This window comes from Dama dama, chromosome 31 (genome assembly GCF_033118175.1).
Source record: "Dama dama isolate Ldn47 chromosome 31, ASM3311817v1, whole genome shotgun sequence".
Lineage (NCBI taxonomy): Eukaryota > Metazoa > Chordata > Mammalia > Artiodactyla > Cervidae > Dama > Dama dama.
Genome location: NC_083711.1, coordinates 6378574 through 6450662, shown reverse-complemented (window position 1 = coordinate 6450662; position 72089 = coordinate 6378574). Strand labels below are relative to the sequence as shown.

Here is a 72089-nt window from a genome sequence, read left to right as displayed (position 1 = left end):
AGATGACCACTAGGGCAGGCAGAGTATCCTGCACCCGCCAAGGACTCTTTGAGCACAGTTACTCTGAGGCTGGAGGCCCAGGGCAGGACTAGTGGGGGAAGGTGGGTGGATGCCCTGGCTCAGTGGCCTGCAAGGGCAGTGTCTGTGTGCAGAGAAGCAGAGGGGGGACCCCCTCGGCTGGAGCATGCATTGTTGGTCAGAGGCAGGCTCCATGGGACCCCTTGGAGGGGACTTTCTTGCCCAGCACTCTACCAGCTTGCTCATGCTTGTCCCTGGGAGTCCCTGGGACACCCAGCCTGCAGACAGGCAGCCTGGAGGATGGAGGGGTCATTGCCCCTGAGAGGGGCCCCATCTGTGGGCCAGGAGTGGGCAGACAAATGTCCAGCCTCCTGTCTCCAGGGCTCACTTCTGAGGGTTGCTCAGCTCCTAAGTTATAGCCTCTGAGACCCTGAGTCTTGTGCATCCAAGGTGACATCTCCACTGAACTTGGCCAGCCCCTTACTCATAGCATGGATGAGAATCAGACTGTAGATAGTCTAAGTGTGAATGCACAAGCTGGGTGATCTGAGCCTGCTCTTGTCCTGTCTGAGCCTCACTTGCCACATCCGTGAAGTGCGGGCAGTGACACCTCACACCCTGGGCTTTGCTGAAGTGTGAACAAGGTAAGGGGCTTCCCTGATAGCTCAGTTGGTAAGGAACGAGGTCAGACTGGATGAACATGAGACTGCAGTTTGAGTGCTGCGTGTGGGGCGGGTGAGGGCTGACCACACAGTGCTTATTCAGCCCCGGCATCCATTTTGCTAGGGGGCCCTTATTCTCAGGCTCCCGTCAAAGTCTCCCAGCAACTGTACCGTGGAGGGAACAGCCTCCGCCCCGCCATTTCCTCCTCCTCCTCGCCGCTGCCCGCTGCCCATGCTGCCTGGTCAGTCTGGGAGGTGGGCCTGCTCCGGGCAGAGCTGCTTGCCGGTGCCGTCTGGGAGGGCGGGCTGGCTTGGAGGGATGACCCGGCCGTGCTGCATATGGAGGGGGGCCTGTGGGGAGATGGAGAGAAATACGGCCTCCCGTCTTAACGACCGCGTGGCTGCAGCAGGGCGCGCCGACCACGCAGGCTCTTTATGTGCCCTCCTAAAACAAGGGCTGTGATTCTCTCCCGTCACTGCCTGGCACAGCCTCGGGGACCGCGCGTGCTGTCGGTCACTTCTGGGGGACACGATTCCTCCTTGGAGCCGAGTGGCCTGGAGAGTAACGTCCCTCCCAGGGGACAGCAGTGTCAGTGAGGGGGCACGAAGCCGTGAGGGGGAGGGTCTGGTGAGGCCAAGGGAGTGGTCCTCCGGAAGAGACGAATTCAATCCGGGGCGAGAGACGAGGCTGGATTGCTCAGAGCTTTTGTGTAATAAAGTTTTATTAAAGTATAAAGGAGATAGAGAAAGCTTCTGACATAGGCATCAGAAGGGGGCAAAAGAGTACCCCCCTCCTTGTCTTAGGCTGTATGTTATATAGTCACTCACAGCCTGTTAATGAAAGGAAAGGAGTGTCATAAAGTTTAGAATGGCACCAGATAAATCATCCCTGGCCATAAAACGATTGACTTGAATCTTGTAAAAGGGCAGAATACCAACAAATAGTTTCATTTACATAGATTAGGGGAACTATACCTGAGTAAGTAAGTTAGGCTGTTTGGCGGAACCAACTTGAAGATAGAGTCTGGGGTACATTAACATAGCTTAAGACAACATTTCCATAAGAAAAAGAAATGTATTGGTTAACTCAAGGTTTGAGAGTAGTTAGCTTTAGGTGAGACCAGGTGTCATGGCAACACAGCATTTTAAGAGAAACCTCCTTTTAAATTTGTATAGAGAAGGAAAAACATATCGCTGGTTTGTTTCTTTCTGCCGCTTAAGAGAGAGAAAAATGTCTGGCACTTGCAGCCTCTTTCCTCTGTTTGGAGACCCCTGGCCTTCCTGCCTGTTACCGTCTCAGTGTCAGGACCTGAATCCGGTTCTCCGGGGCCAGACGCCGTGTTACTTCCAGGCTCCTGGGTGGAGTGGGTCATGCACTATGACCTCTTGTCCCTGGACTTGGCTTCCCCGCCTGCCAAGGGGGAGGGGGTGACCTGGTTGCTCTCTGGGCCCGTTGCCAGGGCCGATCTGCCCTCACACCCCGGGCAGGCCCTGCTTGTGCCCCTCAGCCAGAGCCTGGTCCCCGCGCGGCTGGCGGTGTCCCTCTGCCTCCAGAACCCAGGCTGGCCTCCTGCCTGGGCCCCTGCGTCCCCTGGAGAACAGTCATCCCAGACTCCCTCCAGGAACCTGCCCTGGGGCGGGGAGAAGGCTCCGCTCTCGCTTCCAGAAGTCCTGGCACACTTGCCTGAAGTCGTGGGTGGCAGATGGAAGCTGACAAGTTGAATAAATTAGGGCCCAATCACTCTTTAGCAGACGTCACATTAAACAGCTTGAGGCCCCATTAGGAAGGTGCGTCAGCCATCGTGTCGGGCGGAAGTGGTCTCTCCAGGGTCCATGGATGGCTCTGGGATGCCAGGCCTGGCCCAGTGTCTCCTGAGGCTGCTTGGATGGTGTTGTGGCAGGGTTTCATCTGCTGGGCCCCCGGGGGGTCTGGTTGCCATCACTGCTGGGGGTGCAGCCCAGAAGGCCCCCTTTTCACTGACCCACCTGCTATGACAGCTGGGGGCCCTGCAGGCAGGGCAGCACCCTGGGACGTGTCTGCCAGGGGCAAAGCTGGCCCAGGGGCCCTGTGGCTCCTGCCCCATGGCCAGCTGGAGCTTTCCCTCATGAGCTGGAGCTTGTGGTCTCAGGATTCTGAGAATCCAGGTATGTCCACTCGTTTGAGAAACGGTTCCTGGGGACTCTGGGAACCAGACACTGTTCTGCCCCGACAGCCGTCACCGCAGCAGAGAGAGGACTGTGCTTTCCATTTCGCACGGCCCTTCCCCTGTGCCCAGCCGGGGTGTGCTCTGCTGCGCTGAGTTGCTCAGTCGTGTCTGACTCTTGGAGACCCCATAGACTGCAGCCCACCAGGCTCCTCTGTCCTTGGAGACTCTCCAGGTGAGAATACTGGAGTGGGTTGCCATGCTTTCCTCTAGGGGATCTTCCCAACCCGGGGATCGAACCCAGGTCTCTCGCATTGCAGGCAGATTCTTTACCATCTGCAAAGAAGGAATTCATAGGGCCTGGACTCCATCTCAGGCCTGTCCGTGCTGGCCGTGCTCGGCTGCCTCTCCAGCGGACTCTGAACTCTGCTTAGTGCCTGTGGGGACGACAATGGAAGGATAAGACCCCCTCCAGACAGGGGAACCTTGAAGATCACATCCAGGCTACTCATTGCCTAAGAGGAAGCATACCGTAATCACCCCGGTCTCCGGACAGGTCATAAACTTTTTTTCATATCTATCAGGATGTAATCACAGGCTTATCGATTATTAACTGGTTGGAATGTAACTGCGGGCTTATTGACTATTGACTGTCTGGACACGTACACATGGGGTAGGGGGTGGGTTTAGACACGTACGCATGGGGTATAAAAGATTTTCACAAGTGTTGGACAGGGCCCTTGGCTAAGAGGAGACTCTGCCTTGGGCCCGCCGGCGTAATAAACTGCACTCCACTATCTGCATTGTCCTTCTGAGTGAGTCTGTTTCCCGGAAAGCTTGGCTATAACACATGGGCCGGGAAACTCCTCACTTTGAGGAGACAGGTCTCATTTGAGGCCAACCCGAGGCTTTGTGGCTTGAATCTCCTAGAGGGGGGAAGGCGCCTCACCCTTCTGGAAGAATTCAGCCTTTCAAAGCCCGGTTTCTTCGCTTTGGCAGGTAGTGAAGGGCAGCAGGGGAACTGAGCGCTGAGGTGAGGAGGAGCCCACCCGGCAGGGTGGAAGAGGGGGCCTGATCACCCCCCTGGGAGGGACTAGAAGGAGCGGGGACCCACAGGAGCCTGGAATAGGCAGGTGGCGATTGCTTGGTACACAGGTCGGCGAGCGTGCTAGGGTTTAGGAAGGAAATTTGTGAAGGACATTTAGGAGGTGTGTCCACGCCGTCTTGGGGAAAATTATTACCAAGCGATCGCCAGGGGATTTTTAGGATAGGAAACTGGTCCTTGTATGCTCGTATTCTGCCCTCCCCCAGGAGGTGTCCCGTCTGCTGTGAAATTCTTGACCCCCTTGGAATTGTTAGGCTAGAAGGAGGGGGAAACAGAAGTGAGTATGAATTGGCTTTTCCGGAGATGGCCTGGGACATGAGATATTTAACCCATCTGTGTTTTCATCCGCATCTGATCAAGCCCACCAAGGCAGAATGGACTTTAAGGGAGAAACAGTCTCGGACCATGTGATGTTCTGGTTCAGTTGTGCTGACCAGCAGGTGAAGACACACTGATCCCCCTTCTCCCTCTGGGATATGGCAGGTAAGGTTCTTCTCACCCCAATTAGGAAGGAGGCAGAATGGCAATTTAAGTGTCACTGAGTGGAAATATCAGAAGTACATAGGGTACTGAGAACTTCATAGACAGAATGAAAAGGAAAGGTAGAAGAAGGTCCGAGAAGGTAAGCAAGATGGGGGAAAGTGAATCTAAGGCAACTGTATCGGAGTGCATGATTAAAAATTTAAAGAAGGGATTAGGAGGAGACTATGGGGTGAAGATGAAGCCTAACCACCTCCACATACTCTGTGAGGTCGAATGGCCCCCTATGGGAGCAGGATGGCCACCAGAGAACACCGTGAATTTAAAAATAGTGGAAGCAGTCTATACGGTATTCACAGGAGAGCCAGGACACCTGGATCAATATCCATCTATTGACTCATGGCTAGGGTTAGCTTGAGACCCTCCTACTCGGACAAGGTTCTGTATCCAGAAGGGAAAGGGAAAAATATTAAGGGCACAAAAATTGACTGATGATAAAAAAGAAAATTCTACAGGATTTGGACGGGGATGACCTGACCCCTCCCCCATGCTGGATAATGACGCGCCTGCCTCACAGAGCTTCACCAGGACCGGAGGCCGCCTTAATGCCCGATCCAGGGCCAGGTGAAGTTTCTGCAACACCGCTGCTCCTCCACCAGCTTTCCCGGAGTTCGTAGAGCCGCTGTTTGGGCAGGCTCCGATCCCGGTGACAGAAGCCTCTGGCCAACACTTCCAGGATCCCGCTCCACCCGAACCGCCCAAGCTATACCCGCCTCTCCCGGTGAGTACTGACAAGAAGGGGAGGGAGACGTTGGAATTAAGCAGAGACTGCACTCTGCCAGAGAGCCGGAGGGGACAAAAGAGAACAGACAAGAGACTTACAGTGCAAGCTGCTGCTCTGGGAAAGTCTATCTCGGGCCCTCCGTAAAATCTCCTCTGCCCCAGGGACAGGACAGTCCTTCAACCAGTCCCAACGGAGGCCCCGGTCCCCGTTACAGCCAAACCAGTGTGCCCGGTTTTGGCCACTGGAAGAATGAACGCCCTAAGGCAAGGAAGGAAGAGGAAGCTCCTGCAGTTGTGGGGCTTGCTGACTTGGAAATTAACTAGGGCTGCTAGGGCTCAGAGATATCAGGTCCCTGAGAGCCCACGGTGACCTTAAAAGTGGGGGACCAAAACATTGACTTCATGGTGGATACAGGAGCAGAACTGTCGGTAGTAACAAAACCTGTGGCCCCACTGTCCAAAAAGACTACTGCTGTAACTGGGGTATCAGGAGAAGAAATGCTTAAATCGTTTTGCCAGCCCAGAAAATGTCAGATGGGGGGCACCAAGTGATTCATGAATTCCTCTACATTTCTGAGTGCCCAGTACCCCTGTTGGGAAGAGACTTGCTCTCCAAACTAGGAGCACAAGTGACTTTCTCCCCTGAGGAGAGGCCCACCTTCTGCATGGACTCTATGACTTATTTGCCCTCTCTCTCAATACCACCCCAAGATGAGTGGAGGTTGCATGAGCCTCTGAAGGCAGAACCGGGTGGGCCAGAAGAGCATGAGAGAGCTAACTCAATTATTCCCTGAGGTCTGGGTGGAAGACAACCCCCCCTCCCCCCCAGGCTGGCTGAACATCACGCCCCAGTGATAATGGAACTCAAACCAGGTACCATCCAGGTTAGAGGGTGCCGGTACCTGCTATGGATGGAGGCCTGAACCGGCATATTGCCCCACATCAATAGATTGAAACAAGCAGGCATTCTAGCAGAGTGCCAGTCGGCTTGGAATACGCCTATCCTGCCAGTCAAAAGGGAAGGAGGACAGGACTATAGGCCTGTACAAGATCTCAGGCTAGTCAACCAGGCTACTGTGACTTTACACCCCACTGTTCCAAACCCCTATACCTTGCTTAGCCTCCTCCCGCCGAGGACTAAAGTTTACACTTGCCTAGATCTCAAGGATGCCTTCTTCTGCATACACCTCGCCCCAGCATCACAGCCCATCATTGCCTTTGAATGGGAAGATCCAGTCGGGAGCACCAGATAACAAAGGCTAACTCCACAGCCACCTTTGGGGAAGCTTTGGCTTCTGATCTGGACTCATTCCATCCAGAAGAGTATGGATGTCAGCTCCTACAATACGGGGATGACCTGCTGCTGGCTGCCTGAGACCAAGGAAAAATGCTGGAAAGGGACAAATGCACTGCTCCAGCTGTTGATGGAAGCAGGTTACCGGGTGTTGAAAAAGAAGGCACAATCCACAAAGAGGAGGTAAGGTGTCTGGGGTTTGTTTTAAAGAAGGGCTCAAGGTTCCAGACCCTAATTGGGTCCTATATACTGATGGCACTAGCCTGATAAAACAAGGACAACAGCTGTTGGATTAGCCAGAGCAGAAGGGGCCATCAAGACTGAAAAGAGATGGTGGGAATTGTCAAGTGACAAATTATTGGTACCGGAGGAGCTGGCACACACTCTGGTAAGCCAAACACACAAAGCGACCCACCTAGGCCATGCTGCCTGCTCTCAGGTTAATACTGCCTCTCGGGTATTCAGACAAAATCCTCTGGGTATTCAGCTGAAAGGCAGACTGCCCCTTGAACACCTGGGAGTGGACTTCACTGAAATGAAACCTCACCAACACTACCATTACCTGCTGGTCATGATATGTGCATTCTTGAGATAGGTAAAAGCTTTTCCTACCTGGACTGAAAGAGCATCAGAAGTAGCCCGGTGCCTGCTTAGGGAAATGGTTCCCAGATTTGGATTTCCTACCAGCATTGGATTAGGCAATGGCCCGGCTTTTGCAGCTGATTTAGTACAACAAGTAAGCAAAACTTTAAACATCAAATGGAAACTGCACACTGCATATAGGCCCAGAGTTCTGAGATGGTGGAATGAACCAACTGGACACTTAAAGAGACCCTCCAAGTGGATCAGAGAGACTGACTGCTCCTGAGTGGACTTGCTTCCGATGGCTCTGCTCAGACTCAGGATGACCCCACAGTCCCAAGGCTATTCTCCATACGAAATTGTGTATGGGAGGCCTCCTCCCGTAATAAAACAGGTGTCAACAAATTTGCCTCAGGTAAGGGGGGGGGGGGTAGGATTTCACAGCAGATGGAACTGGGTAAGGTAATAAATCAGGTAACTAAGTTTGTACAAGAAAGGGTGCCGCTCCCCCTTGGGGAACAGATTCATGAGTTTACACTTGGTGACCAAGTATGGGTCAAAGATTGGGAACATGATTTGCTAGCCCTTTGGTGAAAGGGCCCTTATGTTATTCTAACTACCTCTACTGCAGTTAAAGTTGCAGGCATTGCTCCTTGGATCCATCACACCAGAGCGAAGAAGGCATACAACACTGACCCGGAAGACGCTGAGTGGACCACCCAGAAGGACCCCAGCGACCCACGGGGAACCAAGATCATTCTGAAGAGGAAGAAGAGAACGAGATCCCGGACGAGCCCTCTACAGGATGGAGCTGGGTAAATGACTCCTGCTGCTCGGCCTCATCAACGCAATTCTGAACCTGACCAGTGTTCCTGCACAGGACAACGTCTTCATCTCGTGGGCACATTCTTACGCGAACTTCCACAACTCCTCCAACTGTTGGGTATGTGGGGCCATGCCCCTGTCAGTAATGGACGGACTCCCCTGGTGGGTATCGCCACTCTGTTATGGGGACTTTATACCACTGTGTTCCTTCTTAGAGCAACAGAAAGGAACTTTTCTCTCTCTCACCAACCATAACCTTTCTTTGCTCTCCTGGTGTAAGAAGAAGCCATCAATGGGCCAGGGACATAGGGTTACATTTAACATGAACACCAGCCTTATGGAGATAACAAAGGCTTATACCTCATATATGAAAATTAAAGAGGAAAAGGGCTCCCTTAACAAAAGGGGGACAGGCCTCCCGGTACCTTGAGCAATACTACCAGGTCTGGGATGAATATTTCTGGATGACTCCTGAGAAAGGACAGTTGATTACCCCTGCTACTATTTGCTGGGAACAAAAAGAACAGAAAGTTGTATTTGGAGACCACCCCCTAGACCCAAAAGAATTAAAATATATGGGTTATTTGCCCCCTGAACAATGCAAACAAATCTTGGAAGTTACCTATCACCCCAATCAGTCTGTTCAGTGGCCCGGTTCCGACTGGAAATATAATCCTGAAATCCGCTGGGTAGCCCCCAATGGGACCCAGTGGCTCTGTGGGCTTAACTTATGGTCATGGTTACCAGTTGGCTGGGTGGGGCGTTGCACATTAGGATTTGCTTTCGCCCATGGCAGTATTAAGCCTGGCCTACACCAGCCTCCAGTAAACCGGCCTTATCTGCATGCAAGATGGACACGATCTGTGTTCCAATGGTATGACTATCTTGCTGCCTTGTTTGTACCCTCTGTAGGAACAACAGATATCATGGTTAAGGTAGAGGCCTTAACTAATTTCACTAAACAGGCCCTCTTAGACAGTACAAAAGCCATTCAAGCTTTGAACGAAGAACAAATTCAGATGAGGGAGGCAGTAATTCAAAATAGGATGGCATTAGACATACTCACAGCAGCCCAAGGAGGGACTTGCGCCGGAATTAAAGTCGAATGTTGTGTGTACATCCCTGACTGTCTGGAAATGTATCTACTGCCTTGAAGGATATGCAAAATCAAGTGAAAGCCATGTCTAATGAAAATATTCCCTTTTGGACCTCAGTTCTCTCCTGGGTAAAGGGAGATTGGTGGAAAACCATTGTAACTGTTGTTATAGTAATCTTAATCATACTGCTCTGTGGGCCCTGCTTCCTACAAGGTCTTGTGAATTTTGTAACCCAGAGGTTGATAGCATTCTCTCATGTGGGTGACAGGAGGGCTAAGGTACAATATATCTCAATGAGTGATGCTCATTATGGAAACTAAGAGCATCAAGAGGGGGGAATGAAGAAGGAATTCATAGGGCCTGGACTCCATCTCAGGCCTGTCCGTGCTGGCCGTGCTCGGCTGCCTCTCCAGCGGACTCTGAACTCTCTGCTTAGTGCCTGTGGGGACGACAATGGAAGGATAAGACCCCCTCCAGACAGGGGAATCTTGAAGATCACATCCAGGCTACTCATTGCCTAAGAGGAAGCATACCGTAATCACCCCGGTCTCCGGACAGGTCATAAACTTTTTTCGTATCTATCAGGATGTAATCACAGGCTTATCGATTATTAACTGGTTGGAATGTAACTGCGGGCTTATTGACTATTGACTGTTTGGACACGTACACATGGGGTAGGCGGTGGGTTTAGACACGTACACATGGGGTAGGTGGTGGGTTTAGACATGTACACATGGGGTAGGGGGTGGGTTTAGACACGTACGCGTGGGGTATAAAAGATTTTCACAAATGCTGGACGGGGTCCTTGGCTAAGAGGAGACTCTGCCTTGGGCCCGCCGGCGTAATAAACTGCACTCCACTATCTGCATTGTCCTTCTGAGTGAGTCTGTTTCCTGGAAAGCATGGCTAGAACTGTATTATGGGGGTGATTTGTGGATATTTCTTCTGCACATCAAACACTTCACAGTATACATTCACATGGAAATCGCTAGTTAAATGTAGCAGCTGTAGAGCTTCCCCGGTGGCTCAGTGGTAAAGAATCCACCTGCCAAAGCAAGAGACAGGAGTTTGATCCCTGGCCCCAGAGGATATCACATGCCATGGGGCAACTAGGCCGGCGTGCCCCAGCTATTGAGCCTGTACCCTACAGCAGGGGAGCCGCAACTACTGAAGCCCGTGTGCCTGGAGGCTGTGCTCCATGACAAGAGAAGCCACCACAAGGAGAAGCCCATGCACCACAATGAAGAGTAGCCCTCTTAGCCACAATTATAGAATGGCCTGTGCAGCAATAAAGATCCAGCACAGTCAGAAGTAAATAAAGGGGAAAAAAGTAGCAGCAATAATAATGTTTGGAGTTTTGTTTTCATCAGTGGTTTCGTTTTACAGGACACTTTTTTTTTTTTTTTCTGAAACCATAGATTCTAAGTTGCTCTGTCAAGGTAATCGCTAGAAAAATAAGCTATTCTTAGCATATAAACTTTAGGAAATTTCTCCTACTACTCTTCTCCATTTAATGTATTATATGTTGTTTTCAAGAAACAGTCTGCCTGCAGTGCAGGAGATCCAGATTCGATTCCTGGGAGGGAAAGATCCCCTGGAGAAGGAAATGGGTACCCACTCCAGTATTCTTGCCTGAAGAATCCCATGGACAGAGGAGCCTGGCGGGCTACAGTCCATGGGGGTTGCAAGAGTTGGACACGACCGAGCAACTAACAACAATCATCATGTTGTTTTCAAACACATAAGTGGAGACATCACAAAATGAACATAACCTATGGCAAATTTGTTTCTGCACAAATCTGTGTTTTTTTTCTAGCTACCAAAAAACTCAAAGACCAAGCGGGGAAAGGAATTGTTTGAATGGCAGATAGTGCATAAGACTTAGATTTGGTTACAGTATACGTTTAGCATAATACATTATAAGGTGATGGCCTGGATGATCTTCAGAGGTTGATGGACTTCGGTGAATAAGTTAACTTTGAGGTTTTTTTTTCTGATTTAAGGAATGTTGCTCACCATACCTCTCCCTTCCTCCTCTGTATTTTTAGATTAATACACTTACTAGGGAAGCAAAATACAGTGGGATTACATACCTGCATCCAGTAAGAAGTCTGACTCTCCTGAGACCACCATGCGCTGGTGGCTGTCTGGCTAGACCCAGATGTCCCAGCCTTCAGAGACTAGGCATCTGACGGGAGAGTGAGGAACTCAGCTGACAGCCAGAGCAGACCCTCCAGCTGCGTGACCCTGCATGAACCGTGTCCAGCAGCTAGATCCATTCCAAATGAGGCCCGAACTCTTCTGGGTCAGAGAGGGGTGGTCCCCACTGTGCCCTGCCCGTGAGGACCCGCAAAATTGTGAGCATTAGAAAACGACTGTTGTTTACATAGATTTTCATTGGTGTACAGTTGCTTTACAAAGTCATGTTAGTTTCTATTGTACAGCAAAGTGAATCAGTTATATGCATACATACGTCCCCTCGCTTTTGGACTGCTGTCCCATTTACGTCTCCACAGAGCACTGAGCAGGTTTCCCTGTGCTACAAAGTCGGTTCTCATTAGTTATCCATTTTATACACAGTAGTGTATATATGTCAACCCCAATCTCCCAACCCATCCCACCACCTCCCCTTCCCCCTTGGCGTCCCCACATCTGTTCTCTGTGTCTGTGTCTCTATTTTTGCCTTGTAAATATAGTCATCTATACCATTAGAAAATGACGATTGTTTTTAAAAAATGCTCTAGAGGAACAGAAACTAGAAGGAGAGGCACACACACACACACACACACAAAAAAAAAAAAAAATAGAGAAGGCTGAAAAGTAAAGAATAATTGTATCAGTTCTCAAGCTGTGATTGCTGGTACACTTAGTCCAACTTTTTCATTTTTCCAACTTTTATCATTCATTTAGTCATTCAAGAAAAAACATATTGAGCCTGCTGCAAGCCAGGCATTATACTTTGTGCTGGGGATACCAAAAAGCTGAATAAAATAGCTCTGTCCTCAGGGGAATGGCTAGTTTAATGAGGATGTCAAGCGATTACCATACAATGGGATACAAGGCTGCTTTAGAGAAGGAACTGATTGCCCTGAAGATGCAGAGGTTTCCCAGCTTTAATAGTCAGAGAGCACTGCAGAGAAGGTTCTGCTTGAGATAAGCCTCAAAAGAATGAGCAGAGGTTTACCAGATGGCCAAGGTGGGACAGGGCAAATTCTATGACTACAAAGAACAGTGAATTCATTTTTGGGACAGTAGCTTCAGCTGTTCCTGTGGTCTTGATTTTTCCTTGTGTCTCCTGGGCAAAGCATTGATTGCATAACCAGAGTATTACTTTCAGATGAGTATTTGGTTTTATCTGCGTGATAAGTATGACTGGAAAAACACAGGTCATGGGGTGTATGGCCTTACTCAACCTAGGCTTGTCAAACAAGTGCCCTACATAAGCTAAACTTACTCAACATAGGGGACAAGGCCTTAGCCCTCCTTACCCCCTAAACCCCCACCCCCAATGTAACCTGTGTTATTGGTTTGTTTGTTTTTTTCCCAAAGTGTGCTGTCTATTCAAATCTGACTCTTCAGACAAGTTCCCTGGCCCCTACCTCCTTCCAGTTTGCTGTCTTAATCCCTTTTGATAGAAAAGTTCTAGAAGTATTTCAGGGTGAATGCCATGCTATGAGAATAAAAATTGATTTGTCTCCAGAAAAGGGCAATAGATTCATATGAGAAACATTTCATGTCCTAAAAATCCATGAGCTTTGTTTCTAGGAGACAAACTTGGTGAAAAAGACATCTTCAGACTTTTCCCTACTGCCAAGTTTAATGAAACTCCTTTTTCTGCCGTGTTTCTAACATCAACTTTGTTTCAGGAGGCCGTTGTCAAAAAGGCTAGGAGAAACTGAGGGGGACATGGTGAACCACTGCAAGAAAATGGTTCTAACTTCAATAAGGCAACTTGGCCAAGGATTCCGTTTTAAGTGCATAAAATTAAATGGAAGTGCAGAGAATAAACATCTTAAAACATCCCAAGATAACACACAAGGGAAACAAGTGGAAATAGTGAAATTTGGAAATGCTGGGGGAAAAGAGCGTTGGCATGATTAAGAACAAACAACTGAAAGCATCTACTGTGAGTGTTTTTAAAAATCTCTCTGCCTTGTTCTAAGTGGATTTGGCAGTGAATTATTTTCTGGGTAAGTATAGAGGGGAGGAGCTCTCTTATGAGACCAGTTAAGTATAGACCACATACTGTTACAGTCTTTGGAGCTAGGAGCAGCTGGCATCTGCTTTAGGAAACCAGCAGCCTGAACAAGGTACTTCCAGAAGAGAACGGCTCCTCTGCCTTCGCTTGGAGGTGATCAGAGGAAGCACTGGTGGGCTGAGAAAGATTTGAGATTTCCTATCATACTTAGACAAATGGAACTAGAAGTAAATAAACCATTAAATGGCAGAGGAAAGTGATGGCCCCAAGAAGGCAAAAGGAAACCCCTTGACTCTTCTAGAACTGCAGACTTTTCCTAGAACTTGTCTGAGAAAATGCTTCAATATTTGGGACAGTGACTTGTCCAGTGAGCATTCATTGCCCTGATGGTATGGTAAACTAACGACTTTTTCATTTTTTTAGAGCATCATTTCAGCTAAATTTGCATTCTCATCTCAACAGACTCACTTGGCAGAAGGAAACCTAGATGGTGTGAGAAGAGAAAGAAGGTGGGAGAACGGTTCAGAAGGAGTAGGGAAGGAAGAAAGCTGGAACAGACATGGGGTAGTTTATTACAATATGACTCCCAGTATTGTCTAATGCCCCCACTTACTCCAAAATCTGGATTATAATGTTCTGAAGTCGGGAATGAGAGAAGTCAAGTTGTCCCACATGAAATCAGGTATAATAGTAATTCTCAACTTTTTTGTTCACACATGCCACTGAGAATATGATGATAAGGGTAGACTCTACATCCAGAAAAAAAAATGTACCTATTACACACAAAATCCTCTTTTATAAGACCAACAAGTTGTAATACTCAGGATAGAATCCAATTACTCACAACACACACATATAATATATAATCCTGTTTACTTGATCATTGTGGACTCTTTCTTGCATCTGACCTAGTTTCATTCTACAGTTTGTCTTTCTCCATTTTTTTGTCCTTTTAACTTAAGAAAAGATCATTATAGAACTCCTTGTATAACTTTTTCAAATATGCTTGCAAAAGGCTATGAAATTTTATCATGATCATTCTTGCTTTAAGTTGAAATTTCTCTAATCTTTCCTTACAGATTTTTCCTTACAAAGCGTGCTTTCAATATCTAGTTTCAATGTCTAGTTCTCCCTTCTGCATTAGTTACTCAGCTATATGATTACATTTTCTGAGCCTCCCTTGCAGCTATGTATGCCCATGGGACTAAGCTTTAAGCCAATGATATGTAAGCACTGTGCTATGTGGATTTCTGAAAAAATCTCCCTTCTACTCCTCCACCCTACCGTCTAGAATGAAGACACAATAGCTGGAGATAAATAGACATCCTGGGCCATGAGCTTGAGGGGTGATGGATAAGACTGGTTTGTGGACTCCCTTATCAGAAGATAAATTTCATGAGAACAGGGACCTTGTTTTTCTTGGTCAAAGCAACCTAAACCTGAACCTAAAAAGTGTGGCTTATAGTAAGAGCTCGGGAGCGTGCATGCTATCTCTTCAGTTGTATCCCACTCTGTGGGACCATATGGACTGTAGCCTGCCAGGCTCCTCTGTCCATGGAATTCTCCAGGCAAGAATACTGGAGCGGGTTGTCATGCCCTCCTCCAGGGGATCTTCCTGACCCAGGGATTGAACCTGCATCTCCTGCATTGGCAGGCAGGTGTTCACCTCTAGCGCCACCTGGGAAGCCCAAGAGTTCAGATACTGTGCTTAATTGCTCAGTCATGCCTGACTCTGCCACTCCATGGACTATAGCTTGCCAGGCTCTTCTGTCCATGAGGATTCTCCAGGCAAGAATACTGGAATGGGTTCTTTGCCCCTCCCCAGGGATCAAGCCTAGGTCTCCCACATTGCAGGCAGATTCTTTACCTTCTGAGTCATCAGGGTATTGAATAGCCATTAAATGAATAAGTTGAATTAATGAATGCGTTTACTCCAGATCCATGTAAAACACGGAATGTTCATACATCAGTTGGCATATGCAAATATCAGGTTCTATCACAGAATCAGACTCTAGCTTAATTCAAACGTCATTACTGCTCTGCTTCCCTTTTCTCTCCCAGATTTGCCACAGTCGTAACAGGATAAGGTTTTTTCTCACTGCCCTCCAATGTTCTTCTAAAACAAAATATTTTCAAATCTATTAATACTTTCATATTGGTGCTTCTGAATATTTTTTCTGCTTAGCAAGTTTAAAATTCTTTAATTTTCAAGGTCATGCCTATCTATTTTTGTATGTGCCTGATGTTAAATGCAGGTAGTGTTTTGAAACTTAATCTTAGGCATTGTCCCAAGTCTATAAGAATCATCCAAAATGGTAGCTAATGACATTCCTAGGACTTCAGACAATATTATTATTGTCATGGAATGTAGTCACTAGGTCCTAAGGATTTAACGAGAAGTTGTTCACTGAAACTGAACTTCTTTGAATCCTTTCCCATTCTACCATGGTTTCCCACATTTCAATATATTGCCTGTTTTTGTATCCAAACCTTACTTATATCTTTTAAACAATTAAATATTAATCATCTTTGCTTCCTTGATTTTTGAGGTGACCTTTCCATCCTGGTATCCTTTTAACAAAGGAGAATACTCCCTCTGGGTTTTTTTCCTTTCCTTTTGGTCTTATGTGTGATGAAAGGGTTTGTAAAAGTTCACATTTTTGGCAATTACATGTAATTCCTTAATTTTTTAAAAACTCTTCCCCCTTGAGAGTTGTTGCTATTGCTTTTTACTATTTGGAGGAACAAATGTTCCCATCATTCACTTTTGTGACATACCTGTTTTATACCCTAGCTCCTTGGTTTTTTGCTCAAATTTATTTTCAACTTTTCTGATTTTGAGGGAAGCTATCATTTTCTTTTTATTAGGTATATCAAGCTTTTCTAATGTTTAAACTTCTTTACACATTATCCTCACTTTCCTGGAGTAGCTTTCCAAACAGAAGCCTATTATAACAGAGAAAAATAGAGGTCATCAGATGAGCTCTTCTTAAACATCTTCTCTATCAGAAATGTCTCTATTCTGACAGACCCAGAACAGGCATCTGTCACCCAGGTCCTGTTTCCTTCCTTGCTTTTCTCTCAATCCAAAGCTAATCTAAGTCTGCCCTGGAGGACATCCACTTCTGCCTTCTTGAGGACCTTGCTCTGTCAATTTTCCCATCTCCTCTAACCTCAAACTCCTTTTTTCTCCATCGGCTCATACCCTTTAACATATAAATATACTCACATTTTTTCTCCATCTTAAAAAATTATTAACTGCACATTTCCTTCTAATGACTGGCACATCTCTCTTCTCAGTCAAATGTTTGGGAAGAAAATCCTTGTCTCCACTTTATCACCTCCTATTTATTTCTTTTACTCACTGCTTGCCTTCCAGTTTGCACCCATCCTCAGTTACCCATGTACCACGGTCAGTGGTATTTGTAACTTTCCTGCCCTCTGGACAACACTGGACTCTGTTTAGGGAATTACAAATTAGAGCTTCTACTGGCCAGGTACTGTGCTAGGTGCTCTGTTCCAGAAAAGAGCAGATGTGATTTCTACCCTCATGGAACTCAGCTGATCAGCCATTTCTGATTAATACACAGGTCCCTTGATTTCCACTTCTCCCTTTGGCAGGTTTACTTAAATGCCATTTAAATTTCCCTATTTTTGAAGTTCCCTCTCTCCCTCCTTCATTCCTTTCCTTATTATACATGTCTTCTCGAGGCAATTACTTCTACACCCATGGCTTCAACTACTTTGTATGTACTCCAATGACAATTTTAATATTGTTCTCATTTAACAGTTTTAGTTTACATAGGACATGTCATTTACTAAAACCATAGATTCCAATTTGCTCCATGAAAAATATTATAGTCTTAACTGTCAGCACAGCGTTAGGGGATTTCCCCAACTACATTTTAAAATTGATTTAGTATGTGTTATTTTCAAAAACATAAGATGGGATATCACAAAATGGACTTGGCCTACAGAAGTTTACATCTAACTTTCAACTGGAGAGCTCTAATTCCATGCTCTCATTAACAGAGCCCCAAATGATCTTCCTCCTCAAACCTCTTCCTCTTTCTGCACTATCTAGGAAAAAGTCACTGTGCTCTCCCTAGTTCCCTAAGTCAGAACCCTAGCAGCCATTTTTGCCTCTCTTTTCCCCCTCTTGCTCCGTATCTAGTCACCAAATGACCTCAAATCCTTTCCCACCACACCAGTCTCTGTCACTGCCTTCAGTTTAAACTCTCATTCCGCTCTTAGATGAATATAAAGTCTCTTCATTGCTCTTGTTTCTTCCATCAATCCTCCTTATTGTCCAGAGTGACCTCGCTAGAAACCACCTGATTGTGACTCCTTAACGTCACAACATTCAAAGGCTTTCATGTTTCTGGGGGGGAAAAAAATCAAGCTCTTTACCCCAGAACCTACTTTGGGGTTAGACAGATCTAGGTTTGAATTTCAGGTTCAAGTACTTGGCGGCAGTGTGACTGACCTCAGACAACTGAACTTCCTAAGCCTTTGTTTTCTCATGTGCCTGACGGAGCTCATCGAGGGCAGGGCTATTGCAGGAACACAGTGCCTAGAAAGTGGGAGGGACTAACCAATGTTGAACGAAGGGAAAGAATTTTAAAATCCACTTCAAAAAATTGTTCTCCCTTAGAGAAAATCCTATGCCACTTCCAATCAAATTTGACTTCTACCTTTATTTTCTTATAATCCCAATAAGGTGCCTTTGCGGATCCAAACAATCGGAGACCAAATCCTGGCCATACCCCTGAGCAATCATGTGACCTTGGGAACATCTCTTTACCATCACCTTCATTAAATCAAAACCGTGGTACTTCACTTTGCGACTCTTCAGTTTTGTATGAGAAAATCGTGCTTTATGCTTTATGTGACCGGTGAAAGTAGGGAAACCTGGAGACTCGTGCCGTGGAAGAAACAGCGAGAAAATCGAGTTGCTGAATCCCAGCGTTTCAGAGTTGGGAGGGAGGAGTTCCGTCCCTAATTTACCGATGAGGAAGCGGGGGGGTGACGCGTCCTCGAGTCTCATTCAAGACACGGACACAGCTCTTTATTGAGGACCCGGGGGATTGCTATGGTTAAACTGAAGGCGGAAACTAACACTCTTTCGAAGTCAATTTGAGAGGAGCATTTAGTTACAAAAAACTGTCAACAATTCGGGTGTAACTAAGTTCGTTGAGGAATGCATCAAATGAGTCAGCTGTCAGACCCGGTGAAACCGAGTTGCTTAACGGAACTGACTCTTTACTAACAAGCCTTCTATAGGGTCCACTGACTCTCTAGCTTCGATTCACAAACTCCCGCAATGCTTCCCGAAGGACACGGAAAGCTCCGAGTGCCGCACGAGGAGTCCGGGGCGCGCCACTCGAGGGGCGGAGCAGTCGCGGGGTGGGGGCGGGGCATTGTGGGTCACGTGCCTGCTCTCTGAGGCGGGCGCTGGGAGGAAACTCTGTGTGTGATTGGTCCGCGGTAACCAGGTAACCGAAGGACGCGTTCCGGTTGGCAAGGGCCAGCCAGGCGAGCGGCCTTCAGTCGGGAGGCGGCGGCGGAAGGAGGAGGAGCTCCGAACGCGCTCTCTCCCGGCAGTGGCTGTGCGTCTCAGCGCTCGTCGGGTCCCCACCCCTTCTAAATAAGCCGGGCTGGTCGCCGCCTTCACTGACTGGTTGACTCCGGGGAGGCGGCGGCGGCGAGACAGCGGGGGTGCGGCCGGGGCCGGAGCCCTGCTCCGGGCCGGCGGCGGGGCGGACAGGAGAGAGGCAGGCGAGGCCGCGTCTACATGTGCGGCGCAGCCCAGGCATAGCCCGGGTCTGCCGGTGCCCGCCGCGCCATTGTTGGGGGAGGGGGCGGTCTGAGCTTGGCGGAGTCCGGGGCCGAGCGGAGGCGACGGCGGCGAGGAGCGGAGGCGCCCCATGGGGAACACGCTGACCTGTTGCGTGTCCCCCAGTGCCAGCCCCAAGCTGGGCCGGCGCGCGGGGCCGGCGGAGCCAGACTACGAGTCTGAGGTCTACGAGGCGGCGGCCGGAGACGCGGTGGCCGTAGCACCGGCGCCGGCTGCCGTGGAACCCACCGAGGTGGATTTCCGAGCGGGTGAAGGCCACCACCTGCAGCACATCAGCGACCGGGAGATGCCCGAAGGTAAGGAAGCGGCCGGCGCGCCTCGCCCCTCGCGGGGCCGGCGCCGTCTGCTCTCGGGCTTACCTCTGGCCTCCGCCGACCCCCAGGTCCCCCGGGAGGAAGCCGCCGCCTAGGGCTCCTTCCTGCCTGGAGTTGGCTCTCTCGGGGCTGGGCACCAAGGACGGAGGCTGGCCCTGCCTGGCGTCCCCACCCCTTATTCTTTCTCCGTCGCGTCCGGCCAGTCTTTCTCCCTCTTCTCTACCCGAACGCCCAATTCTTCCCCATTCCCTTTTCGCAACCCGACCCAAGACCCTCAAGTCTGTGGCTCCTGTTCGTGATTCTATTTAACATCTTGTGGGACTTTGTAAAGACTTTCTGATGTATTCTCTCTTTTCTCAATGAAAACTTAAATACTCCCAACTTCGGCGATATCCATCCCATCTTCCTATCCTTACCTATTCAGATGGTACCTAAGAGAAGGAACGAGGTAAGGATCTAAATACACTTCCACTCGTTAGGATAGTTGATACTCGGGACAATTAAGACAGATTTTAGGGTTTGTTATTTAAAATCAAAACTGATATCGACAGAGTTAGTGTGGCGTTAAGTAATATTCTGTCTAGAGTTGTCCTGATTGAAGCGACCTTATTCTAACTATAATTTGAAAACGATAAGAAAGAAAAAGGTTAGAGGGGGTCTTAAAATAACTGAACGGTGTGAAACGTTACTGCAACGGCTGCAGGGAATAGTTTTGTTGTTGTTGTTGTTGTTGTTTTTACCCAAAGATGATCCCACGGAGCTCTGATTAAGATTCCCACTTTGACACAAAAATGTCTTCAGCTCCCCAGCTTTAACCAACTTCACTTGCATGTTGCCTCTTCTAAGGGAGGATTGGGGGTGGTTCCTGAGACTGTTGGTCAAAAGTTTCAAAGGAGAAAAAAGAAATTCAGACTTTAATTTGTAATACAAAGATTTGGCAGTTAAGATGGCAGATCCTGCAGGAAAGTTGTCCCCATGGCTACCTCTCCTTCCAACCCCCTCCTGCCAGTGGAATCCTATTCAACTTTTATAGTGTTCAGGTAAAATTCTGAAGACGAAGTGGCTGGGGGTGGGGGTGGGTTGTCATGGAGAAGAGGAGAGAGAGGAGAGGAAATGTTTGATTTTTTTTTTTTTCCTCTAGAATTTTGAAACTGGACAGCTCTAGGTTTTAAAAAAAAAGATTCTGGATGACACTGTGGCTCATTAATAAAGACTGTGTTCTTTAAAGTAGTAAACATTGTGCCGTGAAGATGTTAAAGCCCCAGTGGCCCACTTGTTTCATTTAAATGCCAGAGAGTATTTCTTTATTTCATAGAGGAAATGTCTTATAGCTCTTCTATTTAAATTTTATTTGGGTTTACTTAATTTCTTTCAAAGTTAGAATAGGTAAGCCTGTGGACTCACCCATGTGATGGACATGGCTTTGTAAGTGGAAAGTACTCCCTTTTCAGAATAGTCAGATACTGTGAAAGAACAAATTATGTAAATTAATTGTAGCTTTAAAAAACAAAGCTTGTGCATACCTGTGAAAACTGCTCAGCTTGTTGCTATAAGGTAAGCCTCTAAGTGATTTTAAAAAACAGTAGTAGGCTAGTGTAGGGAGACCAAAGTTGGACTTCTGTATGATTCTTTTACGATTTACAACGTATTTTCGGGTGTATTTCACCTGACCCTTCTTCCATCTATAAATAAGGCCTGTGAATATTCTCCCTGTGATGCCAATGAAGAAGCCAAGACTTAGAGCTCTGAAATAACTGTGTAACATAGCTACTGAACAGAAGAGACAGACTTGAGAGTGGTAGATACACCAAATTCAGTTGTTGGGTGCTTAAAAAAAAGTTTGGAATGCACTTTTTATTTTATAATTTATCCATAAGATAGGCCTAACTCAACTTCAGTTTGGTTATTTCCATTTGAGTTTATTGTTCACAACTCAGAAGCAACACATACCTCTCCATTCTGTGTCTGTACATTTATTACAATGGATAGGAATAAAAGAAGTCGTGAAATAGCCTCAATTTACCAGTCAGGTAAACATGTTGGTATATTTTAAAGAGTTTGTTCTGCTGACTCGAATTGAAGCCAAGAGTGCCCTGGACAGAGGGACATTAGGAGAAACCGGTAAGCGGGCAGGTAAGGTACGAAGCATTTAGTGAGGGGGAGTGCTGAGTCGGGAACTAGAAAAAGAGAGTTCATGAGCACAGGATTTACCTTTTTATGTTTGACATGACTGTTAAAATTTTACTTAAATTTGTCTCTCTTTTTTGGCATTCCATAAAGTGATGAGAGAAACCTCAATTTCAGCATTTGCCTATTATTAAGTTTCCATAAATATGAGGTCAGAACACAAATGTAAGGTGCAAGCACATTGGAAGTTTGCTCTTAATGTTTTTATTTCAGACAATTTTATATCAGTTTCCCTGGAAACTGAGAAATACCTGCATTGATATAAAACATTTTGGCTTTTCTGCAATGAAGAATTATTTGGTTACTTAGACAAAACCAAACATAAATGATGCTGTGTTTTTTTCTTCAGAAACCTTTGAGAAGAACATGATTTCTTCAAGCTGTTTCAGTTAACTCCTAAGAACCTAGTATAAATATCAGATAGACTCAAAAGAATTTTGTCGCTATCTTGCCTTTCACAGTGTATCTAATGTAGCTGATGTTAGTGTCAATAATAGAAAATAAGGTGCTGAGGTCCTGTTACCGGATTTTACTACTATGCATCAGCTTTTCAAACGGCCTTTATATTCTCCTCTCAGGAACTTTGCTCATTCTCTGGTGCAAGCTGCTCTCTCAAGTGATTCCTTCCTTCCATCCTCCAAGGAGTGGGTAGGGAAGGAATTGACAACGTAATGGGGGAAAACCTCTGAGCAACAGGTTTTTCCTCCTTTCAGTAGCTATTATAAACACTTTTTTTTTTTTTAATTTTTTGATAACAGTAAACATCTGAGGTAAAAGATTTGCAAAATACTAAAAAGTCATTCACTCATACTCAGAATATCCAGAATTTTCATTAATATTTTGGTGTTGGTTCTTCCTGAACCTTTTGTATACGAATAAACAGAATGTTGTGTTTATTGTATGAGATTGTTCTTTGTGTGCCACGTTGTAACTTTCTCTTGTAAAGTGAAGACGGGAAGCTCCTGGAACCGTGCTGACACCTGAAGCGTGCTCCAGGATGTATTTCCACGCAGCTGCATGTAGCTGTGCAGTCTGCTTTTTACCACCTGTTTAATGGTTGGAGCATCATTCATTTACCCACCCTTTATGGTTGTCTTTTATAATCTCATCATATTGATTTAATCTGGGCACAGACATAAAAAGTGATGTATCGTACTTCCCTGTAGAATTCTGGTCTTATGGCTTTGTCTTACGACTTAATTAAATTCATAGGGTGAGTCATTTTGTAATTAAGGTATTTTAACATTAAGTGTTCTTTCCCCAAATTAAAGTTACCATTGATTTTTCACTGAACAGTAGATTTCCTCTCTTAGGTTTTTGTGGGTCTTGGTAACCTGTCGGTGTCTTTGAGTCTGAGTAACTAAACTACCACTCGAAGAGATCTGAAATTAATGCTGGTCTTGGGTGACAGACACATCAAAGGACAGCATTAGAAGAAATCTTAGATGATGAAGGAAAATTGGGAGAAGCATAAATGATTTGGGGGTACACTGAAATGGATGATTATTGGGCACCATTTAGGGGCAGGACAAACAGAGGTTATACTGACAAAACCCAAACCCTAACTCTGGTCTTTACTTCCTAGAGGTACCTGGGGCCTGTTGACACAGGAATAATGTCAAGTAGCGAGACACTGAGAAGAAAGAAAATGATGGTCATGGACTGGGGAGGGAGCAGTGTTACTGGGGGTGGTCTCCTTAAGTGACAGTGAGCATCCTAGGAGTGAGGGGGAGCCATGTGAGGTCCTCAGAAGGAAATATGCTCGGTGTAGGCAGAGGACAGAAAGAGGGTGGCTGCAGCTGAGTAAAAGAATGCCAGGAGGAATATCAGGGGGTTAAGGCCTTGTGTCTAGTAGACCTTGACAAGAAAAAATACGGATTTTAGTCTAATTGTAATGGGAAACCATTGAAAGGTTATATGCAAGGGAATGGTGATAATTCTTAAAGAAGGCGAAGGAGACGTGGGGAGAGGGGAGGGAGATCAGACGAGCTACTCTAACGTGGGCAGGGGTAGAATGAAGCAGGGAGACAAGCTAGGAGGCTGGTGTAGTCACTCAGCTGAGAGCCAACAGTGGTTTGAACAAAAAAGCAACATTAATAAGGGCCTAAAATAGGCTGACTTGAAGAAACTGAGTGAATCTAAAAGTAGGCTAACAACAATATGAATGGGATAAGTCACAGAAAAAGAAATGCAGATGGCTTTTAAGCATATCCTCACACATAAGAGAAATGAAAATACAACTACTGTAGCTTGTGTTGGGAGAAAATTCAGAAACTTGGCACTGCATTCTTTGGTGATACTGAAGAAAGTTACATTCATATATTGCTGGTAAAAATGGGAAATTGGTCAACCCTTGAAGGGGAAGTTTGCACAGTCTCACTTAATCCAGAGATTCTACTAAAGGAATTTATTCTGAAGGTATAGGCTGCATATGTTGCATGACCTTCAGTAGCAAAATACTGGAAATAATTCAGATGTCCAGTAAGGGACTGGTAAACTAGCACATCCAGACACTGAAGAATTAGGGAGCTGTGAAGGAGCTCTCTCCACTGTTAATGACTTCATCTCCAGGGGATGTTAACCTGAAAAAAAATGGGGAGAAAATATACACTAATCTCCATGACAGAAGCAGGAGAAATGATATGTATTTGCTTATTAAAGAAGAAAAAGGAAGAACACTAGGAGAAATGCTTGCCCTTGGGTACTCTTATCCTCTTTCCTTTAGTGGGTGGCCTGACTCAATGACATGAGTTTGCACAAACAGAATCGTGTAGGACTGGGAAGCCTGGCGTGCTGCAGTCCATGGAGTTGCAAAGTCAGACACAACTTAGTGACTGAACAACAACAAAGCACTATTTATTTAAGATGTTATTTGGCTGAGGGTGATAAGTGGACATCAATTTTCCTATGAAATGCTAAATGTTCACTTTTGGCTTTTGAGTTAATTTGTGAAAGCTGTGATGTGTCATTTATTATGCTTTATATAGTATATCCCCTCATGGATTGCAGCCTTGTCATGGTGAAGGGGCTTGTGTAACTCAGTGAAGCTATAGTGTATGGATTGCTCTTGAATTTCATTTGATTCTTATCATGTTCTGAGTTAGGCAGTGTAGGGATTCTTCTCTGAGGTATAGAATTGTCCAAGGTTTTACTCATTTTTAAAACCTTGATAGATCAGGACTGTAAATTCCATATACATGACATATAGGGATAAAATTTATTGATGTCATTTTGTGCTCTGCTTTGAAATACTACCTTTTTTCTCGCCCCTTTTAGAAAAATTGTTTATTTTTAGGGTATTAAAGTAATAAAACTTGAAGAGTTAAAACAGTAACATTGTATGATGTGAAATGAAATCACCGTAGCTTGCAACCCAGAAAGGTTCTTAAAAGTCCAAGAAGCCCGAGCTAAGTACTCTTTAGAAATACATAAAGCCAGGTATACTTACCTGTATATCATCTCTTGGTCATCATCATTACAGCATTTGATTGAAGATTAAGGTAAGGCAGGACTGAGAACCAAGTTAGAGGCAAGTTGAGAAGCAGTTTGGAAGCCAGGTTGGTCAGAAACTGGGGAAGCAGGTCAGTTGAGGGGGTTGCAGGAGCATGCTGTGTGCCCTCTCGTGAGACAGCCCAGGTCAGCATCTGCTGGCAAGAACCGCTTGGCTAGGGTGTAAAGTGTGGACTCAGATGAAATCACCGGATGACTGTAAGACATGAAATGTGTTATTAGCCGTAAAACTAATATACTGTACTACTAGGGGTGATAGGGCAGTTCAGTAAATGGAGTAAACCTTTAAGTAAACTGGAGCGCAGAAGATGGCCCAGAAAATGCTGACAGTCCTGTTTAATTGCAATATATTAAGTGAAGAAGAACTAAAGAGCCTCTTGATGCAGGTGAAAGTGAAAGAGGAGAGTGAAAAAGTTGGCTTAAAGCTCAACATTCAGAAAACTAAGATCATTGCATACAGTCCCATCACTTCATGGCAAATAGATGTGGAAACAGTGGCTGACTTTATTTTTCTGGGCTCCAAAATCACTGCGGATGGTGATTGCAGCCATGAAATTAAAAGACGCTTGCTCCTTAGAAGAAAAGTTATGACCAACCTAGACAGCATACTAAAAAGCAGAGACAGTACTTTGCCAACAAAGGTCCATCTAGTCAAGGCCATGGTTTTTCAGTGGTCATGTATGGATGTGAGAGTTGGACTATACAGAAAGCTGAGCGCCAAAGAATTGATGCTTTTGAACTGTGGTGTTGGAGAAGACCCCTGAGAGTCCCTTGGACTGCAAGGAGATCCAACCAGTCCATCCTAAAGGAGATGAGTCCTGGATGTTCATTGGAAGGACTGATGTTGAAGGTGAAACTCCAATACTCTGGCCACCTGATGCAGAGAGCTGACTCATTTGAAAAGACCCTGATGCTGGGAAAGATTGAGGGCAGGCAGAGAAGGGGACGACAGAGGATGAGATGGTTGGATGGAATCATCGGCACAATGGACATGGGTTTGGGTGGACTCCGGGAGTTGGTGATGGACAGGGAGGCCTGGCATGCTGCGATTCATGGGGTCGCAAAGAGTCGGACTCGACTGAACTGAACTGAACTGAAGTCAGTATGTTGGCATTAGTCTCCTCCAGTCAGATGATTTCTTGGTCACTACCCTGTCTCTGATATTTTGACAGGGAAAAATCATTTATTGACAGTTTGACAGCATAATTTTAACACTTTTAGGCTTCAGTAATGCATCTTGTTTGTCCTAAGTTGCCTTTATTTTCATATTTTTAACATCTGCAATTGAGATGGATCCTCATGATTGATAGAATGTTAGGTTGGAGGAAAAGTAATGTTCAGTGACCTGGTATTTTGCAGGTTTCCTCCTGGGAGTGTTTATATTAAGACCCGAACTTAAATTTTTTTAGTCATCCTTTTTCCACATAAGTCTATCATGCTGTCAAATAAGTTGCAATTTAAATTGGTAATATAAAAGTGATGGGTCTTAAAATATAACTTTAATGATAACCTCTAATCATAAGCTCAAGAATATTTCTCCTGGGTTAAAACATTCTTAAAGATTGCTAGAGAAGTAATTTTAGGAAGAATTCACATATAAAATGCACAGTAATTTCTCAAAATACCTCTAACATTACTGTGTGTGCTTGTGGGAGAGGGGATGAGGGGAAGTGTGGGTGGTAATGCTTTGCTTCAGAGTTGACAGTCTTACCTTTGTGACAGTGAAGAGTACGGTAGATTTTTTTCATCGTCTCCTTAGACTCTTGGCGAAACAGTTAATGGAGTGTGCAGAAATATTGTGTGTATGTATGAGTTTACTGTCTAATGGCTCACCTGTCAAGTCTATTATAAAATAGTGATGTAGTTTTCACTGGCAAAAAGTGCAAGTTGTATAGAAAATTGTTATATAGGCTGTAAACAGAAGATTAATATTTTCTGAAAACCTCATGCAAATTGACAGCAGTAAGGCCCTGGTATGTTTAGTATGTATGAATGATAGGCAGCTCACCAAAGTGGAAATGATGCTGATAATTATGGGAAAGTAGTAAAATCTGTGTAATCGAAAGAAATACAGATTAGATCTACAGTGCTGTTCCTTATTTATATTAGTAGGACTTCCCCCCCGCCTCTCAACTGTACAGAGCAGGGGTCGGAACTAAAACTGTCATGATTGGTAATATTATACATTAATGTGGCCCCACCTTCTTCAGGAAGCAGTTTAGCACTGTACCTTGAGCCATGAAAATGATCTAACCTTTTGGCTTAGACATCCCACTTTTGAAGATCTTTGCTAAGGAGATAAATCCATTATTTATTTAAAAAGCTGTATAACAATAGATGAAAAGTTTCCTCATCAAAGAATAGAACGTTGTAAGTACCTAAACCCCAGCAATAGGGGATTGGCTAAGTCCAGCACAGGAATAACGCTTGATGGGCTGTTGTGTATTCATTAAACAGTAAATATGCAACAGTCAGATGTAGAAGGGTTGTTAGTAACAAGAAGACATAAATTATACACTAATTAGAGCTTTTTCTAATGTATAAGGAAAACAACTAAAAGTAAGGGTTGTAAGTCTGTGGGTTAATTTTTAAATAGGGTCATTTTGGCTCATGCAAATTTTTGTTCATGACATTTGTTAAAGGAATGAGCAAGTGACTTTTACCTTTCCCCACCTTCATTGTGATCATCAGTACTGCTGGTTAACTAGGTCTCTTTCAGTTGCAAGTTTGAGAAAATGTCTCAGAATAGCTTAAATTAAAAAATATATATATTGACTTTTATATAACTGGAGTTGAATGAGTAAATTAAGCAGTACTTGACCCAGGAGTTCAATGACCTCACAGCCTATCTCAGTTCTGCTGTCCTCTGTTGATCTCTCCTGAAAAGCCTTTCCCCTCATGATGGCAAGAGGAGTGTCCAGCAGCCCCAGACTAGCTAAGGGTCCTAGGGCACCGCTCTGCCTTCTTCTGCTTCTTGGGAAGTTCCAGGAAAGCTGTGATCTATCAGTCAGTTCTGGGTCATGTGCCCACCCTTGAAACCTCTAGGGTAGGGTAGGGGGAGTGCCAGCTCTTTTCTGATCACTTGGGCAAGTTTACTGTTTTCCTGCGTGTTGTCATTTCTTTTATCCCAGCCTTCTTGCTTTCTGTGTATAGATCCGTAGTAGCACATCATAGCATACCTGTAACACACCCTGGTTTGGCAGGGGTGTGTGTGTGTGTGTGTGTGTGTGTGTGTGTGTGCGCGTGCGCGCATACCTGTAACACACCCTGGTTTGGCAGGGTGTGTATGTGTGTGTGTGTGTGTGTGTGTGTGCGCATACCTGTAACACACCCTGGTTTGGCAGGGTGTGTGTGTGTGTGTGTGTGTGTGTGTGTGTGTGAAAGCTTGCTTCTCTTTGATCCGGACACTTATTTTTCCTGGACTTCCATTGACTCTTGTTAAATTTTACCATTCCATATGGCTACTTTGCAAGCATTTCTGCTTATTTTTAGATTCCAGTGTAGTCTGTTTACTTTCTGGTACAGTTAAGTAGTCATGAATCCTTTCAGAAGCCTTAGGTCGAAAGTCTGTGCCTGTCAACTTTGTGTATAGCTGAAATAATTTATTTTCCCAGCGTCCCACTTTTCAAATATGTAGGGGGAAAAAACTTTAAAATAATTTTATGGGTCTTTTACATAAAACTGTTGAGTAGAATATTTTCTCCAAAAACAGCTTAATAAACTCCAAATGCAGTGAAGGAATTTTCACGAAGAACAAAGCAGTCGGTTTAGCTATGTAAATTTCTAGTGCTGGCAGTAACAATTAAATTCCCATTAAACCAGGAAGTCCCAAATTACTGTTCATGCAAAATTCTTTCTTTGGGGAAGAAAAGGATTCTAGGTAGATAACATTTGTGAAATGCTGGGTCAGACAGAATTCACTGTGGGACTGGTTAGTTTTTATTTATTTATTTTTTCATTTATTTTTATTAGTTGGAGGCTAATTACTTTACAATATTGTAGTAGTTTTTGCCATACGGGATGGGGAACACATGGTTAGTTTTTAATATATCAATTGTATATATTCTTTTGATTCTCAGCGATAATGTGTAAATCACGTTGACCACCAAAGACCCCTTTAAAAATAGGCCAATTATTATATGGTTTGGGAAATGCTGCCTTAACTGTTGCTCTTTAAAAATCTTGGTCCAGTTTCTTAAAAGATTGTTTAATTGGTTTGAGGTGGACTTCACTAAGTAACTGCCCATAGGGCTTTTACGTTTGTTTTAAACAACAACCTTACTGTCCAGCATGGCAGCTTGTGCTTGCTTGATATTTCTGCCTAAATAGAAGACTGTCCCACCTTGGTGCAAGGTGAACTGCCAGCAGACCCACCTTTTTTATGTAGGTATGGGCAAAATTTTTTTCAAGCAGCCCTTTGATGTGCTCCAGGAAGTACTCTTACTGAAGCCCTCTATTAATCATGCAGCATGAAAGGAAGAAGTGAGAGTTTAGCTTTGGAAATAGAGGGCAAAGTTAAAACTCACTATCCTGGAAGTGTTCCTATGGATCAGAACATTGAACTCTTATATAATCCTCTTAAATCTGCCATGATGAATAGCCCCTAGATAAACGGCAGCCAACTAAATGAGTTCGTTTGTTGAGTGTAGTTGGAATTAGCCATTAGATTGTCTGAAGAACGTTTGCCAAAAGCAGCTCATTTGGTTATAGCATATTTGATTGATTGAGCTGGTATCTGATAGTAATTGACTACAGCATAACTTGCTTCTTGAGACTTCCTGAAATGTGCTAGTAATACCAGCTTAAAGAGAGGTGACTGAATTTTTAATCAATACGTAGGAGGGGAATCACATACATGATTTGCTTAAAAGTGGCATAGATTAGGTGCAAGTTAAAAAACAAAAAAGCCTAAGACATAGCCCTGGTTTTATTCCACATATATGGAGACTTTCTACAATTTTTCTGTTTCCCAATAGAATTTTTGTATTGTTGCCTTTACTACAGTTTCCTTCTTGTCATTACTAAACGCTCTTCTTAAGACTATTAAACTTGATTAAAATCAGCGTGTAGCTGTTTTAAAAGTCATGTCTTTTTCTACTCAACTAAATTGTCACACCTTTTTCTCTCTTTTTCCTGTGCAGACTTAGCTTTGGAATCAAACCCTTCTGACCACCCAAGGGCAAGCACAATTTTCCTGAGCAAATCTCAAACGGACGGTAAGACAGTGTTTCCCCCCCCTAAGAAAAAGATTGAAAACTGTTTTTGTTTTGTGTATTATAGGAAGATACAGAAAAGCACTGAGAATGGTTTAAATATTTTTTTTCATATGTGATAATATTTTAATATGTGATGTTTTATTTTAATATGTGATGATACATTTTTCATTTAGGTGTCACTGTTTTAATGAGGAGAAACACCTAGACCATCTGTTTATACACTTTGCTATTTCTTTAGCAGCAGTCAGCTTGCCACATGATTTAGTTGTGGTCTGTTTTTCCATGCTACTTTGTCCTTTTCCTTTGCTCCAAGAGCACATGAGTTAAAGATGAATGACACGGTTTAGGTCACAGTTAGGTTTGCATAGTCAGTTGTTATTGACGGGAGTCGAGGCTTGTGATTTCGGCACCATTTTACACAGTGCTCAACCGGGTGAACCTCTCTCACATCCAGATTCATGTGAATTTTTAAGTTCTTTTAAAAGTTCTTATAAGAACTTTTAGCTCTTCAAAGTTCTTTCATCCTGATGTAGTGCTGGGTCAGGGTAATCAGACCAATGTGCCTGCCATATGGGATTTTCCAGAAGGTTATCCTCAGTATGGGAAACCTTGTGTAAATTTCCAGTGTCCTGCTTGTTTTAAGATGAGAATCAGAAGTTTTTGCACTCCTGCTTGTCTTGCCTGCTTGTCTTCCTTAATATATGTTAAATCCTAGTTTATTTGCTAAAAAGCCATATATGATCAGGTTTTTCGGTTGTTTATGAGAGCAGGAATACCAGAAGTGAACGTTCTATAATATTTGAAGTAATGCAGCACAGTAAAAAATAGAGGGTTCTTTTCCTCTTTTATTTTCATTAGATTACTGATTTTTATCCAAGGGTCTGTCTCAGGAACAGCCAGACGGAAGAGGGCCAGGCATGGGGGCAGGGCCCAGAGTGTACCACATGTTCTCCAACCTGGGAGCTCCTGGGGTTTCTAGTTTGCATTTTCTTAAAGTGTGTGTACTTTGCCTTGAGGCAATTATTTTTAGTTAGGATTACTGTATTTCTCAGTCTTTTCCAGACTCATGAGCTGCTCACACTGTAGAGAGACGGTGGAGAGAGTAAAAGAAACACTATCCCATGCCCCTGTCTCTGCTCAGTCTAAAGGAATTCGTGCTTGTGATGCCATGGGAAAGTGTTTGGCCTAAGACCCTCTTTGAGCTTATATTCTTCTGGCCTTTGTTGGAGCAAAACAGTTCTATGTGCTGTCGATGTATGTTCAGTGAGGTCAGCATGTATGTTAAAATTTATAGATTACTTTCCAGTGTGTCAAGAACCTGTATTTTTTAAGTTGGGTGTTTGAGTAGGTGACCAATAAGTGGTTCAGGATGCTTCCAGAGACACGGGTGCTTGACCAGAAACTGGAACTTAGAGTTGTCATCTGTTAATCCTGGTGACTAAAGTACATGTAGAACTAGAAAATACTACATACTGTGCAGCTGGTAAATTTTTTTATTAGCTAAATATCTCACCTGGCCTAATTTGCTTTGTCCTTTTCTTTTGTAAATGGAGACTTTGCTTTGTACCTAATACAGAGTATCTGTTAGTATTAGTCAATAGTAAAACTAAGTTTTTAGATATTATTTATAGGATTCATTTTGCTGGGTGATTTAAATTATATATTTTGTTGGAAATTATTTTAAAAAACAGAATGAAATTTTAACTCATTGTGTATATTGGTAATCCATCAGATAATTAGTGACTTATTTTTCTATGGTAGTTTTATCAGAATTCATCAGTTAATTTTTTTTTATTCTTAGTGCGAGAAAAGAGGAAGAGCAACCATTTAAACCATGTAAGTAAATAGTTGAAAAGTTAAGAAATCAATAGTTTGATTAATTAAAAGCATGTCTGCCATGATTCCTAAAAAGTATGATGGATCCAATACTGTTAGCATTAACCTCTTATTTATAAAATTTCTGAATCTCTAGTTCCTAATTATCAAGTATATTCAGAAAGGTTTTTGACTTAGTAGTACCCTTTTCTTTTTTTAAGGGTCCTGACATTTAAGTTAAATTTCAATAATATGATTATAGCATAAAGATCTACCTTAAATTCTTTTGCCTTAAATTTTTTATCTTAGTTTTTAACCAAAGTAATAAAAGTGTAATAGGTAATTTAATTTTTAGCACCGTCCATTGACTTCTTGGCACAACAGGTGAAAGCTTAACTTCCTCGTCCACCGTGATTTTATTTCCCTCCTTCTGTTCCCTTTACATGCATCAGTTTTTATTAAATCGGAATCCCTGTTTACATTATGATGACTAAGCAAGTGTTGTTCCTTGCTGAGCCATGTAGTTCTCTGTGCCACCTCCTTACGCACCTTTCATTCTTCTTCTTCAATATTAATGAAATCTGAGCACTTCCACACTTCTCAGGGTAATCCAGTTCTGCTTTTTCTAGCAAACATGATCTCACACAGCCCAACATAGTTGAGTAGCTCCCTGGCCAGTCTCCTTGTTTTCACATTCTTCATTTTTTTTCTGTGGAATTAATTTCCTGACTATATTCACTTGCCTGTTTTCTAACAGCTATTTTTTTCCCCAAATGTTGTAACATTTGTCACATGCCTGTCAAAAATATTTACCATCCACAAAACCACATCTGTTCCATTTCTTCTTGGAGACACTCTTCGCCAACCTTTTGTCTTCCTACCCCCTACATACTAATGATTCCTGGACTGGCTCTGTGCCTGTTTTCCTGGGATATCTGTGTGAAGTCACCTGGGATCTCACATCACTGCTCTCTCGTGTTGGATCCCGTATGTCCTAGATTCTGTTTCCCTCTGTCCTGTTTTACTGGAGCACATTTTCCTGGAAAAAGGCACATGAGCAAAAATTTTATAAAGACCTAGCCTCTGTGAAACTCCTTCTATTTGATAAAGTGTAAAATTCTAGGTCGAAACTAATTTTTGCAGTTTTAGAGACATTTCCCTCTTGTCTTCTCATTTACAGTGTTGCTCTTAAATCTATTGAATTTGATACATTGTATATTACCAAGTTAGTCTTTTCTCCATTCCTTCCTCCTGTGGAACCTTGTAGTACCCTCTGTCTTTGTGGGGTTTTGAAATTTCATAACATGGTTTGGTATAGACCTTGTCACGCTATTGGGGCATTTAAACATGCAGAACATCTTTTCTTCTAGTGAATTTTTTTGTGTGCTGCTTTGGTATTTTCTATTTTTTTCTTTTGGATTCCTGTTAGATGTTGAAAATTTTAGAGCAATATTTCTGCACAGATTTTTTTCCCCTTCTGTTTTCCATTTTGTCTTCTTGTCCTACTTCATGGAGGTTTCCTTGACTCTGCTCTAATCCTTCTATTGAATATATTGTTTTGTCTACCTTATTTTTTAGAGTTCTCTTCCATCCTTTCATTCTTTTTTTCACTGATGCAATTTCTCATCCTTCTGTAGATGTTGAAGATATTTTTTTAAGTTTTTATTTGCTCCTGGATTTTTATCATTCCCATCAGTTCCTTCTCCCTGCTTTGATCTGTGACTTCTTGGAGGTTTCCCTCAAACATGTGATGGTCCCTCGCTGTCTGTTAAGATCTAATTGGAAGCATCACTTTGCTAACTGACAGACCTCACTGCACGGATTTGGCGACCACGTCTCTGAATTTTGAACCTGCCTTGGGTTCTGTAAGACAGATTGGTTTTGTTGTTCCTGGCCCAGTCACTCTGTAGTTCCAAGGTTGTGCTTCCTCTGTTATGCCATGTCAGTTACTACTCCTTTATCTCATTTTTTCATCTTTCAAACATAAAAAATCATCTGCAGTTTATCCTGTCTTGGGTACAGCTTTTTTAAAAAAATACTTTTAATTCTAATGAGATGATATCTCTGAAAGAAGGTGGGAAAAGAAGTAGATTTGTGGTTGGTCCACTCAAATTTGGATTTATACTTTGAATGTAAATTCTAAGTTTAAAAGTTTTAATTCAGTATAGTTAATGATATTGATTCAGACAATACTTTCTATTATACCTACAATTAAAATACTGTACATTTCTACTAAGGCCTTGATTAAGAATCCTGTTCAAACTACTCATCCTGCCACATTGTCCATTAATGTGCAGTAATGTGGATGGAGTAGTTTACACTAATGCACTTCTTGTTGTTTTGTTGCTAAGTCAGACATGACTCTTTTGCAACCCCAGGGACTGTATCCCACCAGGCTCCCCTGTTCATGGACTTTTCCAGGCAAGAATACTGGAGTGGGTTGCTATTTCCTTCTTCAGGGGATCTTCCTGATTGAGGGATCAAACCTGCGTCTCTTGCATTGGCAGGTGGATTCTTCACCCACTGAGTCACCCACTTAGCCCCACGCTAATGCATAGAATATTACAAAATTTTAAGTTAAAGTCTTAATAATTATTAATAAACACATCTAAAGCTTATGGAAAGGGGAAGAAAAAAGTGAATTTCAGCTTAATTTTTTTGATGGGTTAAACTCAGAGGCAGTAGGCAGAATGGGAAGATTCACTTGGGTGGAGGCAGAATTTCAACAGGTGCTTGACTTTTAATGATAAGTTTTGGGGGGGATTGTTACTTATTAGTCTTCCAGTATGGTGATTTTCTAGTCTTTGCCATTAAACCTGAAGTCTACTAAGTAAGCCTTTTCCCTTCTTGTAAAGATTGTAGAAGTCCATCTGTTCTGTCCTTAGCTCTGAATGAAGGTAAATACTCTTCTTCATTGAACATTAAACTATCAGTGAGTGGGTTTTGCTGTTTGATTTTTGTATTTGCATTTTATATCATTAATCTTTGTCAGTGTAGTTTATTGAGGTTTTGAGCCAGTGATGATAAGGCTTTAATCATAAAGGACAGTTACCTTAAATTTTAAAGTGAGATGAGGGGAAAGTAATCTGTTGACAGCTAATACATCCAGGCTTTGCTCAGAGGCTTTAATTCTGCCATCCTTTAGTGAATAGTAGATGTCAAAAGTTTGAATTGCTTCAGGAGTAGGCCTGGAGAAGTGTTCACTATTTCTTTGGTAGGATCTAGCCAGTAGTCTGTAGGTTACTGATAGACTAAATGAGCACCCATAGTCTGTAGGGCTACGTCTGATTAAACTTGTTAAACGTTTCAGCACTAATATTTCCAAAGATAAACAGATATAATTCATAATAAAGAAAAAGTTTTAATAGAGAAAAACGGGATAAATGTTACCCAAAGCCAAAGCTCTACAAACTAGTCTATATTTTGGTGCATTTTCTTACTATTTTTATTCCCCTCATAGATAGATTTTATAGTCAGAACTGACTTTTACTGTGTGTAATGTGTCATACTGTTAATAGTGGTGGCCTTTTAAAAGATAACTTCATTTAGAATATAACTATTTGAATGAACAGTTTTCATGCTGTGTCTCTTTCAAGATTCTAAAATTACACATTAACCAGATGGCTTAAGGAATATATGAGTTTCAGTTTAAATCATTTCTAGCCTGAAGGAGAAATTCTTCCCAATAGTGGTACTTTTCGGGTATGTTATGTGTAGAACTTTTTGTTAATAAGGAGTAAGTGGCCTTGCCATAAAATACCTGAAACAAGCAAAACGGTGGCTTATACACCCATTTGGATAGTTCTTATTATTGGCTACTGGCAATGTTTATTTAAATGCTCTGTATTTTAAAAAAAAACATTGACTAGATTTTCTCCTTGTTTCACCTTTGATGCATTTGTGGAGGACACTGATAGAGTGTGACAGCGTGGTGAAAACTACTTTATTTTAATAGAAGGAAGGAAGGCTCATCTGAATTAGTAAACAAAAACCAACAAAACCAAGTGTTAAAACTGTTTGTGTTCTGTGGTATTAAAGAATGCTATTACTCAGAGCTACTGACAGTGACTGGGATTTGATTATTGGCCTTTACTTAAAGGAAGAGAATTGTCCTCACATAGTTCAGGCTGTTTTAGTATTTGACTATGGCTGTGTTTTGGGCTCTTCACAAATAAATGGATACTTCTAAAGTGTTTTAAAGATAGCTTATTCTCCTGAGGGTCTGACAAAGCTCTTTTTCACCTACCCAGCACCACTGCAGATAGTTTGAATGTGTATCATTAGCATGATTTACCTTCCAGTTGTAATCGATCTTAAATAATTGGTCAAATGCTTCTTGATTCCTAATTTGTCCCAGATTCTGTTCTCAGCAGCTGGAGGAGGAGCAGTAAGAATCTGTCACCTGGAGGAGCTTGCTTGCTTACTTAGGAGGGGGATACCAGGCAAGCAGTTGAGACCATGTAACAGGTGGTGAAACAGGTGTAAGTGTGCAGAAAGGTAGAAGTTTGGTGGTGTGGCTGCTGGCTGAGGTTTGCTGGAGGTCGATGGGGTCAAGCTTGCTGGGACAAGGAGGAGGAAGAAGCCACTGCAGGCAGAGAGCAGCATGCGCAAGGCAGCAGAGTGCCATGATGAGTGTCAGATAACATGTAGAGTAGAATTAATAAAACTGTGAGATGAGTGGAAAGTATTCTCTGAGGCTCTCCCTTGTGTAATATAATGGCAGTCTTACTTAACCGTGAAATTCTCAGAGCTGCTTTGTCTGTTTCTTGGCTGTGAGAGAATCTTAAAGCTATACCCTTTCATCCTCTAGATAAGGAAACTGAGGCTCAAAGAGATCTATGGGCTTCAGGTCACTAGTGATAGAGCAGCCCTGGCATGCCCAGCCTCTGATTCAAAAACGCTTGTTTCCTCACACTGTCTCCCAAACTAATACATTTATGATTGGCGTTCATTTACTGCAATGAAATGCTCTCACATCGATATTATATAAAGCATTGCATTTTATTGTAGTAAATGAATAGAAATAGAAATCTCTGCTGCATTTCATTGCTTAAGGAAGAAACACTGAAGTCTTACTAAAAGCTTTCTCATTACTATAAAGGCAATTTATAATAGGTGCTTTCCAGGTTCATTTGTGAGTCCTTTTTCAAGAGCAGCAGTTTATACCACATTTCTCAGATCTTGCCTGTGGAAGTTAGAGTACAGAGGTTTCCCATGGAGCTGCACGTGATGCAACACTCAGCAGTTCATGGAGTATAAGGAAAATCTTAATGCTTTATCGTTTGACATTTTAACCAAGGAAAAAACACACTTTTATAGGTTTAACTTACTGTGACATTTTCTCCTATCTCCCTTCCCCTTCAGGTATCTCCAGGGCAACTTACTAAAAAGTATAGCTCATGCCCAACCATATTTCTGGATGACAGCACAGTCAGCCAGCCTAATCTTAGAACCACAATAAAATGGTGAGTACAGCTAGGTTGCCAAGGCTAAGTGGCAGACCCCCTTCATGCTGAAAGCATCCTCGCCATACATAATTTCATTCGTTTGGTTTGTCTTTTTCAGTGATCAGGTTAAGAAACTGGTGTCAACTCTATGTTGGTTTCAAGAACCTCTCAATATGAGTCTTCAGTTTCCATGTTAATCACAGAGTACATGATAGAAGGGAAAGTCAGTTAGCAAGTGAGAAATCCCAGGAAAAATGTAAACCTCATTTGATTCATTTCTATTGTTAAGACAATGTTGAACATAATGAGAAACAGAGGTACCTGTTTATTGTATGTTTCTAGAAAAAAATTATTGCTTTATGAGTTGGGAGAGTCCTACAACTATGTATACTAGTTTGGAAGCTACCATTAGAAGAAGGAACAGCTTGTCCCCTACTGGCACCGAAGTGAATCTGCAGTTAAATTTAACTGGACTTGGTCAAATTTATCCCACCGTGCATTTTTTTCCTGCAATATTTCTGTAGGAAATTTTACTTCTCCTTCCTCTCCACCAAAGAGGGGGAAAATATATCAAAACCGTTTTAAGGGGCATACTCTCAGCTTAATTTCTCCATAGATGAAATTTGTTCAACTGAGATTTTAACTTAATAGACACATTTAATTTTTGTTTTTGTTTTTTTTTAATTTTTGTTTATATATGTGTATCTCTAACACACTGTATCAATCAAAGCAGAGAACAAAAAAAGAGATGAAGTTTCAGAAACAAGGCTGTGGCCAGGCTTATACTTAAGAAGACACGAACAGTGTTACGATGACGAAAACTATTCCTCAACTTCTGGACGCCCCTAGTCCACAATTGGAGATGCACAGTCCAAAACGCCCTAATCATGGGAATGTTCAAGTTTATTTAAGAGAGAGAATTAAAAACCAAACAGGATGCAGACCTTCCTACCTCCCTTGGGGTTGTCCATGGAACATTAACTAATGTCTTCTTAGCATATGAATGTTGACTTTCCAGAACAGTTTGGGAAATGCTACTTGAAAATATTAGTATCCTTATCATTAATTTTACTTTTCTGTCTTAAAAATATAATTAGCTTATAAATTTAATTTAATTTTTAATGTGCAAGGCTTTTTATTTTTTAGCTATTTAAATGATCAGTAACTTCTAACTTTAATTAAAAACAACCAGTTCACAATCATAATAATGTAACTTTCTTATAATATTAGTTTCAGTCAAATCGTATTTCAACAAAAACTGAGCCCCATTGCTCTTTAAAGTCCTGAGTTTTGGCACTTCTCTCGTAATCACTGAATGTTTTTATTCAGCCAAGACTCTAAATCTGTGGGTTAAAAACTACTCTCACTGTGGCTAGACTCACAGCTTCTTTTGAATTCAAAAGAGCCTGATGTTCCAGTATATAATTCAGAAGTAGTTTTAAAGATTAACCTTGCTCAGACAAGTAGGTTTCATGCTTTTTATTCTCAACCTAGTCTTAGTGTTTGGAAATACAGTAAATTTTTTTCTCATTAAGTTTTAAAAATGACCATTCACATTCATTATTGATGAAATAAAGGTTTACTGAGAAAATTAATAGGGCAAATTGGCTTTTAGGAATGATTTTGAAAAATACGATGGGATTAGTTTTCATTTGGGGTAGGTGAGCCTTATTAGAATCACTTATGCAACTTTTTCAAGATGTATGTCTCTGAACACATACATGAATTCCACCTTTCCTCCCTGCCCTCAAGACACAGTCTGTGGGTCTTTCTGCCTCTCTGTCCCTGTGTCTCTTTCTCTCACACACACACCCCTTTTGACAAGCTGAGGAATGATGTGTGAGGCATGATTTCATAGACAAAAGCATCCTGAGAGATTCTGATCTTAACCCTGACTCAGTCATTCCTAGACTTGGCTACACGTTGCAGTCACCTGGGGAGCTTTAAATATAATCCTGTTGCCCAGGTCGTACCTAATGCAGTTAAATCAGAACATTTTGAAGCAGAAGCCAGGCAGTGTTTAAAGCGTCCCGGGTAATCCAGTGTGCAGCTGACCTTGGGAACCAATCTCTGCTTTGAGGGTAGGAGAAAGAGAACTACTTCTGATAATTGGTGGGACCTTGAGTAAGTCAATTTTAAGCCTTGATTCTCTTATTTGTAAAATGGGTTAAGTATCATATTAGGTTCAGTTGCCCTTTTTATCATGTAACTTTTAATTCTGTGACTTTAAAATCACTTTGAAGAAACTTTGAAGCACTATAGAAGTATCCATCTTTGATGCTAACAGTGTTACAGGCCTTTCTGCAAATGCTAAGATTCTATAGACGAGTTACAAAATTCAGATTTGCCTTCTCTCTATTATTTTGAGTTTCATTTTAGATACTGAGAACAAAGGGAAGCAAATAACTTAACCAGAGAACCTCTTAATTGCCTAATACACAGCATCTGTGAATAACTTAGGACTATAGTAATGTAAAAACTATCTGAGGACTTGTACCTGTTGGTTAGTTAATACTTTATTTAAAATAATGTGGAAATACCTGTCATTAATAGTGTACTGTGCTGTATTGTGCTGCCTTATTAGCAGTGCTTATTTCAGGATAACTAGGCCTATCATCAATTTTGTGACTATAAAATTTTGCTATTAAATTTTCTAATAATTATGTGTGAAAGTGATTTTAAATCCATTTTATTTGATATGGAGCACTTGTATTACTTACTTTTAGAGAAATAATGGAAAGTAGATGTGTTAGGGGGAATACCGAACTGAATCAACTGAAATGCAGTGCCTAACAAAAAGCCACACACACAAAACCTGTATGGCTTAAATTTAACCATGTGGATAGATGATGTAACTTGTATGGGATGAAAGATTCTGTGCATAGAAGGACAAATGACTGGGGAAATATATAATAATTTATATATTATAATAATCAACCCAAACATGTCTTCTAAGAGCACATCTATATTTTGGGTCTCCTAATTTTGCTAAAAGCCAAAGAACCTAAAACATGGGGGATACCACCTATGGGTACTGCTCTGAATTAGGGGGTCTGGGGGCCACTGGGCATCTGGATGGTCTTACCTCTCTGCCAACCCTTTAAAATGTCTTCAGGCCTAATGTGATAAAAACCAATTATTACAATATTTTTTTTTCCTCCACAGTGTGATCTTAGCAATATATTACCACATAAAGAACAGGTGAGCTCTTTTAAAACCTGTCTTGTTATTCCAGCTAATTAATTTACACAGTATCAAGTTTAGTGTTAATAACAATAGACAGTATTAGAGTAAGCTTTTACTGTTAGAGTGCTTTCATTACAGTATTGAAGTGAATCATTTATTTTTATTTTGGGACTCTTAATTCTTTAAGTTTTATGTGGTTTATATGGATATTTACTGTATTAGAAATTGAAATTTAAAAATTTAAAAAATTAAATCCACTGTATGTTAAAACAGGCTTTCCTTAGCACTGCTGAAGTTTTGAGCTGGATGAGGCTTTGGTGTGGGGTGCCACCCTGTGTGTCGCAGAGTATTTAGCAGCACCCTGGCCTCTGCTCTGTAGGTGCAAGTAAGGTGTTCTGCTTCTCTCCACATTAGGACAGGAAAACTGTCTCCTGAGGGATGAGATCACCATCTGACTGGGGACCCCAGTGTTTAACATAAGTCATTTTTTTAATGAAAAATAACCATTTTCCACAACAAAATAGTGGAGAGGATAGTATCTCATTAATAGGAGACAGTTGATTCTCATGTCAACATTGTCTTCAGTCATTTGCTTTGAAGAAGCAATATGAAAATCCAGCTACATGCAGACATATAGTTGGGAAGAGGTGAATTTTTAAAGCCTTGAGGTAATTTGACATATTCTTTGATCCTGTCCCCAAAATCCACATGTGCCAGTTTATTAAATTAGTTAAGATGGAATTCCAAGTCATTATCAGTGAACTTGAGGTAGATACTATGTTAAATTAATGCCCATTGATGTGTCATGCATACTGAGTGGATCTTTTTATCTGTACATGATTTTATAATATTATACATTGTCATTTGCAAAGTATTGGTTCACATGTCTTCAGACAGTGTCAAAAACTCACTCTTGTTAGTATCACTACCAGTCTTATCGGAAAAGTCTTTAAGTATTGATAAATCAAGCTCACCATAAATAACACACTGGAAGGTACAAATTTTCCAAAAATCCTAATATTTTTAGCTTGATGGTTTGAATTTTATCATTGGCAACAAATAGTTTGGAATTTTCTTTGAAGTGACAGGCTCACTTTGTTCATTTTTGTAAAAATGACTGTCAATTGGTGTTTCATGAAAAAAGTGGTTTAAATATGATGTTCTAGGGGGAAAAGTGACGTGGTTCCCGGTGAGTTACAAGTGCTCTCCCTTAGCACGGCCATATCTCAGTCCATGCAAGTGCTTAATGCATACTTTCCGCTTACTCAGAGTATGAGGAAGAAGAGTAAAGGTTTAAGAACACTTAATGTTTACTCTTTCATCATGGATGTTCTTAAGTGAAGCAGATTTTTTACATTCATTTGGCCAGGAATAAGTGAATGACTTCTAATTTAGTTTCATACCACTGCCTTGATTCACACTCAGAAATGAGCAATTTTTACCCACTTTTGCTTTTATACAATCATAGTTAAGTGTCAAACAGTGTAGAGGCAGGTGATGTCTTGGTATTCTTATAAAAAAAAGTTTTGACCTCTTGGACTTACAGGATTTCTGAAGAGGGGCCAGGGGAGATTCCCAGAGGCCTATAGACCACATTTGCAGAACTGCTGTTTAAATGGGCACAGTGTAGTAGTGTGGTGGAATTTAAAAGAAAAAGCCTGGTCTCTCTTAAAAGACAATTAAAATTTTTAACTCAAACTATTTAAAAGAGACAAGAAGAAATAAACAATAAGAATATAATATGAAGAACAAAAGGGGGTGGAGACAAGAAAAAATCATGAATCTCATATTTACATTCATTGAAGTTAGAAGACTTTATTGCCCACTACTACCACTTGATAAAATGTTCTTGTATATTCCATTGTGAGGTTAGTGAAATGGAAATGTATTGGTCTACGAACATTGCCTGTTAGAAGGGGTCTGTGTGGGTAAAGGCAGCTCTGGCTGGTTGTAGAAGAGATTTCATGCAACTTGGTGTGCTGAGTATAAAATAGGTCAGAAAACCTTTCTAATGGCAGAATCCAGGAGAATATGTAAAACTGTTTGCTTTATTAAGGTTAAGCTTCCTCTACTCCTCTCTCTACTTTTAGCAGATATTTTACTAAGCTAGTAACTCCTGAATTAATTTTTAAAATACACATTCTTATTTTATAGAGATGCCAACAGGTCCTTGGACATTTTTGATGAGAGATCACATCCACTCACAGTAAGTGTCACTTTTATTGAAGGTGTATTTTTCTTTTATTACAGTTGTGTTTATTTCATGTTGATTTGCTTTGAAATTAATCACTAGAAGAAAATTATTGCCTCCAGCTCAAAGCCAAGATTGTCTTCCTTTAAGTCTTCTTCCCCCACCCCATATTATGTCAAATAATTTTACCAAAAGCATGTTGTGTCAGGGGTGTGACTGATAAGAACCAAGTTATGCTTTGTATGACGAATGAGCAGGTAAGTAAACATACCCAAGTAACAGAAAATGTAGCTTTTTAAAGGATGATTTTCCATAGCATCACACAATATAAACATTTCCTAACACATCTAAGACCTCTAAGGAGAAAATTTAAAAACTGTTTAAATTTTAAACTAATTAAAATGACAGGGTTTAAAAACTCACTTCTTCAGGTGCTCAGTAGACACATGTGACTGGTGACCGCTGTGTAAGAGAGCACACTCTTAGAGTCTCTGGTTACAGGACACTGGGAAGGTGTTTTCATAGTTGACTGCAGAAAAGTATGATGACGTACAATGATCAGCAAGACTTTGAGCCTAAAAATAGTTTGCATTTGGTTAGAATTCTTTGGGGAAGAAGGTGAAAATACATTTTCTGAGGTTGTGCTTGCATTTTTCTTTAATGAATGGTAGTGAGTATTGAATCACTATGGTACTTTAGGATCCAATTGTTTATATTTAAAAGACTACAAGATATGTCACCTACTCAAAATTATTTTAAGTAGCACGTGGGCCCACGTGTGAAGATTGCTATCTTGAGGGTACTTTTAAGTATTTTTTTTCAGTGGATACTTAACATTGTGTTTTTTCTTCTTTCAGCGAGAAAGGGTTCCGGAGGAGTACTTTAAGCATGATCCTGAACACAAATTCATTTACAGATTTGTTCATACTCTTTTCAGTGCCGCCCAGCTGACTGCTGAATGTGCAATAGTGACTTTGGTAATATATTTTTCTCTTAATAGAAGCATCTCTAGAAATTTTTTTCTTGTACAGAAGGTATGGGCCTGTTTTTCAAATGAAAGTAGGTTCCTGAAATGATCATCAGAACTTTATTAAAGAGAAATGTATCAAAAAGAATTAAAACATAAGAGATTTGAGCTTTAGTAATCATCATGATTTAAAATGTTGCCATTGCTTTTCTCATCACAAAACAGTAGATGTTAAAGGCAGCAGGAGAGACTTCTGGTTTCTCCTTCCACACCTCAGGATGCATGCACACACAGTGCACACAGGTACACACTGGCAAAGTGTGCTGGGTGGTAGGATGGAGGCGATCACTGAACTTCCTGGCCCACGGCAGGTGTAGATTCAGTGTGTTTCTGAGTCTCAGGCTGTGTTGCCTAGGCAGTTGTGATGTGTGTCTTGATTGAGACCGACTGCCTTCACCTCCCTGACCTTGGACGACAGTGTTAACCATCTCTACTGTCCTCTGGTGCCGGCGTGTGAAGATACCCAGGACTGGGGTGTCAGCAGTGCTTGGAAAGGCTTTACTCAAGTTAGCCTGCCGAGCTCCAGCTATGTGAGGACCTTTCTGTCATCCATACTGAATTCCTATGGTAAGATTTTATCATTTGAATAATACATCATATTCAGCTGAGAGGTAGTTGGGATTGCCTAACTCCTCCCTATAGCAAACCTACAGGGGAAGGTCAGCTGCATGGTCTGAAGGGAGGGCCTGCGTCCACCGCTGCCTGCGCCCCTGCAGGCAGAGTGTAGGAGAGGCGGCTTCCCCTCAGTGGGCCCCGGGTCAGACGCAGGCCTTTTCTTGGAGCTGCGAGCCAGTTACAGTGCTGAGTTAGCATGTGCCTGAGAGAGGCAGGAGTGGCGCTGGACGTGGAGAGCTGGGAAATGCAGGCAGGAGAGGGTATGTGGGTTGGAAGAGGGGCATTTCTTTGTAGACAAGTTGAGCCGGTTGGACCTGTGAGACAGCAGAGTGACAGTGTCTAGCAGTCATTTGACTGTACAGGATTGGAGCCCGAAGCTGAGCGAGAGGCAGGGAATTACGTGTAGCTGTTCAAATGCAGAGAAAGTACGTTAAATAAAAGTTGAGGAGAAGATAGATCTGTGGGGACTGTCAGCACTTACAGGACACATCCCCAGAGGAGTGGCCACTCGGAGTGGTAGGAAACCCAGGAGAGAATCAGAAGAGCTGCCAGGAGAGCTTGAAGAAGGAGAGCATGGTGCACGTGCTGAGTGCTGCCAAGGAGTTCCTTAGGGCATACATAGGCACCAAATGCCTGCCCGTGTCACGGTTCTCAGTGCTGGGCATAGAGGAGAGTTCTTGCCTTTCTGAGGTAAGTATAGCAGACATAAGGGTTTTGTTTTTCTCTAGTTTTTATGGAGTATGGTTCATTTACAGTGTGTGTAAGTATCGGGTGTACCACAGAGTGTAAGACTTTTAAAAATGAGTATTTTTAAAAAGATGACTGTTTGAAGTAGTAGTGAAAGCTAGAAAGAGAAAGCAAGGTAACGGGATGGAGAGATTAGAGGGGCTTCCCTGGTGGCTCAGACAGGAAGCAGTCTGCCTGCAGTGCAGGAGACTTGGGTTCCATCCCTGGTTTGGGAAGATCCCCTGGAGAAGGGAGTGGCAACCCACTGCAGTATTCTTACCTGGAGAACTCCCCATGGACAGAGGAGCCAGACGGGTCCATGGGGTCACAGAGTCAGACACGACTGAGCGACTTAACGCATGCACGCTAGAAAGACCAGGAAGAGCCTCTTTACAGAGGTGAGATCTGAACCAGGACCTGGCTGGACTGAGGAAGATGAGGGGCCTGATAGCACAGGCGGGGGCAGAGCACGAGGCGCAGACAGGAGCGGTTCTGTGCTGAGGGATCAGCAACGCGCCGCTGTGATCAGAGTAGGGAATGAGGGAAGGCACAGGCGATGAGGGCACAGAAGGACGATGGCATCTCACACAGGGCCTCGTAGCTAGCAGGCCACAGAAGTGACCTGTTTGATGGGAGAGCCCTGGCAGATGTTGGGCAGGCCCGTGAAGTGCACTTAATCTGAGAGGCTCTCCTGGCTGCTCTGGGGAGAACAGACTGTGGTTGGCGGTCAGTGGAAGCAGAGAAGTTAGGAGGCAATGGCAGTGATAGAAGCCAGAAGTGTTGGACAGAAGAGCAGAGCCGGCAGGTGACCAGTGAAAGTGGAGATAAGAATTCCCAACAGATGGTAGTGAGATAACTCAAGTGGAGTTCTTTGGTCCCGGCAGCCAGGCGTGTGGCAGTGTCTCTCAGCTCTGAGGGCAGGCCTGGGGAGTGGGGCGCTGTGATGAAGAGTGCTGGCTGTTTGTCATGAAGGCAGCAGTGACCATGCCTCAGTAGTTTCAGCGGGGCAGTGGCGGCCAGGGGCAGACTAAATGGGCTAAGGAGAGGATGGGTCATGAGGAGCCAGTGTCAGAACATTTCCTGAAGGAAGTGTTCTAAGGGGTGGTGACGGATGGGCTGAGAACATGTAAGAGAACATTGGAGAAAATCTCTGACAGAGAAGGGGGGTTGTTCAAGAAGAGATGAATTGTGGGAACAGTGTTCTGCAGAAATGAGAGGTGGGACTGACTTCATTCATAGAAGAGTTAGCTTCAGGGAAAAGAAAGAGATGTCACTTCCACTGAGACAGGAGGGCAAGTGGTGTAAATGAGACCAGGTTTGCCTTTAGTGAAGCTGAGAGGAAGCTGAGGGACTGCCCCTGAGGCTGAACTGCCTCTGTCAGTGCCATAATACAGCAGAAGGGCGGACCCTGTGGGAGACTCGTTCTTAGAGAGTACTGGCGCATGCGGAGTTCTCTGGGGAGTCGGGGGCAGAAGTTCACTAAGGGTATATAATCTCAGTAACCGTGTTTGAAACACAGTTGAGTTTGGAGAGCTTTGGCAGATCGGAGCTGTCAGTCTGATAACGGGACATTTTTCTTTTTGTCCAATGGCATATATTTTCTTCTGCAGAGGTAACACCATCACAACTTATGTCTTTAATCTTTACTCAGCTGTTAACTTGGTCTGGTTCTTTATAGAATAGCCATTTGACACATATAAAAGAAGCCATGAAGTCATCCCACAAACTACCTGGCTGATTTAGAGGAGCCCCAGGGATTCAGACACCGGCAGCTCTTAACCACCTTAGAACCAAACAAATTGACTAAGTTGCAGAATATGTAAGACCAATGAGTTATGAAATAATGGAGATGTGAAAAATCGGGGATATGAACAAAGAGCTCTTCTGTGCATGAATCTTCCCTAAAAAGGCACTAAATGGAAAGCACAGCTGCTTTGTGTTGCCTGTCCTGCGTGGCACAGCAGGGAGGCTCCTTGACCTGGGAGGCTCTCTTGACCACCAGTTATTATCTTCAAGTTCACCCTCTGAAGAGAAGAACTGCTCAGTCTTACCAGAGTTTTACATACTCAAGCTTTATGTAAAATTGCCACATACCCACCACCAGTATGGTAGGTACATTGCACACGGTAGGCATTCAAGCATTTACTGAACGGTTGAATCGATGCTGGGCTATACGTGCTGCCTTTTACAAGTGGGAAGGTAATAACACAATGCCTGTCTTTAGAATGCTGAGATGTCCTTTCATTCCTGCGACCAAAATTGAGTTGGAAATTCACATGGGCAGGGTAGAAATACCAGACTGAGATATATTTGCCTTACAACTGTGACCTGGCCTTTGGCCTTGGCTGGCCGAGCAAAAGTCTCTGTAGAACCAAAAAATAAAAGACATGTTAAAAACAGATGAAACCTATCATTCCTAACAATTCTATCACGGCCCTTAAACTGAACTAAAATCAAAGGTCAGTCCTCTACTTTTGCAGGTTTACTTAGAAAGGCTTTTAACTTATGCTGAGATCGACGTTTGCCCCACTAACTGGAAAAGAATTGTTTTGGGAGCCATTCTTCTTGCCTCCAAGGTTTGGGACGATCAGGCTGTTTGGAATGTGGACTACTCCCAGATCCTAAAGGACATGACAGTTGAGGACATGTGAGTTTGTAAGGTTACGGTGAACGGTCTAACCATTTTCCAATACCTTATTTGCTCCCATAAAGTTTACAGCCTAAGAAATGTTACATTTTAAGAAAGGTTACGTTGCGCAGAGAGCTGAACTAGGTATAAATATAAAATTAGACCTCTTTCTGTCTAGCTGTAGTGTAACCATTTGTATTTCCCATCATTAATTAGTTAAATCTTGGTGTGTTACTGTTGTAATATTCTGCTTGATAAATTGAAATTACTTTTCTGGTGGTTTTTGCCATTTTACAAGCTCACTACCAGAACAACATGATGCAGTAAAGAACTTCATGTCTTTCTTAAAGCTGTCTACCAGGTCCAGTCTGTTTTTAAGAGACACATGTCTGGCCTTGGAAGTTAAGTGGTCACTGCTGAGGTCTTAGCACCTCCAGACTACTGAGGTTATAACTTCAACTTGAGTCACACATTGTATGTTTGTTTTTGCAGGTCTTTTCTTCTTTTGTAATCTGAGGTTGTCTCTAAGGTTCTGCTGTTACGGAAACCGTGATGTACAGATGACCAAATAGAAAGGTTTCAGATCTCTGTGTTCTGTCTCCTCCACTGTCAGGAGTGTTCCCCATGTTTAGAAGTAGGTCTGCTGAGTTAGGAAACTCCTTTGTCTCGGGTAGCCCCGGAAGAGTCAGTGGGGCCTCACCCGGGGCACTCAGCAACCACAGCGGTACTTGGTGGGGCCTCGAGTTAACTTGGGGGGTTCCTCACAGATGGCATGCTCCCATGGGCGTGAAACATCAGGCTTGCTGTCTGGCTGCAGGGAAGGGCCCCGAGGGTGGGAGGCAGCAGGAACCAGAGAGGTATTTGCAGCAGACTCTAGAAGTGCTCACTTGACAGCAAAAATGTCCTTGTGGGTGGCATTTAGGAAAACGTAAAGGGGCACTTCTTTATTATAGTGAACAGCAGAGGACAATCAAGGTCATGGCAGGCAGTGGCAAGAGTTTGTTTTTGTTACCTTTGCCCCTGACTCTTAATTCAGATTTACCAAAGTGCATATTTACAACTGAAGCAAAGAACCTTGTGACTAAGAGAAGGGACCAGTGATTGTTGGTAGCTGTCAAAGTGGCTTTTGGTGAAAATGTCCACTTTGATGATAAAAAGTGTCATGGTGATAATGCTGGTAGCCACCTTAGTGTTACGGCAGATAATTCGAGATAAGTAGAAGTACTTTTGGAATTTGTAGAAACTAAGGTGACATTGAGCACCACTATCATCCATCTTTAAACTGGTTCCTTGAAGGAAGGAAAATGTGTAATCATAAACACCAGGTCTGCCATGATGGCAGCTGAAATTTTCTCAGAACCTGCAGCTAAGCTGACGGGGGCTCTGGGTCCAGTTACAGCATCAGAGAACATGCAGGGAAGTGTGTGGATGTTCATAGATGTGAGCCCAGTAGCACTGATGGCAGTGTCTAGCTACAGGAAGAAGCTAATTGTAAACAGCACTTTTCTGTGTACAAAAGAATCACCAGGAGCTATGTTCGTAATAGGTTGCTTTTGTTTATGATCTTTGGAAACTGGAGAGCATTACAGCCAAGTGTTCAAGTCACATTTGTCTCATCCCCCTGCTGTTGGCTGCTATTTGTAATGGTCTCATTTTGAGTCTAAATTGAAAAATTGGCATCTATCAGCTTTTCCTTAAAAGTTTTCTAACATCCATGTATCTTGTTTGAATATATTGAGCAGCTGCTGTTCAGAAAATTTGCTGCACCTATAAATGGCATGCTCTTCAGTCATCTAGTCATTTAAAAAAAAAACAACACAGAAGCGTATTCTGTAGTCCTAATGCTTTTTTCTTCAGTAAGTAAAGCTGTGTTAATAGACATGTTAATCCTATGAAGTACTGTATTTCCACACAATTAAAATGTATTAGTGGAAGAGAATATAAAAGGGATAGTGAAGTGCATTTATTCCCGTAGTAAATTAAGTCCTGATTAGCTGATTATCAAAACATTATCTGATTTACATTTCTATAGACTTATGGCCATATGAACAGGAAATTAATTTTGGAGGTAGGTTCAGTTAGGTTTAAAGTTCAACAAATGAGAAACCTCATTTCTGCTCACACTCTGCTCTCCACGCAGGAGAACATCAAACATTTGATGACTTACCAATGGATAAAATATTAACACTTTAAAACCAGGAAACAAATATTTTGAAAAATAAGTCACTTTCATTTGTCTGGGTATTTATCATTTTTATATAATTAACTCTTTAAAGTGATTGCTGTGAAAGTGGTAAGACTTACTCTGATTTTATTTACTTAAATATTAGACAAGCTAATGACTGTGTATGGTCCCACAGGAAAGACCTGCTCCCAGGACCCTACTTTCCCACTTCATTGAATTTGCCGCCTGCGTGCCTATGCACCTTCTGTCCTAGTCAGGGCCGGCGGACGGAGCACAGGGAGAAGTGCTCCATCGGGGTCATTGCTCAGGTGCATTTAGTCTAGCCAAGACGTCTCCCCTTAATCCTACTGCCTCCCATAGCTTAAAAAGTGTTTCCCATCCTGTCCCAGGAACACCTTCTGGTCCTACTGGGATTAAGAGGAACAGAAACTTGCATTCTGCCCTTTGCTACAGTCCCCTGCACTGGAGCCGGGGGAGGGGATTCCCTTTCGCATGGAGTGTAGCTTATTTATTTATTTATCTGAGATGAATCCTTGTTGCCTCAAGAGTCTTCTCCCCTCAGAGATAATAGCAGTGGCTCTCCATGGCCCCATTTGTTGCCGTGGTGATGTGCCTACTGCTTTTGTTGGCGTGTCTCTACTTCAGTAAGCCCCTTCCTGTTATCGGTGAAAATGTCTGCAAGTTCTCCAGAGCTAATAAACAGCATACATCATTCCTTTCATCTGATGACTATAGCGGGGCCTTGTGAGTGAGCGTGGAGCATGAATGCACAGCTGCACTAATGGAACTCTGAAGAAGGAGCCCCCGAGTCAGCAGCATGGGTGCATAAGAGGGCCGTAACCTCCCCGCCTTGTCCCAAACTCCAAGTGCCAGGACGCAGGAAGAACCACAAAGAGCTGCACCTTGTTTGAACATTAGTGTGTTAATCCAGCTGGGGAGCCATTATTTGTTTCCAAACTGTATTTAGAGCTGTTGTGGCACAGAATGGGGTTTCTGAAGATAGCCCAGTTGACTAAAATTGTCCTATGTTGGTTTTGTCTTCTCCTCCCCCAGGAATGAGATGGAAAGGCACTTTCTGGAGCTCCTTCAGTTTAATATTAATGTTCCCGCCAGTGTTTATGCCAAATACTACTTTGACCTTTGCTCCTTAGCAGATGACAACAACCTGAGTTTTCTAACTGCTCCTCTTAGCAAAGAAAGAGCACAGAGCCTAGAGGTAAGACTGGGGATTCACTAACTGGGTTTTCTGTCAGCCACCAAAGCCAGCATCTGTGGCTGACTTACACTACGCAGTGACTAACAGTTTGAAGAGCTTATTAACCCATTGGCATCTTATTCCCTGTGTCTTTTATGGGTTAGACAGAGATATCCCATTATTTTTTTTAAAAAAATTAGAGATATCTCTTATGTAACCATAATTCAGAATATTTTAAATCAGATTTAACTGTACTTAATGGTTTTCCATTTGAACCTCCACACTTACATATAACCATACAGGAATAATTTCTTATAATTGTATCCCTAATCATATGTACATTGATAATTACTTACCACTCTTAACTGCCTGAGCTTGTAGTGTGTGTTTGTGTGTATCACAGTTCAGCCCCATGAGTTTATTAGACCAGAAGCATCAGGGGCTAACCTGTGAGACCTATACTTGGAAATTATAATGTGGGTTCAGAAACTGGATGTAGAAAGTAGGTGGGTTTTTAATGGAAGTGGTAACAGACATGGGATGAAGGAATTTGTAGTAGTGGTTTGCAGAGTAATTTGAAGTCGTTTGTGATTTCTGGTGGGTATACAGCAGAATGTACAACTGAAATGAATACATATAAAGTTGACACTTTTTTGGTACCTTGGTACTTTAGAAATAAGACATTTTTCTACAATAATTTACATGCATGTGAAATAGCACCTTGTAGTGCTTCATCACTAGACCTTTCTTGCCTTCAACACACACCTACCTCATTAAAATGTTCTTAGTGTGTAGTAAATAATGAAGACTGAATAGAAGTTGAATAGCTGGGTAAACACTGGTTTTGCTCAGGTGTGTTCATTATGTTTAAGGATCTGGTATGTAGGTAACATAATATTGCTGTTAGATGGGGCCTATTTTGGGAACCCGGTTTTTAAATATGTTCCTCCCTGCCCCAGCAATCTCATCATAGCCCTTGAAAAATATTATCTTAGGGAATCAGCAGTGTAGATATGAGCTATCCAAAGTAGCAGCAACTGTCAATCGAAATGAATGCAGATGTGTGGCTTATCAGTGCTGCTTTCTTTAAGGTTGGAACTTTTTTCCCCCAATTATACTTATGTTCTATCTGATTGACTTTCTTAGGCCATCTCCAGACTGTGTGAAGACAAATACAAAGACTTGGGCAGAGTTGCTGTGAGAAGGTCTTTCAGCGCTGATAATTCCATTGGTATTCAGCGCTCCAATGCCACCCTCTCATGAACAGAGAGGTGAGGGGTTGCAACATCATGAACCCCTCGCAACAAGGACTGGAGAAATACCACCTCTCCTGCTCAGAAACCAGCAAAGTTAGTGTTTTCACCTAGAAGAAAGACACTGAATTCAAGAGACTTGCAGACAGCAAACGTTATGGTCATAGGAAAAAACTGGACCTTGTCAAGGCAACACACTCTTCTGTTCTTTTTAATGGAAACAGAGTTACAAAAACCACTCCAAAGCTAAAAGCTCCCAACCCACCCACAGATATTTGCTTACTGTGTAGGCCGATAACTGTGAACTATGTGAGGTTTTTTTAATAGTTTAAATTTTTAGACTTTAAAGACACTATTATATAACTTTTACTTTTTCCTATTTTTCTCGCCCATATTGCTGCATATTCCTTTAGAATCAATGCAGTATTGCCGTTCAAACACGGGACTCCTAACGACTCATAAAGCCACTTAGGAACAGACTGTTGTAGCACTGTTAGGTTTTGAAGGATTCTTCCTCCCTATTTCATTGAAGCTGCTAGTCATTTTTGGCAATCAGTTTAAACCAAAAAGCTGCTGAATAACACTTGTCATTCAGTTCTTTTGCAAGCACTGCTTATTAGCATATTAGCATGTTTGGGATCACAAGCAGAGAAAGTATGTTGTTACCTGCTTCTATTGGGTCCGAACTGCGTTTCTTGTTAACTCTAATGGTGCTTCTCATTTTCTGATGATTTTCCTCTTTGTTAAATACTTGTATTAAAGGATATTTTCATAATTCTAGCCAACCTGTTAGTCCAGGAATAAGCAGATAGTGAAATAGAAGGTGTCCCAAAAGTCTTGGTGCAATTTTAAGCTTTAATACAGTGTGCTTGGACACTCCAGGACACTGCCGCAGAAGTATAAATGCTACAGACGCAAAATGTCACTTGAAAGTTTACTTGAATTTCTTCTAAACTCATTTAGTTTTGTAAATCTTAGATGTTAAGCTTTTAATTTGAATTTTTTGTTTCAGTCCCTCTTGAAGATGGCAAACAATAGGCTGAAACAAAAGGTTAAAATTAAGAGCTTAATGTTTAAAATTTACAAAACTAAATGAGTTTAGAAGAAATTCAAGTAAACTCTCAGGTGATGTAAGTTTGTAGCATTTATATTTCTACAAGTATCAAAGCTTCAAATTGCACAAAGACTTCAGGAGGATATCTTGTATCTTTATAGACCTGGCCTCCTCTTTTTAAAATAGTCCTTTGCCTGGCTGGGCTGTTGATCTGCTTGAACACGGAAGTTTCTTTTTTCTAGGTTTGGTAAAGGAATAATGAACAATAGCATTAGTTCTCGGTAATAAACTGAAAGGAACTGGACCCTAGTAGTAGTGACAGGAAAGTAAGCAACATGAAACAGCTTTTCTGTTCTGCGTGTTAACCTGGCTGTAGGTGTGTCACTTCAAGTTGTTACTTGAGGAAAGATAAATCTTAGGAACCCTTACCTCAGGCTTTTTAAAACACAGGGTACCACTTAGCCACCAGGAAGCCCATTAAAAGACAGGGAGGTCCAGTAATCAGTCTTTTAGGAAATTGGTAATGATGTCACCTAAACTTGAAACATTAAAAAAAAAAAAAGTGTTCTCAACTATGTAAAATCTTTCTCCTACCTTCTCAAACATAATCCTAGGAATTTTGCCTGTAAACAAAGCATTTCTGGGCTAGAAATACTTTCTCTCTTTATAGCAAGGCTTCACATTATATTGAGTGCCACAGGTTCCATCATTTTTAAAGGACAGAGACATAAATGATAAATAATGGATATAAAATATTACAGTCTACCACCTCAAAAAATATTGTTTATGGAGCTTGGAGATTCAAGTATCGATTGCAGTTTTATTTTGAAAAGAATGCTACAACTTGTGTGGTTTTTCTTCCTCATGTTATATGAAAAGAAAAGCTAATAAACTCTATTTTAATTAAAATACGTGGCTGTTGTGCATCTTCTCACTGCTCACATAACATCACGGCTCTGCTTAGCGCAAATGTTCTCAGTCCGCTCTGATAGGCAGGCCTGAAAGCATTTTCCAACTACCCATTCAAAAGTTTCTTTGACCGTTGCCTTTAGTTAAGAGGCATTTATTTCTTCGGCTTATGTTCTTTTCAACCAGAAGATAATTTAGTACACTTAAAATCACTGGCTGTGGTGCTCAGTGGCATAGTGCATTAGATGGCACTTTGGAATTGTGTGTTATTGTACCAACCGGGGAAAAAAGCACACTGGAAGATAAAAGGTAAAACACAGAAAGGAGTTACAGAAATACTGTTGAATCAGAACATGAGTTACTTGAGGATTTCAAGCCACTGAACAGGAAAGAAGATGGAATAAGAGGAGGTAGAACTGTGTTGTTATAAAGAGGGTGATGTTAAACAAGCCATGTGATGTACCAGGTCACCATCAGGTTTCTCTAAGACCCTGGTCACTGCACTTGCGCAATATTCCATCACTCCTGGTAGTGCTGTTGTGTCTTCATCCACCTTAATTCACTACCTAAGGTCAGATCTTTTAACTTTGTTCTTGGTAAGTTGTTGATTAGGAGAAATAATCTGAATTAGTGCAGAAGGAGAGAAAAACTATGACAAATCACTAAGATAGTTTGTACCATGTAATAATATGCCAGTTACTAAGCAGAAATGCTGTCACATCTTGAGTGGTCAAAGGTGAAAAAAAAGGGGGGGGTAGGAACACTGCTTGGACACGACTGTAGTTTGAAGACAAGTTAGAATCACTAAAAATTGCTCTTTCAGTGTTAATTCTAGAGACAATTACAGCCATTTTGATAAATGGAAAACTTAAAGGTTCTCATAAGTACTATAGGGCATGAAAACTAGTTCCTAGTAGGGGCAATAGGGTAGTGTTGAGATTTTATACTTAGGAAGAGTTTATTCCCTAAAGTACTAAGACTATAAAAGAATACCTCAACTCAAATTTATTTTCATTTTTAGTTTTTGGAATATACCGACGGTGCAATTTTAACTGGAATACTGTGAACTGAACTTTATAAGGACAAGACAAAGGTTTCAAATCTATGTTTGAACCAAATGAAATTGTCATTTTTCTACATTAAATTCACGTGGTTCACCCTAAGACAACTTAGGGCCCAGTGTTTCTGAGAAGTTTTTTCCATTCTGTATCAGATTCTATCATGACCCTATTCTATCACATCTAAAGTACCCTGTATGCCCATTATTGAAATTCAACATTACTAAATCCTGGTTTTATAACAACTCATGTTTCATTTGTTAGTTTTCCCATTTTATAAGATATACCATTACTTGATTTTTTAAAAGTGCTGATGAAGTCAGTATTTACTGGAAAATCATTCACTCTATATTTCAGGTTATGCAATGTTTTGGGAAGTGTTTCCATACAGCATGTAGGTTACCTGAACTCTTTGATCACACAAGCCTTCTAACCACGTGTAGAGTGACTAGGACTGTTCCTCGCCCAGAAGCTGTGGTCTGTGAGTTCAGAGCTACTAGGTAAAGCACCTGATGGCTGGCAGAGCCTCTCTCAGGCAAGCGCTAGTTTCTGTGCAGAATCTGTCGATTATCCCTAGCATCTACCAAGGATTAGATCACCTAAGATCTCAACTGTTGGCCACTTACCACCCTGGCCGGCCTGACACTGCCAGCAAAAATAAAATCCAGGAGCCCTTCAGCAAAGTCTGGTCCCTTGTACACAGGTGCAGTCTGGTTTCTGAGGCAATTTAGTCTATTTTAAATGGGTTTGGCAGATGAGAGAACAATTTACTTAATGTGAAACAAATTTTAAGAATACCAGTTTGTGGTTTAGGGAACTCTAGGATGCAGAAAGAACTAGGAAAGTGAAATAGAAATTAAGAGGAATCCAGAGTCAAATGAAAAGTGGTTAACATTCTTTAAAAAAGGCCCAGGTAAATGTGAAGGGAGCTAGTAATTTGAATATTAGAAAAATTCAACGACAGCCTCAGAACCTAAGGTACTCAAGAATGTGTCCATATCTACTCAGATTGTTCTCCTAACTTTTTCTTAAAACATCTATTCCTTCATCCTAGCATTCTCATTTCCAACCTTTACTTCTGGCTCCCCAGACGGTGGCCCTGTATTTCCTCCCTGTGGGAACTGACTCTTCCAAGGGCAAAGGTTGAGTGTTTGGTCACCTCCCACTGGCCTCTCTCAAGAGGATCATCTCAGCTTCACCCTCTGACTTTCTGCTGGTGCCAAATGTGGCAGTGCTTGATGCTGGTTACTACTGTGATCCACTTCCAAAGCCTTAGCAGGTTCCAGGAAGTACAGGATTTATATGGCTCACAGGCAAACTGGTCCCTGTGATCCCCTTTAATCAACTACTTGGGCCCTCCTCAAGGTGCTTGTTCCCCATCTGCTGCACTCAGTCCCCTGACCTGCCCACAATTCTAGACGTATCACCTCAGGCTAAGCAGCAACCCCATGTTCCAGACTCCACAACTTGTTTCACCTGGCGTTAGGAACAGATGCCTCACTCTTAAGGTAACCCCTCTCATCCAACGGAGGCAATTCCATCCCAAGGCTTAAAATCAAACTGCTATATCCACCCCCATCCCCTCCAGAGCCTCATCAGTTTATTGCCTTCTGCTTCAAAGTTGCATTCATCTTCCCAACATGAGGATAGGGCAGTTTGACCTTGCTTGGTCCTTTACGTGTCCCAGTATTTCACAAGATGTGGTCCCTAGACCATCTGCCTCTCATGGGCTGAAAACCTGTAAGAAATGAGTGGAATCCTGGAACAGATAAAGAAACATTTGTAGAAAATCTGGTGAGATCCAATGAAGTCTGGAGTTAATAGTAATATGATAATCTTGACTTCAGTTTAACAAAAGTGCTATGATAATATGTTAATATTAGGGAAAGATGTATATATTTTTGCAACTTCTGTGTAAACCTAAAATAATTCTAAAAGTTGAAACAAGCAAACAAAACAAAAAGAACCATTTCCTGGACCCTAGACTAAAGGAATCTCAGTTCCTGGAGCAAAGCCAGGAAATCTACATTTCTAATAGGAACCCCCAATGATTCTTACACAGACACAAACTTGAAAACTAGTCTTTCAATTCTCTCCCATCCCATGCCTGAATGGCTGCTTCCTCCTCATTTTATTGATACTTACCTTAACCTGGTTTAATCCTTCAGATCCTCTCAACTCTAAAATATAAATACTATCATTATCGCCCTTTCACAGATGAGAAAGTACTAAGATGAGAGTACTAAAAGGTCAAACAATTTGTCTAGGGTCAAGCAGCCCATGATTGATGGAGCTGGAATTTGAGTCCCTAGTCAGTCTAGCCCCCAAATCTCTGCGTAGAACAATCACACTGCCTCTCCCTCTGTTGGACGTGACCAGTTAAAGAGCTCTGCAACTAAGCACTAAAAATGCATTATGACCTGTTTCTCTAGCCACCCAAGTCTAACAGGCCCCTTTTCTACTGGTGGGGAATAAGCAATGTCTTAGAAAGCATCAGGAAGATGTGTCAACTATGGAGACCTGTATGGGGAAGGCACAGTGGCTCTTCTACCAGGATCCAGCTCAACTGCTGTATTTTCTATTCTCTCAAATGCCCTAATGTGTACCAATCTAACAATGCTCATCTTACTTTGACACTACATTCTCTCAGGTTTGCTAAGCATCTGTCCATATTGTCAGGGAAGTGGCAACTTTAAATCAACTTACAATAGGTCCTCTGTATCCGCAGGTTCTGATCAGTGGATTCAATCACCATGGGTTGGAAATACTTGGGGAAAAAATTTAAGAAAGTTCAGAAAAACAAAACTTTAATTTGCTGCCTACCATCAACCATTTGCATTATACTTAAAACAACTCCTTACTGAGGATTTGTATTAGACATTAGAAGTCTAATGTCTAGTCTAAAGAAATCTAGACATGATTTAAAGTATATGGGAGGATGCAGGGGGAAGACGGAAGGACTGTGTGTAGGTTATATGGAAATATTGCACCATTTTACATAAAGGACTTGAGCATCTGTGGATTTTGGTAATTGCAGGAGGGAATGTTCCTGGAACCAGTTCTCCACAAATATAGAGGGAGAATATATATCTCCTTATCTGGACTCCTTGACTGGTGTTTAGACCTTAATGAAAGTGAAGGTGTTAGTTGCTCAGTCATGTCCAACTCTTTGTGACCCCATGGACTATAGCCCGCCAGGCTCCTCTGTCCATGGAATTCTCCAGGCAAGAATACTGGAGTAGGTTGCCATTTCCTTCTCCAGGGGATCTTCCAGACCCAGGGATTGAACCCAGGTCTCCAGCATTGCAGGAACATAATTTACCGTCTCAGCCACCTGGGAGGCCTTCATACCAAGTTGTAAATTGAATGATCAAGTTTGGGGAGTTCATGACTGCCAAGCAGACACACAGAACAGCACCGCTTCCATCCGAATTGCTTCAGCAGTCTAGACAGAGCTGACGAAACAACACAATGTCAGGCAGTGCCTCTGTTCTTGTGTATTTCCCTTATTCCAGTGAATCATAAAACAATCACAGGATTGGCAGGAGAAACCTAAGAAGTATATTCAAGTAAAACATGTTTTCATTAGTTCTGCTTCTGTGATTGGAGTTTGCTTAATTTCATTATCAATAAAAAGGTTGCCACTCATATCTGAAAAATCTGATAATTAAGTTAGAATCCACATAGTGCCTTCAGCCAGCACATGCTCATTCATGTCCAACTCTGTGAGATGCTGTGAACTGTAGCGCACCAGGCTCCTCTGTCCTTGGAATTTTTCAGGCAAGAATACTGGAGTGGTTTGCCATTTCCTACTCCAGGGAATCACTTAGAAAGCAGTATGTCTCTTTGTAAAAAGCATGAGGAGAAAAATACTTGTGTAGCATCTTTTTACTTACTTTACTATTGCTTTAATGCACTTTAAAATTTATCTATATTAATTGGGAACAAAGAAACAAAAACAGGCATTTCTTTGTTTTTCATAAATAGTTACTCTCCATATTTGATAAAAATCTCAAACCATTATTTTAGCTTCCCACAAATATAATACATACAGATTTTTTATCTGAAATAGTGTCAGCAAATTAAGTACCTTGAAACTAACATAACCACATACAACTGCTGTTCTACTGACTTCCAGGAACAAAACAAAAAACTTTTTATCAAGATGCTCTGGATTTCCTTTTGTTAGTGTTAAGAGATTCAATATTATAATCCTCTACCAGTAATAATTTATAGATTTGAGTTGATTGTCTACAAATAAAATACCACTGGCATTGCTTTATGAGTTCTGGATTTGACATGACATCGACAATACCTCATGGGACAGGCAATACACATATGTGGAAATCAGAAAAAGTAGTGAATGCCTTGGGCTCAAACTACTGACTCAGTATGTGCCTCATTTGGCTCAGTAATAAATTCACCTGCACCAAACCCGTATCAAAAGTCACTAAATCTCCCATATATATAAATTATTTATATACACCCACAACACATACATACTATGCATACAGTTTTTAAGAACATGAAGTAATATTGTCTTCAAATGATGTACCACAGACATTATCCTGGCTGAAATAAATCCTGTAATTGTCATCAAGCTGCTAGAAGCTTTTGAGAGTTCTGAGTCGGGTTACTTAGTTACTTTCATCCTGCCTACCCTTCACCCTGCTTTCATGTCCTGGTAGCTTTTTCTTTCAGAACCACCCTCCTCAACCCAGGCAGATTTCTTTCCCAGAATCACTTGACTGGACTTTGGAGGCAAGAAAGGGCACGCAGAGGGAGCAGGCAATTCTCAGCCACTGTACCTCACACCTGCCTAGATTTGGGATGTTCTCTGTCCTGTTGGCCCCATTTGGTGTTAGAAAGCAGTGATTCAAAGCTTTGTCCCTCCTACCCTCCTTGGTCTTTCTGTAGAGCACAAAAGTGAAAGAAGCCTCTTTAGCAGGGGTGGCAGTTCATTAAAATATACAACTACATCTCCTAGCTCTGGGGTTCCCATTCTGTACTTGAGACTGCAGGTCACGGATGCTGTTACTAAGGTTTGGTGTGGGATCCATGAGGTTTTCTCCTGGCAGCCGGTGTCAGGATTAGTGCAGCCCTAGCCCAGGAGGAAAGGGCCTAATGAATACCAACTTGGAAACAGGGCTGCTGGCACATTATTTAAGCCTGTACATGCGCACAGTGACACACAACACACACATGGGCCCGTCGTTGGAAGTGTTATAGCCACGCTTTCCGGGAAACAGACTCACTCAGAAGGACAATGCAGATAGTGGAGTGCAGTTTACGCCGGCGGGTCCAAGGCAGAGTCTCCTCTTAGCCAAGGACCCCGTCCAGCATTTGTGAAAATCTTTTATACCCCATGTGTACGTGTCCAGACCCAACACCTACCCCATGTGTACGTGTCTAAACCCACCCCCTACCCCATGTGTACGTGTCCAAACAGTCAATAATCAATAAGCCTGCAGTTACATTCCAAATAGTTAATAACCGATAAGCCTGTGCTTACATTCTGATAGTGTCCCGAGGCAGGGGTGATTAGTGTCTGTTTTCTCTTAGGCAATGAGTAGCCTGGATGTGATCTTCAAGATTCCCCTGTCTGGAGGGGGTCTTATCCTTCCATTGTCGTCCCCACAGGCACTAAGCAGAGAGTTCAGAGTCCGCTGGAGAGGCAGCCGAGCACGGCCAGCACGGACAGGCCTGAGATGGAGTCCAGGCCCTATGAATTCCTTCTTCAGAAGCGACGGCAAGAAAGTATGACAAAGGTTTGCAAGGATAAACCAATAAGGCATGAAGAGAACTTTCTTCCAGTCAATTTAGACAGCTTCAGAATGTGAGGTTAATAATACATAGTAAAAAGACTTCCTAAGGCTCTTGTCAGCTGATTCACTGATAGGCCGCATATTAGTTCCTTCTAAATCTTCACCCTCCTGTCTATGCTGAGAGACATGGCTTAAAATTGAACCACGAAAGGGACAGCCCAAAAGCTGTGTAGGAGACTAAACTGGGCCTTAAATCCTCACTAAAATCAGAGCTAGCTGTAAAGAAGCTGCTAAACTACCTCACAACCTTTCATTTTATAATTGCTTTCATGAGTATGGATGGTCTGCTTAATGAAAATAAAAATCAGGAGAGAACTGAGTATGAGATGGAAACAGGGGGTGAGCATAAATAGATGGGTTTCTCTGCCTGGGTAGGGGGAGGGGTGGTTGATGCAAGACTTCAGGAAGCAGGTGGGCTTAATCTTTGAGGGAAGGGAGAGCAGGGGAGAGAGAGAGAGAGACTGAAAACAGGCAACGCTAAGAACTGGGATGAACCTAAAAAACACCCAGTGCATTACCTCTATTACTGCTCTTTGCCTTAGTATCCTTTCTCTTAACTGTCTTAAATGGTTTTTAAAGTAAATTGGTTGTTCTTTTTAGGTTTGGTATATTGCCGAAATAAAAAAATAATTGTTTTAAAAGTAAGAATTAAATCACTTCAACCACATCCTCTCACAACTTTTAGATAAATTCTGCATCTTTACACTCTTCCAGAAAAAAAAAAAAAAAAAAAAAAAAGGAAAAGGAACAACCCAAATTAGACACAATGACTGAAGGCAGCAGAATAATCTATGTACTTTCTGGGAAGAGGTCAAGGTGATCAGAAAAGGTCCTCATTTGAAAAACAGGAGAGGAACTGGCCCTCAGGCAGGGGATCTATTTCAAGGTTCTAAGCTGCTGCAGAAAAAGCAGACGAATTAGATGTGCAGAAAGTTCTGTAGCTCGGTGTACCAGGTTTTGTCAAATATACTGAAATTTAATTTTGATTTAGATGAGTGTTTAAGAGCAGTGCATTTTTATAAACATGAACAGCCTTTGAAAGTTCATGAAAACTATTAACATCATGCTTCTTTCCATCAGCATAGTGCTTAAATCCATTGTGGAAAATACACACTTGTTTACTTAATATCCATAAAGTAAAAGCTGACCTGGGCTTAAATCTTACTTTTCCAACTTTGGTATAAATGAAGTGCAAATCGTTATACTTGTCATTTTTCTAGAGAGGCCTTCCCAAATTTTAATTGCATTTGCCATTTTAGCTTCTTAAATCTAGTCCCCAGTATTTTACCGGAAAATGCACTGTCACTCCCTTCCCCAACTGTAGCCTCACACTCTTCTTGAATGAATGGTTAAACAGATTAGAAAAGCAAACAGCAGTTTTAATAGTAAAGTGTGTGTGTGTAGTGTGTGTACGTGTGTATTCAACAATACGCAGGCTTTCATATAAGAATGAGGGAATGGTTCAACAGATTAGAAAAGCAAACAGAATTCTCTAACAGTAAAGTGTGTGAGGGTGTGCTCACCAATATACAGGCTTTCTCAGAAGAGGAGGAAAAGAAAAATATATTGAGGTGGGGTGGGGAAAACGGCTTTCCTTTTGCTACACTGATTCACGTTTCAAAAGCTTAAGCAAGTGTGTTATGGGTCTCATTTGTTGTCAGAGGCTGCAGAGAGCAGTGTCTCGCTGCTTTTGAAATATCTGGCTGTAATCTAGTCCACTGTCCAGGGACAGTCATTTTCCCTCATTGCTGCCAATGTTTGTTCACAGGTAGCCAGCCTCCCTTTCAAGCACCTCATTCAAGGATGGGTGTGGTTTCTAATCACAGCTCTCCAGGAGAGGAGGAATAAGAAAAGCAAAAGGACTGTTTAACATGATAAAGGAGGTGGGATGGGGGAGGAGCAGATAAGAGAAGTGTTGGAAATTTACTTAATTACAGGAGGTATATCCAGTTTAGTCCTTAAATGTAAAAAGGAGACCCCTTCAGCTCTATCACTAAGTACTTTCAGAAGAAGGAAGTGGGCTCATTTTTACCAAAATATAACACAAGTTTTTTGTTTGTTTTTTTTTTAAGTAAGATCACTAGAGTCTATTAAGAACCACCCACTCCTCCAGCACAAAGCTGCCATCTTAACAGTCTGGAATTGAAGTTCAACCAATCGCCATCCCTTAGGTTAGCACTATTCCAAACATTTATTCTGGACACTTACAATGCTACCTCTAAGTCATTCAAGCTAAGCTGGCACCGTTAAGAATGAGAATGATTACAAGGACTACAGAAAAGAAACCCAAGCTTGCTAAACAAAGCTAGGACGCACACAGAAACTCTCAACACTTCCTAACCTTGTCACTTTCCGGAGGCGTAAACCCATTATGCTCCCCCTCCTCAGTATGACTTAGGGTGTCCCCAAAGTTAGGGAAAGGGCCAAGCAGCTCATCTTAAAGCATCTGGGACACTTTAAGCAGTGGAAGGAGAAGTAAGCTGGAGAAGCCCACGGGAAACTTCCCGCTCACAGCGACCTAAACTTTCACTGTTCACATTATTTTTAAAGACACAAGTATAGGAAATACATTTTCCCAATTGAGACCACACAGTTCACAGAACCCTGAACCAAGTGGACCTTCATTATAATGCCAACCTCAGGATTGTAACCGCCCCCCCAAAGCAAAGGTAAATTTTGTTGCCAAAATGCAACAAAGTTAAAAATTAAGAAAACGACATATAAATTAAAAACATGGTTCCCCTCAACAAGGCAGGAAGATAGAGCAGACGTCAGCTGAGCCCCCCTGAGAAGTCCTGGGACAGGTGCCCCCCTGGAAACAGCCCCTTCCCCTCCTCTCCAAGTTGCCCCAGGAGGGGGCATCAGCACCATTAAGGTAAGACGGAAGTGACCTTGGCAAAGCTACCAAAGGAAAACAACCTAGCTCCCTCAACTCCCGCCGGCTCCTGGTCCCTTGGCCGCCTCCTCCTACACGTGCGACAGGGACACCTGCTTGTGGTAGGCGGCGGCGGCGGGGCCGGGGGGCCGGGGCCGGTCCTGCCCGCGAGCGCAGCGCTTGCCTCGGCGTAGTCCCCCGCGGCCGTGGTCCCGCACGTGTCGTGGCGGTCACCGGCGTGATCGGTGGCTCGCGCGCTGCTGTCCTCACGGGTGTTGCGAGTGGAGGGGGCTGAGCTGGGGGTGACGGTCCTCGCCTCCGGGCAGGGTAGGGAGTGGCAGGCTCTCTGGTCTTCTCCCTTGACTCCTGGTTCTCCTGCTGCTGAATGGTCTCCCAAAGCCAGTCGGGAATAAGCATGGACACTTCAGGGCTGGCGGGAGGCATGTGTTGTTGGCTGCTGAGGTCGGAGGAAACGGCCGGCCTCACCATGATGGTGCGGGCCCCCACCTTGGGTTCGTTGGTGTCACTGCCACTGCTAGTAAGCCAGCCCTGGATCTGGCCCCTCCACCAGCCCAGCATCATCCCCACTGTCACCCCAGGGTGCTCTTCACAGATTCTATATCTGTATCATCTCCATCTATTCTACATCTACATCTATATGAACTACATCTATTCTATGTCTCTATTATTTCCATCTATTCTATATCTATATCAACCACACTTATTCTACTGTTAGCACACATTCCTGTGCATGCACACTGGGGTCAAACAAACTGAAACATCAGAGTTTGAAGCAGAGAAAGGTTTATTGCAGGGCTATGCAAGGAGACAGGTGGCTCACACCCTAAAAGCCCAAACTCCCTTAAGAGTTTAGCAAAGCACTTTTTAAAAGCCAGGTGAGGGGGGAGGGGTGAGCTGGTATACAATTCTCTGATTTGGGGAGGGAACAGGGTGGTGTCACATTATCAATCCTTAGGCTCCAGGAGGCCTGAGGCTGTGTGCTTTTAGTTGTCAAGTAATCAGTGTCTTCTATTCTGTGGAGCCAAGAAATTAAAACATGTTTACTCCTTAGAAGGAAAGTTATGACCAACCTAAATAGCATATTAAAAAGCAGAGACATTACTTTGCCAACAAAGGTCCATCTAGTCAAGGCTATGATTTTACCAGTGGTCATGTATGGATGTGAGAATTGGACTTTGAAGAAAGCTGAGTGCTGAAAAATTGCTTTTGAACTGTGGTGCTGGAGAAGACTCTTGAGAGTCCCTTGGACTGTAAGGAGATTGAGCCAGTCCATCCTAAAGGAAATCAGTCCTGAGTGTTCATTGGAAGGACTGATGCTGAAGCTGAAACTCCAATACTTTGGCCACCTCATGCGAAAAGTTGACTCATTGGAAAAGACCCTGATCCTGGGAGGGATCGGGGGCAGGAAGAGAAGGGGACGACAGAAGATGAGATGGCTGGATGGCATCACCGACTCAACGGGCATGAGTTTGAGTAAACTCTGGGAGTCGGTGATAGACAGGGAGGCCTGGCGTGCTGCGATTCATGGAGTCACAAAGAGTCAGACACGACTGAGCGACTGAACTGAACTGCACTGAATCTCTGGAGGGACTTTCACATCTGCAAAACAACTCGGGAAATGTGCATCAAATCTAGGTACTTTAGAGAGAAGCATACGGCATCGAGGAAGGCTTGTCTGAAAAAGCCCCCTAGAATCCTACTCAGTTGCACTATATCTATACCATCTATTAATAAGTCTATTCTACATCTATATCATCTATGTCATGGTCTGTGTGCGGGTTGGAAAAGGATTTCCAGACATGAGACAGAATGAGAGGGAAATAAAGTTTATTAGAGTGGAAGAGGCTATTAGAACAGCTGGCCAGCCCAAGAAAGAAGGGATGTTGAAAAGGGGTCCTTAGCTCACTTTTATACCCAGGGTACAATGAGTGTGATAGGGGTCTTGCGGGTCACTTGCTGATTGGACTAGGCACATATATGGTGTGGGAGGAAGAGTAAGGCAAATACCTTCTCACTATTGGGTAGGAGGGAGACAGGTTATACTTCTCAGGAGAACCTGAAATCCATTAATAGTTACAATGTGGGGGAAGGAAGGACAATAAGGGTCTGGTTTTCTGTTCCTGAATTCCAGGACCCTCCTTAGTTTCATCCGCTCATTCGTCCTTGGGTCACCACATTCCTCCCTCTCTTTACTTTTAGGACCAAATTTTTGGCCCCTGTTGATACTCTGCTCACGTCTAACTATCTACCTATTTTCCTTCTCAAGCATTTGGGAACCCAGTCTCAAAGGAAAAGGGGCGATGACCACTCTGGTTTCTTCAGGCTGTAGGGGCATACTGGGGCTCTGGGTTTCAGTTCCCTTTGCCTGCTCTCTGTCAGGGTGCATTTATGGAGGGAGATGAGAGTCCATGGAATAATAAAGTGGCTTGTTTCAGCATTGTCTAGGTGTTGGTCGGGAATATTCTTGTCAAACTATCACTCGGAGATTTTTTGTTTTCTAGAAGAAATCAGCTTAATGAGAAATTTAAAGATATATGGCCTAAAGACTAATAGAAGTAGAAAAGATTCTGAGGAGCTAGCCAGGAGAACCAGGACTAGACTTTGGTTTGTGACATTAGTGTTTTTCCAGGTAAGAGAAGATGCAAGAATTTGGGCTCATAGAAACCTTTACCTGAAAGCATCTCACCCTCTGAAGGCCAGTTCTTCTGGGTTTTTCCCAGAGCACAGAGTGCCTTATTTCTGATCTCCACCCTGAATTTCTTCCAAGGGGTGTTGAAGGTCAACAGCTTGCAATGGTCATGATGTAATCTTTGTAGAGATAGCTGGCAAGCACCAATTTCCAGTCAGCAGGATCCCTTCATAGTCACATATTTGACCATGTTTGGGGGGCATTTCATGGCCATTGTGTCCCACGGTGCTGGGAAGGCTCATTCCCAGGTCTCGGGAAGATCCCATTGAGAGGCCACTCGTTGTGCTGTTGCTGGACCAGACCTTGAGAGTAGCAAAAGTCCCTGGACCATACCTGTCTTACTAGCCTCTTGGTCCAGGAAAGTATTCCCTCTTGTTGCTTCTTCCCAATTCTAGAGTTCCATTATTACAATCATTGATCTCATATGGAACTGCATATCAGCATTTTATCACAGGCTCAGGCACACATTTAGTAACATAAGAAACAGTTCTGAAACAAGTGACACAGAAAATAATATAGCTAGCAGGTATTAGTAAGGTCATAAGCAAGAATTTTGGAGAAGGAAATAGCAACCCACTCCAGTATTCTTGCCTGGAAAATCCCATGGACGGAGAAGCCTGGTAGGCTACAGTCCATGGGGTCATAGAGTCGGACACGACTGAGCGACTTCACTTTAAGCAAGAATTTAAGTCAAGAACTTTCATTGGGTATAGCCCAGTATACCCCAGGTCATCTGACTTAGTTAAATGACTATAGCCATGTGTTAATCTCCTGGTGTACATCACGGAGCCTCTGACCTTTATCCAAAGATTAGTCGTTGAGATAAGCTTTAGAAACAAACTTAGAATGTCCTTTCTAATAACTTAATTAATTAAAACTTTTAGCAATATAACACAACAACAAGGAACTATCTCAGAAATGAATAGTACTAAACCAGGCCTTAATTAGCAAAACTAGAACTTAATATTAAGTGAAATATAATTTTTTGTCATTGTGAGGACATTAACCCTGTAGCCAGGGAAGGCTTTAACTCATCAAATAAAAATGAGGTTTGTCAGGGAGCAAGGAAAGCCAAGCGGCCACCTTGGATTTCCCACAGCCCTGACTCTTTGATTTACAGCTATTGTTCACCTATTTTTAATTCCCCGATTTAGGAGTAGACTGTTGCCATGTTTTAAGGACATCAGGATAGCAAAGGTCTAACAGTGAGGACTTATTTTTTGTAGAAGCAGAATGAGCTTTGCCTGTATGTACCATAATCTTAAATAATACTTATTTACTTTATCAAAGTAACAAAAGATTTTAAAAACAAATATAAATCACTTAAAAGCAAAGAAATTCATAATCCATTAACAAAAGTTGCATTCTAAGAAAACTTTGTTCTCTTAACAAAGAGAGTAGAATAAATTCCAGTCTGTTACCAGTTTACCAGATAAGAAACAAACAAAATTTGTTTATTGGTTAATCTTAGATAAGTCTTTTCCATAAATCTTGAAGTAGCAGTATTCTTGCAGTCATCAGAGTGAAACCATAGAAGGCATGTTTAAAATCTGATTAAATTGCAATTGACAAAATAGCCTGGTCATTGCTGTGAGATGTAACACTTCAATATGATAACTAGCATTATAGTTAACCACATTTTCTCAGGGTATATCAGATCTATGCGAATTCCACATAACTTTAGGATATCTATATTAATAACATCAACCATTCAGTATAACCTGAGAAGATTTATCACCCCTTCAATAGTACTTCCCATGTACTTTAACATGTCCAATGAACCCAGGTAGTTTAATAGCTCCTTGGGATGTCTCAGGGGCCCTCTGAAGCACCCCAAAGTTAGCTAGAAGTTAAGTTATTTAAGAAGTTTTGTCAATAAATATCGAAAGGGCTTATAACAGTCAGATAGAATCATATAGATCACTGTGAAACAATATATTCATTTAACCAAAGTATTAAGGAAGATTTCAAAGGTAAACATAGAACATATCACTTCAGAGGTAAAGAAACTTAAAATCTATTATCAAAGGCAGTTCAACATCTCAAGAAAACTTGTATTTATGCAAAAAACTCTTCCCTTGGGGTCCACTTTCCATAAAATCTTCTTATCACTATCTGTACCCATTACTTTCCTCACCCATCCTGAAACAGCCACCTATAAGTCAGACCTACTTATGTTTCCATTTATAAAATGTAATTTCATTCCTCATACCTTCTTTACTAAAAACACGCATCCTACCTTCCTCAAGCAACCAAGAAGTGACTTTTATATTAGCATTCTATAGATTGGTGAACATAGACAATTTCTAAAAAAAAAATTCTATAGAACATCTCAGGATGGCATCAAACATTATTCATTAATAGTCCAAAATCTCTAGTTTCTCTGTAAGAGGAAGTTAGTATTCAGTAATGAATGTTTCAGAATCTTATATTTGGAAATGACCTAGCTATTCAATAAACTTCTGTTACTTAGTTTAGCACAACCCTAGAAATTCAGATTACCAAAATCTAGAGAGACTGTTTTAGACAGACATTTCTAAAGTATGATTATTCTTAACAGAGTTTATCTAAAAGCTCATATCTCATTTACATATTTTTTTGAAGTTTCTTCTCTTGAGGTTCTTTCCTTGTGGATAAACTTGTAATAGATAATAACAATATAATAACATATAACTTATAATAAACCTAGGGACAGTGAAAATAGTATGCTTAATGTTAATAACTCTTGGACATGCCTATATTAGATTAACAAGCAAACATTAATACTAGATATCTAATACTGAATATTTCCCAGTTCATGTGAATCTTAAATTCATTTAGGTTAATTTCTCTTGTATTTAGAATTATCTCATTTGTAAGTGCTTACTTTTCTTTAGGTCAATTTAGAACTCATTTACAACTTCAGCAATATTATCAAAAAAACAAAACACAGAAGACACACACTGAGACATGCATAAATCCAGACAGACAGACAGACAGAGATCTCAGTTTTCTGCGAGATCTCATAGTTTTCTGCTTGAGCTTTAAAATATCACTTTGACACCACCTCCCCGGCCCCCACCCTCTTTTTTGGCTTGCAGTTCTAATTTGGCCAGGGTTGAGGTCTCAAAGTTGGTTGTGTGTTTCAAGGACATGGAAGGGGTTAACTTCAAGCTTTTCCCTAGGCAGGCCTTTTGACAAGCTAGTTTTTTTTAAGTTGCATACGCAAAAAGAATTGGTCTTGCAATTTCCAAGAAAAAAAAAATTTCATTTTAACCAGATTTCTCCAGAGTCTAAAGAATATCATGGCCATCCTGTGTCAAAAAGTCATCTTTCCTTTCTGTAGTCACAGTTCTATAGCTAAAATATAGACCAAATAGTGCTCAAACTGACTCTGATGTCAGGCGATATCAGCTGATAAAAATCTCTGGTAGGAAGGGAGGTCTTTGTCCCATCAGAAGAACCTGAAGGGTTAGGGGGTTTGCAGGAGTGGGGGAAGCTTGGTCTTTCTCTACCCTGAGAAACAGGAGTAGTCAGCAGGGAATTCTTTAGGATGCTCAGGGGTGGGGAGAGCTTGGCTCCCTCCACACCCGTGAGATGAGTGTAGTTAGAACATTCTTTAGAATGTTAGGAGAGGTTTTAATCCTTCAGGCTTTTGAATATAGGAGAAAGACTTGGACCAAAGGGAACCTCAGAATCCTTTCCTAGAAATCATGTGGATATGAAAGGTCGAGTAGGGGTCGCCTCGGAAATCTGGTGGAGAGAGTCAGAGGGGGACAGGAGATAAGGAGGCAACAGAAAGACACGTGAGGCGTGAGTCCTGAAATCCGGATTCTGACTGAGGGCCATGAAGGCCTGAACGTGAGGAGATTCTGAGTCGTTTCCCTGCTCTTGGCAAGAGCTAGTGTGCCATTCGGAGGCCATTTTGGGGGCGTCCCCCAGTTTGTATTGAGGCCAGACCGTTCACAAGGTCAGAATTTTCCCGTCTCTGAGAATGTAGCCAGGGGGTGAGTCTGAGAGGGCTCCCAGGACACCCAGAACCCACTCTTAGCCTACCGGCCACAGAACGGGGGTCCTGAGAGTCACCGGCTGACAGAAAGGCGTCCCTTTGTCCCAGGGATCTCTCCGTGCCACTAACGGCATGAAAATGGCTGCCCTTCCCCACAGCCGTGTCCGACAGTGAGAGGCGACCCCTGAGAGCCGTGCCGCTAGGGCACCGTGTGACCGGGCAGAGGAAGACAGCTTCCCGGGAGCAACAGGGTGGCGCGTGGTTGGGAGACTCCCTGAAACGCGGAGGCACTCTTGGCATGGCCCAGAGGCAACACCGAGGCTCCTGTAACCGAATCCGGACTGAAAGGGAAAGAAGGGAGAGCGACAGGGAAGAAGGCTGAGGAATCTGCCCTCCGAGCCTGCCGGGGAGGCGGTGGCCAGGGGACAGTGGGCTCTGCTTTGCGTTCACCACTGTGAGCCTGACGCGGTGCATGGAAGTTGTCTTGCTGTGGGCGGAGGCCCTTGTGGCCTGATCTGTTCCGTGTCCCCCTTATCCTCACACGGGAGTCTTCATGTGGCTTTTAAGTGCCTAACCTGTGCTCACACGATATTGGTTGGCCTAGTCCTCAATTGGAAAGAAGACAAAGGAAAGACCCTCACCCGTTCTGGCGGCAGCTACTGGGGCGCAGCGGGCAGCGGGCCCTTTGGAACACACCAGAGGATAACCCTGGCCAGAGTGCCTCAGTTGCTCCACAGCACTTGTGTGTTCGCAGAGGGTCCCTTTGAGAAAGGAGAATTGAGGCGGTGGGGAAGAGACCCCAAGTCCCCATACAGGCCCCTAAAAAGGTCGTGGTCCGGGCACGAGTAGGAAAAGAATTTCCAGACATGAGACAGAATGAGAGGGAAATACAGTTTATGAGAGTGGGAGGCGCTGTTAGAACAGCTGGCCAGCTCAAGAGAGAAGGGACGTTGAACAGGGGTCCTTAGTCCACTTTTATACCCGGGGTACAAGGAGTGGGATGGGGGTCTTGCGGGTCATTTGCTGATTGGATAAGGCACATATAGTGGGTGGGGGGAAGAGTAAGGCAAATACCTTCTCCCTGTGGGGTAGGAGGGGAGACAGGTTACACTGCCCAGGAGGACCTGAA

The 72089-nt window shown here is 42.6% G+C and overlaps 1 protein-coding gene across 1 annotated transcript; it reads left to right on the top strand.

The window, feature by feature from the left end:
- Positions 1-19027: 19027 nt before the first annotated feature.
- LOC133050002 (cyclin-Y-like protein 1) lies at positions 19028-54500 on the top strand. The gene is made up of 10 exons (XM_061134089.1): positions 19028-19341; positions 30198-30272; positions 32074-32108; positions 37452-37552; positions 40700-40735; positions 42875-42926; positions 43769-43888; positions 47760-47926; positions 51147-51309; positions 52435-54500. The coding sequence occupies exons 1-10, from the start codon at positions 19116-19118 to the stop codon at positions 52549-52551; spliced, it is 1092 nt and encodes a 363-aa protein (XP_060990072.1). The 5' UTR covers positions 19028-19115; the 3' UTR covers positions 52552-54500.
- The last annotated feature ends 17589 nt before the right edge of the window (positions 54501-72089 follow it).

Bases quoted from the DNA above. Each gene is read 5' to 3' on its own strand.
- LOC133050002 (XM_061134089.1), top strand. From the start codon at position 19,116: ATGGGGAACACGCTGACCTGTTGCGTGTCCCCCAGTGCCAGCCCCAAG. The intron at 19,342-30,197 runs GTAAGGAAGCGG...TTTCCTGTGCAG, and splicing joins CGACCGGGAGATGCCCGAAG to ACTTAGCTTTGGAATCAAAC. The intron at 37,553-40,699 runs GTGAGTACAGCT...TTTCCTCCACAG, and splicing joins CTTAGAACCACAATAAAATG to TGTGATCTTAGCAATATATT.